Source organism: Plectropomus leopardus, chromosome 14, assembly GCF_026936395.1.
Source record: "Plectropomus leopardus strain MGB_pleo_1.0 chromosome 14, ASM2693639v1, whole genome shotgun sequence".
Taxonomy (NCBI): domain Eukaryota; kingdom Metazoa; phylum Chordata; class Actinopteri; order Perciformes; family Serranidae; genus Plectropomus; species Plectropomus leopardus.
The window spans coordinates 27,811,279-27,883,367 of record NC_142189.1 but is presented as its reverse complement, the minus strand read 5'-3'; the positions used below and the strand labels follow the sequence as shown (position 1 = coordinate 27,883,367).

Here is a 72,089-nt window from a genome sequence, read left to right as displayed (position 1 = left end):
GAAGTCTTTTCCTTCTTTTACACTTTTAATCAATATGTTTTAATATATACATTTTTAAACCAGTTAAGTTAAAGATTTCCTTTTACCTAAAAATCCTAAAGTTTGAACAAATATATGTACATTTGTGAGGAGTGAACTGAAAGAAATGGCAGAGGAGACTTATGATAACTCAGTAACAGTAACAAGAGTTAGACAAAGAAAGGGTTTTAGGAGGGTCCCCCCACCCTAACCCTGACCCTCTGGAAATGCTCCATTTAAATTTAACAAACCAACAACAATATGAAACTGCTCTGCAAACTCTTAAAATTGCGTTCAACCTATTTTTAATTCAAATCGAAATTTAAATTTTAAAAAGACTACAAACAAAGATTGTAAAAGAGTATTTCTTTCTTAATTAAAATAGCCAAGACATAGCTTTAAAATTAAAAAATGAATGAAACATTTCCTGGGGACCCTCCCAAAGCCTTTCAGTCTTTTACATTTTTGAATTTTTAATTTTTAAAAACTTTTCAAAGAAAGTGGAGAAAAAAAGATTAACAACGCTTAACTTTACAATCTACAAAGAAGTTTCTTGTTTTTGGTGAGAGGAAAGGGAAAGAGTTGAAAGCCTTATAAGTAGTTACTTATATCCTAAACTTACCATTACTTATTAATGACCTAAACTTAACACTTCACACACAACAATATCTAAACTTATCATGATGTATTTACAATCTACACTTTTCTATACTTGTCAATATCTTATACTTAACCTTACTTCGTATTTACAACCTGCACTTATCACTTATCTATAACCTAAAATAATCAATACTTATCCTTAAACTTACCCTTAGTTACTTTAGTTCTTATCCAAAACTTATCAGTAACTTATACTTACTTATATATACTTATACCTGTCACAACTTACAGCATAAACTTATCACTTATCTATAACCTAATCTATATTTATATCTTAAACTTACAATTGAAAATTTTATACATATCAATATCTTAAACACATTGTTACTTATTTAGAACCTAAACTTATCCCTTACCAATAACTTAAACTAATCTATACTTGTCTCTTTAACTTACATTACTTATCTATAATTAAAACTTAATAGTTATCTATGTCCTAAAGATACCTATTAATATCTTAAACTTATCATTATTTATCTACGACCTAAACTTATCACAACTTATCATGAACATATTACTACTTATTAACATCTTATCTTATTAAATTATCAATACATCGACATACTTTTTTTTTTTTTTTTTTTTTATAAAGCAGGAAAACAAAGAGCTGTAGAGGAAGATTTATAAACGTGTGTGTGTGTGTGTGTGTGTGTGTGTGTGTGTGTGTGGAATTGCCACTAAGTATACTTTACCTGATGGTGCAGTAACGCACGCCTTTACCTGAGAGGAGTTTCACAGCTCCACACTGTAAGGAGAGTTAACCCACCAACCCCAAACCTCAGACATCACCTGAGACTGACTAGCAAGTGGAACCCATGTGGGCATGGCCACAGTAGGCCTGCCCAACACGGAGAGTGTTACCTGCACATCAAAGCGGGCGGTCGCGAGGTCTGCGCCGTCCTCCGGCAGGTGGCTGGTGGCGTTCGGGCGCCTCTGAGGCGCTCTCTCTCTCTGACTCGGCCCAAAAGGACGCAGCTTTTAGAAAGATGGGCAGAGGGGAAAAGAGTCAGAAAAAGCTCCAACGAGTTCAGTAAGAAGAATCAGACGAGTCATTTGGGTCGAGGCAGGTCGTGGAGGTCACTCTGCCGACAGAAACACCACGACCACTCACAAGTCAGCCCTATTTTCTTGAAGGAAAAGTAATCCCTCCACACCAACTTTCTCACGTTAAACCATGTGCTCGAAAAATGCCTACTGGAATTCTTCTATGAGTGATTTCCTGTATTTTCACAATCACTGTATTACTCCACAGAAGGCACTTCTCTGTGTGTGTGCACATTTACAGCAGAGTGTTAGGATGGACTACTTACTCCCGTCGGGGCAGCCTCCTGCTCTCCACCCTGTGGGCCTGAGGTGGACGGCTGGGGGGTGGAGCTCCTCTCTGGCGGGGCAGCGTTCACCTGATGGCCGGAGGTGGACGGCTGAGGACTGGAGCTCCTCTCTGGCTGAACAGGGTGCACCTGTGAGCAGGGTGGGGAAAAGAAAGGTTTTCTACATGTCTTGCAATAAAAACATGGATGATTTGGCACAGATTCACAAATGTCAAAACTCAGAATTTAAATTTTGCGTTCTTTTCTTATCATTCAGTCGAAAATCATTTTGAATTCAAGCCTACACCAACTAAACAGAATCAAACCGAGTCTTGAGGCTCCTTTAAGATTCCCATCCTTACCTGTGAGCCAGAGGTGGAGGGCTGGGGTCTGGAGGCCGGGGGCTCCTCGCTGGATCCAGAGCTGCTGTCCTGCTCCCTCTTCCTCTTGTTGGTTGGCTGTTATTGAGATAGACAGAGAGAAAAAAAGGAAGGTCAGGTTAGGTTGAACTCTTTAAGTTAAATCCCTTTGAGACTGATGCAGTAGAGTGGCACAAATCAAACTGATCATCATGTTAGGATAGAGCAGGTCTGACTGTACTGACTTTGTATTTTTTATGCTATCAGGCTCTGCTTGTTCCAGTTTGTTATTTGCCATCAGCTCCTTTCTAAAACATTTGATTGTTTTCTGTTTTCTTAAATATTTACAATTAAAAGTAACTGGTACTGCAATAAAATCAAAATATATTCTACAAAGCTTTGTTACATCCAGTCCAGTCCAATTATTAGCTTCAAACAAAGGTGTGTTGTGTATTTTGTTTTTAGGATTACAACAACTATAAGGAAATGAATATTTTTTGTGACCAGCCGCAAAGAAAAATCAAGCCACAAAATACATCTATTAATTTTCGGGCAAGATACTCCAGACATCCGTCTCCCCGGCAGCGCCTTCCAGCTCCCTCTGGGGGATCCTGAGGCGCTCCCACACCAGATGAGGAGATATATAATCCCTGTTCTGGCTCTAACCCTGAGTCTCCTACCAGTTTAATGTGCCCAGAAAACCTCTAACAGGAGGCACCCAGGACTGTCAGGACGCATCCTGATCAGATGCCTGAACCACCAAATGCATTGCTTTGATTTCTGTGGCTGTCAAACAAGACTTATAACAAAGTTTAACATCACACATCTGATACAAAAACCACACAGTAATACAACTGTGCTGAATTGAGATTTAAAATACACTTGTTTATCTTCATTGCAGGAACCATCACAGATATCATCCAGTATCGGATAAACCGGTGGTTTCAGTTAAAAACAAAAAAAATCACTGGTTTCTTTTCTGCGAAACCACAAGGCATAGCATTAAAAGTGGTAATATGAAAATTAGATACTTGTCTAACAGGAAAGTTTTTTAGGAAAAACTCCTGTGATGCATAAAACATTTTATGTTCCAACAATTTCATACCACTTTCTTTTCTTGATAAAAGTACTGTTATTTACAATATGCTTACCATAAACGCATGATTTTTTTTCTGGTCATTAAAAGGTGCCAAAGTAAAATTAATACTGTTATTTGCAAAATGATCATTCATTTACCCAAAGTGGTGATAAAATTTACACTGTCAGTTTACTTTTTCAAATTTCAGTTTTGTTGTTAATGTTAGCTTATTAATAGTGACACTACAAATTGAGTAGAAACTTGAAATGTAAAAAAGCCTTAAAGGACTTTCAAAGTGTTTAAAATGAATAATCCTTGTCTTTTAACTCTATCTTAATTATTTTATGTTAGGGTTGGACTGAAATATGCTAAATAGAAACTAGAATTCATGAATTCAGAGATAAAATTAAGTTAAAAACAAACTTTAAACAACGAACATGGGACCAGCTAATGAAAAAAGACCTGCAAAAAGCATTACATTTATTTAAAGCGGTTATATACTTATATTTTCCATGTTGACATTGTATCGCTGAGATTATTCGCTGAGGTTGTTTTTGCAGTTGAAGCTTTAAGCTAGCAAGTATGAAACTTTGTCACCTGCTAGCTAAAATAAAGTTAGCAAACAAACTTTACACAACGACCATGGGAATATCTAAGGAAAAGAAACCAATTACATTAATTATGACTGTTAGATACTTATATTTCCCATGTTGAAATAATACAAATTAGATCATTCAGTGGTCTGTGGCGGTTGTTTTTGCATTTGAAGATTTAAGCTAGCGAGTATGGAACTTTGTCTCCTGCTAGCTAAAATTAGGTTAGCAAATAAGCTTTACTTGAAACAAGCATATTTAATGAAAACAAAACTTCGAAAAGCTTTAAAACGACTTAAAATGGTTATTTCTTACAGTTTTCGGTGCAATTGAAGTCTGTCACTGGTCCTTTGCGGTCGTTTTTGTGGTTGAACGTTTTAGCTAGCCAGCCTGAACTTTGCTAATGCTAGCTAAAATTAGGTTAGCTAACAAGCTTTGCTCGACGAATAAAGGCAAAACTAAAGAAAAGTTTCAATTTATTTATAACGGTGCATATTCTTACCTTTTCCATGGTGAAAAGTAAAACTGGTATCCGTTTCTGGTGTCTTTGGGGTTGTCGCTGTGGTCTTTGGTTTTATCTCGCTAGCTCAGTACTTCTCTCTCTGAAATCAGGAGTGAAATGGTGCCGAATGTTAGAACCTCCAGTATATATATGCATTCCATAGAATCCCAGAATCCCACATCAAAGCAACTATGATGACGCGCTATTGATGTTTTATTTTTATTTGAACACCACAGAGGTTTCACAATAATTGTACAAATCATTCCCTCACTAATATAAAAATATTTTACAGTAACAGTGTGTGTTGCATACAATCGTTAATATATGTATTGTTCAACATGTTTTCTCGTGCTGCATTCAGACACCTTTCATAGGCTATTTAACCCTTTGAAACCTGAGCAAATTGGTGTGCTTTCTTCCAGAAACATGGGAAAAAGGCAATGAACAAGCCAGAAATGTGTAATGTGAAATAAGTAAAAGTTGATGAAGAAGAGTAGTTTTAAGGGGGGGGTGTTAGAACCTAAAAAAAAAACCCAACCAGACAAATGTCCAAAAAACTTAAAGTTATTATGATATATTTACAATGATGTTTCAGGGAAGAAGCATACTTTTTAAATGTTTTGCACTTTTTCCTAAAGGGTGAGGAATTATATAGTTGTTTTTTTTTATTTTTCTTTCTTTACTCTTAGGTATTTTCTTGTTGTTGTTGTTTTGTTGTAATTTTATGCCATTTTTGGGCTATGTCTTGTTAAGTTGCTTATTGCTGTCTCCTTGTTTTTTGAGAGAAATCATACCAATTTGCTCAGGTTTCAAAGGGTTACGCAAAACTTGTACTAGAATCCCACAAACGGATCATTTTGTAATCGCTTAACAATTTGGGGTTATGTCAAACATTAGTTTTGCACCCAAATACTGTATTACGAGGAAAAATCCCATTAAAAAAAACAACTTAATTTGTGAATCTTCAGTGTCTCTTTAAAGCTCAAGTTCACACCTTGATCTGAAGCTGGATTTTTCATGTGTCTGATGACCAAAGGTACACACTGTTTCTCAAGTTCACAGCCCACATCTGTCAAGGATCACTAGTCTGGAACAGAAAACATTTCTATACAAACAGCCTTAACCCCACAAGAGCTTCAGAAACATAGGCTGGCATACTGTGGGATAGTGTATGTTAAAACATGATTCAATAAACATGGCCCTTTACATTCAGATGACATTACAACCATCATACCATATAAAAATCTTCCACAATATGTCTGATGCTCATACTGCCCCCCAGAGGTGACTACACTACAGTACACTGACTCCTAATTCATGCTGCTGTCAAAGCCATATTTTTAGTGTTATAGGATACCAGTCACTCCTGTGGAAACTTTGATAGAAATGTATTTCATTTTTTAATGTTTTGTTTTAAGTCAAATGTTTGTATTGTACCTTGCTTGTGTTGTATGTTTTTCTCTAATGGAGTTTGAGTCTGACAATAAACATGAACTTAACTGAACTCGTAAATTTGGCAGTCTGGGAAACTGTTGTGAGGTGAGCTTAGCTTTTAGCAGGAGGGCTTCACTTTCTGCTCTGTCCTTGTTTAACCCTGATACTTAATCATTTAATGCCTAATTCTGACCTTTAACCTTACCCTGATGGAGGCAGAAATATGTAGAAATAGAAAGCAAATCCAAGCTGAGGACCTCAAGGTTTTCATTTGATTATCAGGAAACTTCAACTGCAGCCATCAGGTTGAAATTCAAACTTTTCCTAAAGTGGAAAATATTGAATGACATGTTTTAGATGAGAAACACACACACACTTATTAATGAAAGCTCACAAGACCAGGTTAATCATTTGGCTTGATTTCTTTCACAAACACTGGGAGAAGGCAATGAGTAACTTGACATGGAACTACTCAAGATTAGCCAGAAATTAGTTCAAAGAAAATTCAAGAAAATCACCTAAAAATAACAAAAAAGGGAAAAATAAATGAAGACGTAAAATAGTCAATGCACTTAAAAAGTGCTAATATACACAAACATATACATATTTCTGTTACATTTATGGACACTTTCCCCAATTTTAAAAATGAATACTTTTTAATAACTTTATCTCTCCTAAATTAATCTTCAGGTTGTTTTCATCTTCTCACTGTTTTCTAATTTCTTGCAAAATTAGGAGACAAACTTCACCATCTTGTGAGGCATTTGCTGCTCATTTTCCCATGTTTTAAAAGAAACCAAAGGAACACAAGAAAACAATGTCAACCTAGGTTTCAAAGGGTTAAAAACTAATATTAAGCCTTTGGTTCCTCTTTAAAAAACGAACACTTTTCCTCCTTTCACAGAAAGAAAAGCATGTCCATCAATAAACTGCCATAAAAATATGATGGACTAACATTTCTTGATGATTTTCTTTGTTAAATATTTTAACCAACTTCAGTGCTGATCATACCAAACGTTAGTTTTCAGAATGTTAACTCTTTAAATGCCAGTTTTTTGTGGATACCACTGATGTTTTTTAATGAAAAAAAAAACCCCACACACACAAAAATGATTTTTTAAAATATACTTAAGTCATGTTAGGTTTTTATTTTTATTTTTTTGCAGGCTTGAATATATTATTAATTAGCAGTATCGTTGATTTTGATGATTTAATATTTTGTGTGCCATGTCAGCTTTTCAAAAATACTTTACACTCTTCCCCCTTACATGCAAAAATGCGCCTGTCAATAAACCACCATAAAATGTTATGGATTCATATTTTCTGATGATTTATTTTGTAAAATGTTTTAAACAACTTCAGTCCTGATATAACTACCAAATGTTTGTTCATTTTAAGAAGATGAACCCTTTAAATGCCAGTTTTTGTGATGATACCACTATATTTATTAGAGGAAAATATAATATACTGGAAATCTATTAATATACTTGAAGGTAGGGGGATTTCTCTTTCATAATTGAAGGTTTGATTATTTTTCTGATTAACCTTAATAAAAGTGAGTCATTTGAAAGTCATAATATCAGAATACATAGAGATTTTTATTTTAATTTAAATGCTTGAATCTTCCAGAGGGCCATATTAGGAACATATTAATAAGAGTTTATGGGTAGACATCACCAGCCTTCATGCAGAACAATCACCTGTAAATTGCAGTAGAAGGAAAAATCAGATAACACGCAGACCTCACATTAAACTTCCTGTTCCCTGTATTTACATGCAGACAAAAAATGGTCAGAGAAACTAAGATAAGTGTTTTTTTCTGAAATACCAAGCTGCAAAGGTGAATCTGTCTCACATCTCAATTGGGGTTATCTATGAAAGCTTAAGATGAGGGAGATTTGAAGACAAAGTCTGAAAAATCTGATCACTGCTGACAATTACAGATGTTAATTTACAAAAGGAAAGTGAGATATGACTTGAGCATGCTATTCTAAGAATTCAAAGAAAACACCACTCTATCTTGTACATTTAAGTTTATCATGAATTTTGTTAAGATTGTGTTTTTTTCAACTGGGATGACACAAAAATACTATTTTGTGCGAACACAAAGGCACATGTTATGATTTAGCACTTAAATAAAACATTAAAGTCATATCGGTACATGTGTTTAGATTTGTCCTGTGTGCTGCTGCCTTCTGTAGTGTATGCGTGCACACTGCTGCTTTATCTTGTCCATAACTTTCTAGATCTTTTTGCATTTGTATTCTTGTTTCTCCCAGGCAGTGATATAAAATATTAATAAAATGATGAATACAAATTCAACTTATACAAGATAGATAAGGGGAAATTAAAAGAAATTAGTGAAGAAAGTCAGGTGAGTGTAGACGTAGCCCCCCCACCCCCACCCCGAAAAGCAGCACCAGAGGCATGCAAATGAATGAATATATTCACCATTTTTAAATCCACAGCGAGTCGTTTGTAAATGTCCGGAGCAGCAGATGGAGATGGGGGAACAGCTGGAGGTGTAGAAGCAGTGGGGACAGCTGGGACATCTTGACAGAGAGATGATGATGATGGGTCTCTGCTGGATAACTAAATAATATAAAATAAATAGAATAACTCATCATAAAGATCACACAGTGCCACTGCTTAAGGTAATGCCAATCAAACAAACATGTCAGTACCTTTGCAAAATGAAATCCACACACACAACTGTGTTCCTCCAAACAGAGATTTCTGGCCTCTGTGCTGGAGCGGACACTTCTTCATCTGGAAGAGATCAAACAACACAAATACAACTGCAACACACACTTCATATTATGCACCAGCCACAAAGTGTTTACTGTAACGTGATTTAAAGGAAAGAGTTTTACCTTCAGATTAAGATCATTTCCTCTGTGTTGATACTGGCCTGTTTCAAACTCATGATGTGGCAGCAAACCTCCTGAGCCTGGCCATCCACTCTTCATCACATCAAGTATTATTAAAGAGCATTTATCATCACTCTGCTAATTACTGCTGGCCTGTTTTCTATCGCAGTCTGACTGGTGCATCATTATATTATTGGAATTAGTGTAAAGAGATAGAGATCTGCACACCAGGAAGCTACCATTAAAGGATTTTATTCTGCAAAACAAGCAATGTTTTGAAGCATTTAAAGCATTGAATTATACAATATATCAATGTGAAAGTACATAACACATAATAAATATCATCAGGAGCACAAACACAGCATGCACAACACAGCTGTGTGTGTGTCGTGATTTTAGGCACTCTCTCTCTGTATATGTGTATATATATATATGTGTGTATATATATATATATATATATACGTGTATATATATTTGTTTTTACATGGAGATTTTCTTGTAGTTCTGTGTCTCTACACAAAATCAGCACACCTATAATGACACTAAGGAAAATGTTAGCCAAGTATACTTTACCTCATGGTAAAATAACACAGCCCTTTACCTGTGAGGAGTTTTACAGCTCCACACTATAAGGAGAACTGAACCGCCAACCCCAAACATGTGCCATCACTTCCAACTCACAAGCCATCGGAAACCAAACGGGAATGTTTAAAGTAGGTCTGACCAACTCAGAGTGTTGCCTGCACACCTAAGTAGCAGTCGCAAGGTCTGTATTATGACTCCTGCTCCTCCCTCCTCCCTCCTTGCAGCGGGCCAGAAGCAGATGGCTCGTGGCGTTCCAGCTGCTCCCCCGGTTCCTCTGTCTCCATCTCAGCCTCCTCGCACGAGGCTGTTAGAGAGAGGGGCAGAGGAGGAAAAGGTAGAAACAAGTCAAACAACTTCAGTGAGAAGAATGAGACAAGTCTTTTGGGTTGTGGCAGCTCCATGAGGTCACTCTGACAACAGAAGACCATTCACAAGTCGGTCGTGTTTTTTTTTCAAGGACATAAATACATCCACGTCAACTTTCTCATGTTCAAAGTCTGTGCACTAAAAATGCCTACTGGGATTCTTCAGTTAGTCATTTCCTGTATTGTGCTGGAGAGGATACTTCTCAATCTGAAAGACATTAAACATCGCAAATACTACTGCAATACAAAATTCACATGTACTACAAAGTGTTTGCTAGAACCTGTGTTAAAATTCACAGTTTTACCTTCTGATAAAGATATTTTCTTCTGTCTTGATACTGGCCTGTTTCCAGCTTCAGAGAGTCAAATTCCTGTGGCAGCAAACCTCCTGCGCCTCGCCGTCCACTCATCATCAGAACCATTATTATTAAAATAGCATTTAAAATGACCTCGCTAGAAAATGCTGTCAATGTTTCTTGCAATAATATCAGGTGGTTTATCAATGCAATATCATTGTTTGAACAGGATTTGCAGCTAGAACTTGTAAATGAGATAACAGAACTTAATTTGTTCAAATTTTTTTTTTTGTTGTAAAGTTGCCTGATGAAAATAAATATATTCTGACTTGTATGTATCTGGCATGCTTAGAGTAATTAGAGTGTGCGTCCACATAATTTTGTCCATGGTGGACCTGTTAATGGTGGACGTGTTGATCACTAAACCATCTAAACTGTGTTGCTGCTGAACTCGCTCTGATGACTCAATAACAGACAGAAATGGCTTTAGGACTTGTGTTGTAACAAATGATTCTGGTGTACACTGTTTACATAAACTATACCTTGCTGACTTTGCTGCTACTAATCACACCACTGTGTCACTCTTACCTTGTCATTTCACAGTTTTTATTTTATTTCTATTCAAATCTCTTTTTTACTTACCTGTATATCTTGGATTTTCACCGTACCATTAACCTGTTCATTTATGAGCCTCACCGTTGACCTTTTGACATTTCTGGCATTGTCTCCTTTTTTTTGTACCTTATTGATAATCTTTAGTTTATTTTTAGCTTTATTTGCACGTTATATATTTGCACTCTCTTCTTCTTCTTCTTTGTAGTGCAGCTGTTGCACAAAAAATTCCCTCCCCACAAAACAAAATACTATCTTTTTACCTTCTCTATATATCTGTAGCTATGACTTTCTTTCTGCTGCTGCAACACCTGAATATCCCCTCTGGGAATCAATATAGGCTTATCTTATGAATCATTTTATTATGGACATTATATGTAGAGTAAATTATCAACAGCTCGTCAGTTAATCACTTTGTAAATGCAATGCATCCTTTTATCAGGAGGATTCTGGCAGCAGCAGCTGATCAGCACAGAGACACACAGACAGGTGAGCTGCAGGCTCTCAGGTGAGCTCTGATGTCATCAGCCACATATGTTTCTCAAATCAGATCCTGAAGACAGACTGTCTACACTGTAATCTGACACTAATCAGATTTACTGGACATAATGTTGAAGAAAATGGAAAGGTAATGTGTATGAGGTGTGGTGCTAGATTGGCTAAAAAGCTATGTGGGGAACAGACAGCAGTTTGTACAGATGGGTGACTTTAAGTCAAATTGTCTGAAAATTACTTGCAGGGTCCCACATGACTCAGTTTTCGGACCAAAATTGTTTGTTTTATACATCAATGACATCTGCAAGGTATCAACTATTCTGAGATGACACCAATATATTTCGTGATGGGGAAATTTGGAAATGGTATCAGCTGAACTGACTAAATTTAAAGGTTTGATAAAAATAAACTGTCTTTAAACCTGAACAAAACTAACTTTATGTTGTATGGAAATCGTAAGACTGACACACAAGTCCAAATTATGATTGATAAAGTTATGATTGAAATGAGTACATGAGAATCCATTTCTGGGTGTCAGACAACAAAATCTGCTGGAAACCCCAAACGAAATAAGTGTGTTCCAAGTGAGCAAAGAGCATTGAAGTTTTGGACAAAACACGACACATTCTTAACTACAAAGCACTACATATCCTGTATTGTACATTTGTACTGACACACTTAAATTATTGTGTGGAGATATGGGGCAACACCTACAGAAGCACCTCACATCAAAATATGTACACTACAAAAGAAAGCCATGAGGATTATTCATAATGTAGGAAACTATGAGCACACCAGCGTACTGTTTCTACGATCTAACGCCTTAAAGTGTATAGACCTGATTGAATTCAACACTGTAATGATAATGTTTATAGCAAGAAACAACTCACTTCCAGGTAACATTAAAAGACTGTTTCGGGGCAGAGATGAGGGATATTTCTATAGAGGGAAATTAAATTTAAATCAACCATCTGTACGCACAACTCTTAAAAGTATGTGTGTGTCAGTGTGTGTGTTGATTCTGTGGAACAGTGTAGATGATGGGATCAGACAATAATAATCTGGCACAATTCAAAAAGAGATACAGAAGCGTGATTCTTGAAAAATAATGAGACTAGGAAGGAGGAAATATGTAAAAAAAAATTGGTTAAAGAAATGGTTATAGATTGGCATGTCTAGTATTGTTTATTATACATATAACTGTTGCAGTATAATTATGGGTTATATGGCATTATGTATTATACTTTATATATTGGTATGTCTAATATTGTGTATTATATTTAACTACTGTAGTATAATTAAGGGTTATGTGGCATTATGTATTATACTTAATATTGGTGTATCTATCACTAGGTACTATATATCACTTGTATTATAATTACATTGTAAATATGATTGTGATTACTGTTATAGTACTGCATATAGCACATATAATATAGTATAGATTGGTATGCATATAGTCATGCATTATTTGCCATTATATATTATATATAACAGTTGTATTATAGTTACGTCATAAATATGATTATAGTTAACATCTATTATCATGTGTTATATAATGTAAAAGATAATATTGCATTATGGTACGTATTATAGTGCATACTATAGACACAGCAGGAGTGGGGGGAGGACTAGATAAGCTGATAGCTTTTTCCTACTCCCTTTCAAACACAAGACAGCGGTGTTTTGTAGATGGGTTGTAACTAAGTAACAGTTACATAAGTAACAGAAGAAAAACTCTTTGAGTGGGTCTAACCCACCGTAACCAAGACTTATCATGACTCAGTCACAGTAACAAGAGTAAGAGAAGGAAAGAGCTTCAGGAGGCTCCGCCCACCCTAACCCTGACCCTTCAGAAATGTTACATCCAAATGTGGTTCTTGTTGTTTAGATGATAATTAGCTATCAAACACTAGTTTATATTTTCTGGAAATTGTTTTTATATTCTCTGATGTAACGAATGAATAAGATATTGTAAATAGCAGCATTAGAATTACATCAGCTTAAGTTAAAAGGGATTTGACAGGAACATTTCCTTTAGACCCCCCTGAAGCCTTTTCCTCAATTAACACACATTTTCACATACATGTTTAAGCAAATTTAAATAATGAGTTAAAATACTTTCAAATGCTTTCAAACATCCTGAATATCAAACTTGTGAAGGTAAATTTTGTTTTTGTTTTTTTAAGAAACAGAGTGATATGACAAAAGACCTTTCAATACTTATGGAAATCCTAAAACTTTTAATATAAATCCTTAAATGTGTAAATTAGATGCTTTTTATTTGAGAAACAGTAAAAGAAATGGCAGAGAGGACTTATGATAACTCAATAACAGTAACAAGAGTAAAAGAAGGAAAGGGTTTTAGGAGGCTCCGCCCACCCTAACCCTAACCCTCTGGAAATGTTCCATCCAAATACAACAAACCAACAACAATGTAAAACTGATCTGTAAACTTTTAAAATTGCTTTGAACTTATTTTTAATTCAAACACTGAGATGTACATTTAAATAAAGACTATCAATACTAATTTTGAAAGAATATTTCTTGTCCTTTCTTGAGTAATTATAATAACCTAAATGGTGCTTTTAAGTTGAAAGAATAAATGGAACATTTCCTGGAGACCCTCCTGAAGCCTTTCCTTCTTTGACACTTTTCAAATTTATTTTTGATGAAACTTTTGAAGAAAGGGGAAGAGGATTAAACAGTTATAACACTTATCTTTACTATCTACATTTTTTTAGAAGAGGAAAGAAGAAGACTTCAAAGTCTTTCAATAACTTACGTCTTAAACACACCATTACTTATCTATAAACTCAACTCATCATTTATCTATATCCTTAACTAATAAATACTTTAAAATAAATACAAAAAATACCATTACTTATTGATAACCCAAACTTAACACACGTCTATATCCTAAACTTAACACAATCTTATTAATAATCACACTAATACTTATGGATATTGTTAACCTGTTAAAATTTTTAACTTAGTCATAATCTTTATTGTTGATATTTTGTTTTCTTGACTCTTTACATATTCTGACTCTTTCCTACTTTTCATTTCAACTGAACAATTTCCCTCTGGAGGAAGTACAATTTTATCTTACTTTTATTAATTTATTGTTTAGTTTCTCTGTTTACCTGTAATAATTAGATTTATCTGATCGCATTTTATTTGTATGGGTCATTATGTTATGGAAATGATTTGTAAGGTAAATTAACAACAGCTAACCCATTGTTCTCGATATACCCGTTATGCTATTTGTTGCTTTGTCTTGTTATTTATTTAATAATTGGTTTTATAGCACAGTTTTTGCCCTAGTTTTGAATATTCTTTTTTTCTGACTTACGTTATATTTTCATTAATAATGTGCAGTGTAAAATATATACAGTCAAACAAAAATGACTACACCTCCATCAGAAACAATGGAAGGAGGAGCTCTGGAGTAAGCCAAAACTCAGAAATTATGTTCAAATTAAAGAAAATCACTACACAAAACCTTATTTAACATCAAACTTAAGAAAGGGGACAGAGGCCCCTGTGTGCTCAGTTAAGATCTGGTAGCTTGCCTCTGGGTGTGATATGTTGAGTTGGCTCTTTAAGGACAAGATTTACGCCTTAGCCAGATTCATTGAAATGCATGGACATTACTCCAGAAAACACTGTATCCGGTATAATTGTCTATTACTGGTTTGTATATTAAGAAATGCTCCTTGTATAATATATATTTTGTTCTGTGGACGTATTAGAAAGTGCTACGCGACCGTCTTTGTATTGTTTTTGTTCTGTATTGTTATCGGCACAACAAGTCACAACACTTAAATTAACTAATCAATCGATAAATCAATCAATATGATCAATATTACATGTACTATCATGCACAGATTACTTTTGTGTTTTCCTCAGTTCAGTGTAAGCTGTTTTCTGTGCTGGTGAACTTCGCTCTAATGTCTCAGTAACAGAAGCAAAGGGCTTTAGGAGGGTCCAACCCTCCCTAACCCAAACCCTTTGGCAATGTTCCATCCAAATATCTGCTTCCTGTTGTTCAAAATGCAATACTTGATACCAACCAGGGAAGAAAATGCCAGAAGCAAAGCAGCCAATCAAAGTGGTTTTTACAAGTTTCAGCCACAAGAGGTCAGGAGTGCTCGGTACAAGCTCCATTACAGGTTCCCAGTGGAGTTACTGGTCACTGGTGGAACTATGGAGCATGTTTTGATCACTGGGCTCCAGTTTAGTTTGTGTCTTGTGCTCTACTAGCATGTGTAAAAGCACTTATATGTACGTGAGTGACACCATACACATTTCTATCGTCCAAAAAAACAAATCAATTCATATTACTGACCTGTTGTGTAAACATGGATGTAAAAAAGTGCAAATTCACTACAATCAATTATTCAGTTCCCAAATATCTCTTAATATCCAAATTTACATTCTCCGTGATGATGATGACTGAGGGTGACAAGACTCGGAGCTGTTTATTTAGTCTCTGAGTCAGCTGCACAGCTCAGTATCCTGATGACTTTCACAATAAACTGCTAAGATTGAACTCTACTCTGACAAAAGAGTGCAGGCTGTGATATTAGTGAATGAGACCTGTGAACTCCTGACCTCTTGTGGCTGAAATCAGACTAACATCAGATCAAATACACATCAAATTTGTTGCATCATGGGAAATGATTTCTGTTCAGTCATGACATGAACATAATGCAGTGTAGACGATCCTAAAGTCCTTTGACTCTCTTTTGAAGTCAATCTTCAGGTTTCTATTTCTGTTTTTGTAGTTTTTTGTAATTACAATTTTCTACATGTAAACTAATCTCAGATTGATGACGTATGTCCCAGTAACACGGAACAAGGTTTTGAAATTATACAGATCTAATTCTATTATTATTAGAATAACAAAAAATATCATATTATTAACACCTTTTGGTAATGTTCTATCCAAATATCTGTTTCCTGTTGTTCACACACTAGTTTTACAATCTAACACCGGTCTGTACTTTTTATTATCTTTAACAGAAAAAAAACTCATTTATATAAATCTAAAAAATCTAATTTATAGTAAAAAAAAAACTTTATTAATATAAGATTATAATTTTATTAAGACATTTTACACTATATTTTTAAGGATGTTAAATAAACTTAAATAAACAAAATATGTGTTAAGAAATTAGGTAAGTTTCATTAATGATGTATATGCTAATGCTTTTTAATTGTTTTTGTAGATGGGTTGTAACTACTGAGTGACAGTTACAGAAGTAACAGAAGAAAACGCTTTGAGTGGGTCTAACCCACCATAACCAAGACTTATCATGACTCACCGTACCGTACGTCACAGTAATAAGAGTAAGAGAAGGAAAGAGCTTCAGGAGGCTCCGCCCACCCTAACCCTAACCCTCTGGAAATGTTACATCCAAACATGGTGCTTGTTGTTTCGAAAATTATTTGCTATCATATGCTTAGTCTGTAGTTTCTGAAAATTGTTTTCAATTAATCATCAATAAAAATGAAAAAATGCTATTTATTTCAACAAATGAATTTAATATTGTAAATAATGACTCCGGAGGAATTACATCAACTACAGTGAAAAGAGGTTTGAATGAAACATTTCCTTGAGACCATCCTGAAGTCTTTTCCTTCTTTTACACTTTTAATCAATATGTTTTAATATATACATTTTTAAACCAGTTAAGTTAAAGATTTCCTTTTACCTGCAAAAATCCTACAGTTAATAAAAAATAAAATATATGTACATTTGTGAGGAGTGAACTGAAAGAAATGGCAGAGGAGACTTATGATAACTCAGTAACAGTAACAAGAGTTAGACAAAGAAAGGGTTTTAGGAGGGTCCCCCCACCCTAACCCTGACCCTCTGGAAATGCTCCATTTAAATTTAACAAACCAACAACAATATGAAACTGCTCTGCAAACTCTTAAAATTGCGTTCAACCTATTTTTAATTCAAAACCTGAGATTTAAATTTAAAAAAGACTACAAACAAAGATTGTAAAAGAGTATTTCTTTCTTAATTAAAATAGCCAAGACATAGCTTTAAAATTAAAAAATGAATGAAACATTTCCTGGGGACCCTCCCAAAGCCTTTCAGTCTTTTACATTTTTGAATTTTTAATTTTTAAAAACTTTTAAAAGAAAGTGGAGAAAAAAACGCTTAACTTTACAATCTACAAAGAAGTTTCTTGTTTTTGGTGAGAGGAAAGGGAAAGAGTTGAAAGCCTTATAAGTAGTTACTTATATCCTAAACTTACCATTACTTATTAATGACCTAAACTTAACACTTCACACACAACAATATCTAAACTTATCATGATGTATTTACAACCTACACTTTTCTATACTTGTCAATATCTTATACTTAACCTTACTTAGTATTTACAACCTGCACTTATCACTTATCTATAACCTAAAATAATCAATACTTATCCTTAAACTTACCCTTAGTTACTTTAGTTCTTATCCAAAACTTATCAGTAACTTATACTTACTTATATATACTTATACTTGTCACAACTTACAGCATAAACTTATCACTTATCTATAACCTAATCTATATTTATATCTTAAACTTACAATTGAAAATTTTATACATATCAATATCTTAAACACATTGTTACTTATTTAGAACCTAAACTTATCCCTTACCAATAACTTAAACTAATCTATACTTGTCTCTTTAACTTACATTACTTATCTATAATTAAAACTTAATAGTTATCTATGTCCTAAAGATACCTATTAATATCTTAAACTTATCATTATTTATCTACGACCTAAACTTATCACAACTTATCATGAACATATTACTACTTATTAACATCTTATCTTATTAAATTATCAATACATCGACATACTTTTTTTTTTTTATAAAGCAGGAAAACAAAGAGCTGTAGAGGAAGATTTATAAACGTGTGTGTGTGTGTGTGTGTGTGTGTGTGGCGGTGGAATTGCCACTAAGTATACTTTACCTGATGGTGCAGTAACGCACGCCCTTTACCTGAGAGGAGTTTCACAGCTCCACACTGTAAGGAGAGTTAACCCACCAACCCCAAACCTCAGACATCACCTGAGACTGACTAGCAAGTGGAACCCATGTGGGCATGGCCACAGTAGGCCTGCCCAACACGGAGAGTGTTACCTGCACATCAAAGCGGGCGGTCGCGAGGTCTGCGTGCCGTCCTCCGGCAGGTGGCTGGTGGCGTTCGGGGCGTCTCTGAGGCGCTCTCTCTCTCTGACTCGGCCCAAAAGGACGCAGCTTTTAGAAAGATGGGCAGAGGGGAAAAGAGTCAGAAAAAGCTCCAACGAGTTCAGTAAGAAGAATCAGACGAGTCATTTGGGTCGAGGCAGGTCGTGGAGGTCACTCTGCCGACAGAAACACCACGACCACTCACAAGTCAGCCCTATTTTCTTGAAGGAAAAGTAATCCCTCCACACCAACTTTCTCACGTTAAACCATGTGCTCGAAAAATGCCTACTGGAATTCTTCTATGAGTGATTTCCTGTATTTTCACAATCACTGTATTACTCCACAGAAGGCACTTCTCTGTGTGTGCACATTTACAGCAGAGTGTTAGGATGGACTACTTACTCCCGTCGGGGCAGCCTCCTGCTCTCCACCCTGTGGGCCTGAGGTGGACGGCTGGGGGGTGGAGCTCCTCTCTGGCGGGGCAGCGTTCACCTGATGGCCGGAGGTGGACGGCTGAGGACTGGAGCTCCTCTCTGGCTGAACAGGGTGCACCTGTGAGCAGGGGTGGGGAAAAGAAAAGGTTTTCTACATGTCTTGCAATAAAAACATGGATGATTTGGCACAGATTCACAAATGTCAAAACTCAGAATTTAAATTTTGCGTTCTTTTCTTATCATTCAGTCGAAAATCATTTTGAATTCAAGCCTACACCAACTAAACAGAATCAAACCGAGTCTTGAGGCTCCTTTAAGATTCCCATCCTTACCTGTGAGCCAGAGGTGGAGGGCTGGGGTCTGGAGGCCGGGGGCTCCTCGCTGGATCCAGAGCTGCTGTCCTGCTCCCTCTTCCTCTTGTTGGTTGGCTGTTATTGAGATAGACAGAGAGAGAAAAGGAAGGTTAGGTTAGGTTGAACTCTTTAAGTTAAATCCCTTTGAGACTGATGCAGTAGAGTGGCACAAATCAAACTGATCATCATGTTAGGATAGAGCAGGTCTGACTGTACTGACTTTGTATTTTCTATGCTATCAGGCTCTGCTTGTTCCAGTTTGTTATTTGCCATCAGCTCCTTTCTGAAACATTTGATTGTTTTCTGTTTTCTTAAATATTTACAATTAAAAGTAACTGGTACTGCAATAAAATCAAAATATATTCTACAAAGCTTTGTTACATCCAGTCCAGTCCAATTATTAGCTTCAAACAAAGGTGTGTTGTGTATTTTTGTTTTTAGGATTACAACAACTATAAGGAAATGAATATTTTTTGTGACCAGCCGCAAAGAAAAATCAAGCCACAAAATACATCTATTAATTTTCGGGCAAGATACTCCAGACATCCGTCTCCCCGGCAGCGCCTTCCAGCTCCCTCTGGGGGATCCTGAGGCGCTCCCACACCAGATGAGGAGATATATAATCCCTGTTCTGGCTCTAACCCTGGGTCTCCTACCAGTTTAATGTGCCCAGAAAACCTCTAACAGGAGGCACCCAGGACTGTCAGGACGCATCCTGATCAGATGCCTGAACCACCAAACGCATTGCTTTGATTTCTGTGGCTGTCAAACAAGACTTATAACAAAGTTTAACATCACACATCTGATACAAAAACCACACAGTAATACAACTGTGCTGAACTGAGATTTAAAATACACTTGTTTATCTTCATTGCAGGAACCATCACAGATATCATCCAGTATCGGATAAACCGGTGGTTTCAGTTAAAAACAAAAAAAATCACTGGTTTCTTTTCTGCGAAACCACAAGGCATAGCATTAAAAGTGGTAATATGAAAATTAGATACTTGTCTAACAGGAAAGTTTTTTAGGAAAAAATCCTGTGATGCATAAAACATTTTATGTTCCAACAATTTCATACCACTTTCTTTTCTTGATAAAAGTACTGTTATTTACAATATGCTTACCATACACGCATGATTTTTTTTCTGGTCATTAAAAGGTGCCAAAGTAAAATTAATACTGTTATTTGCAAAATGATCATTCATTTACCCAAAGTGGTGATAAAATTTACACTGTCAGTTTACTTGTTCAGTTAATTTTGCAGACTTGTTTTGTCTTTTTTGTCAAATTTCAGTTTTGTTCTTAATGTTAGCTTATTAATAGTGACACTACAAATTGAGTAGAAACTTGAAATGTAAAAAAGCCTTAAAGGACTTTCAAAGTGTTTAAAATGAATAATCCTTGTCTTTTAACTCTATCTTAATTATTTTATGTTAGGGTTGGACTGAAATATGCTAAATAGAAACTAGAATTCATGAATTCCGAGCTAAAATTAAGTTAGAAAACCAACTTTACACAACGAACATGGGACTAGCTAATGAAAAAAGACCTGCAAAAAGCATTACATTTATTTAAAGCGGTTATATACTTATATTTTCCATGTTGACATTGTATCGCTGAGATTATTCGCTGAGGTTGTTTTTGCAGCTGAAGCTTTAAGCTGGCAAGTATGAAACTTTGTCACCTGCTAGCTAAAATAAAGTTAGCAAACAAACTTTACACAACGACCATGGGAATATCTAAGGAAAAGAAACCAATTACATTAATTATGACTGTTAGATACTTATATTTCCCATGTTGAAATAATACAAATTAGATCATTCAGTGGTCTGTGGCGGTTGTTTTTGCATTTGAAGATTTAAGCTAGCGAGTATGGAACTTTGTCTCCTGCTAGCTAAAATTAGGTTAGCTAACAAGCTTTGCTCGACGAATAAAGGCAAAACTAAAGAAAAGTTTCAATTTATTTATAACGGTGCATATTCTTACCTTTTCCATGGTGAAAAGTAAAACTGGTATCAGTTTCTGGTGTCTTTGGGGTTGTCGCTGTGGTCTTTGGTTTTATCTCGCTAGCTCAGTACTTCTCTCTCTGAAATCAGGAGTGAAATGGTGCCGAATGTTAGAACCTCCAGTATATATATGCATTCCATAGAATCCCAGAATCCCACATCAAAGCAACTATGATGACGCGCTATTGATGTTTTATTTTTATCTGAACACCACAGAGGTTTCACAATAATTGTACAAATGATTCTCTCACTAATATAAAAATATTTTACAGTAACAGTGTGTGTTGCATACAATCGTTAATATATGTATTGTTCAACATGTTTTCTCATGCTGCATTCAGACACCTTTCATAGGCTATTTAACCCTTTGAAACCTGAGCAAATTGGTGTGCTTTCTTCTAGAAACATGGGAAAAAGGCAATGAACAAGCCAGAAATGTCGCAAAAATTGCAAGAAATAAGTTGATGAAGAAGAGTAGTTTTAAGGGGGGGTGTTAGAACCAAAAAAAAAACCAACCAGACAAATGTCCAAAAAACTTTAAGTTATTATGATATATTTACAATGATGTTTCAGGGAAGAAGCATACTTTTTAAATGTTTTGCACTTTTTCCTAAAGGGTGAGGAATTATATAGTTGTTGTTTTTTTTTATTTTTCTTTCTTTACTCTTAGGTATTTTCTTGTTGTTGTTGTTTTGTTGTAATTTTATGCCATTTTTGGGCTATGTCTTGTTAAGTTGCTTATTGCCGCCTCCTTGTTTTTTGAGAGAAATCATACCAATTTGCTCAGGTTTCAAAGGGTTACGCAAAACTTGTACTAGAATCCCACAAACGGATCATTTTGTAATCGCTTAACAATTTGAAGTCATGTCAAACATTAGTTTTGCACCCAAATACTGTATTACGAGGAAAAATCCCATTAAAAAAACAACTTAATTTGTCAATCTTCAGTGTCTCTTTAAAGCTCAAGTTCACACCTTGATCTGAAGCTGGATTTTTCATGTGTCTGATGACCAAAGGTACACACTGTTTCTCAAGTTCACAGCCCACATCTGTCAAGGATCACTAGTCTGGAACAGAAAACATTTCTATACAAACAGCCTTAACCCCACAAGAGCTTCAGAAACATAGGCTGGCATACTGTGGGATAGTGTATGTTAAAACATGATTCAATAAACATGGCCCTTTACATTCAGATGACATTACAACCATCATACCATATAAAAATCTTCCACAATATGTCTGATGCTCATACTGCCCCCCAGAGGTGACTACACTACAGTACACTGACTCCTAATTCATGCTGCTGTCAAAGCCATATTTTTAGTGTTATAGGATACCAGTCACTCCTGTGGAAACTTTGATAGAAATGTATTTCATTTTTTTATGTTTTGTTTTAATTCAAATGTTTGTATTGTACCTTGCATGTGTTGTATGTTTTTCTCTAATGGAGTTTGAGTCTGACAATAAACATGAACTTAACTGAACTCATAAATTTGGCAGTCTGGGAAACTGTTGTGAGGTGAGCTTAGCTTTTAGCAGGAGGGCTTCACTTTCTGCTCTGTCCTTGTTTAACCCTGATACTTAATCATTTAATGCCTAATTCTGACCTTTAACCTTACCCTGATGGAGGCAGAAATATGTAGAAATAGAAAGCAAATCCAAGCTGAGGACCTCAAGGTTTTCATTTGATTATCAGGAAACTTCAACTGCAGCCATCAGGTTGAAATTCAAACTTTTCCAAAAGTGGAAAATATTGAATGACATGTTTTAGATGAGAAACACACACAAACTTATTAATGAAAGCTCACAAGACCAGGTTAATCATTTGGCTTGATTTCTTTCACAAACACTGGGAGAAGGCAATGAGTAACTTGACATGGAACTACTCAAGATTAGCCAGAAATTTGTTCAAAGAAAATTCAAGAAAACCACCTAAAAATAACAAAAAAAGGAAAAATAAATGAAAACGTAAAATAGTCAATGCACTCAAAAAGTGCTAACATACACAAACATATACATATTTCTGTTACATTTATGGACACTTCCCCCAATTTTAAAAATGAATACTTTTTAATAACTTTATCTCTCCTAAATTAATCTTCAGGTTGTTTTCATCTTCTCACTGTTTTCTAATTTCTTGCAAAATTAGGAGACAAACTTCACCGTCTTGTGAGGCATTTGCTGCTCATTGCCTTTTTCCCATGTTTTAAAAGAAACCAAATGAACACAAGAAAACAATGTCAACCTAGGTTTCAAAGGGTTAAAAACTAATATTAAGCCTTTGGTTCCTCTTTAAAAAACCAACACTTTTCCTCCTTTCACGGAAAGAAATGCATGTCCATCAATAAACTGCCATAAAAATATGATGGACTAACATTTCTTTATGATTTTCTTTGTTAAATATTTTAACCAACTTCAGTGCTGATCATACCAAACGTTAGTTTTCAGAATGTTAACTCTTTAAATGCCAGTTTTTTGTGGATACCACTGATGTTTTTTAATGAAAAAAAAACCCACACACACAAAAATGATTTTTTAAAATATACTTAAGTCATGTTAGGTTTTTATTTTTATTTTTTTGCAGGCTTGAATATATTATTAATTAGCAGTATCGTTGATTTTGATGATTTAATATTTTGTGTGCCATGTCAGCTTTTCAAAAATACTTTACACTCTTCCCCCTTACATGCAAAATGCGCCTGTCAATAAACCACCATAAAATTTTATGGATTCATATTTTCTGATGATTTATTTTGTAAAATGTTTTAAACAACTTCAGTCCTGATATAACTACCAAATGTTTGTTCATTTTAAGAAGATGAACCCTTTAAATGCCAGTTTTTGTGATGATACCACTATATTTATTAGAGGAAAATATAATATACTGGAAATCTATTAATATGCTTGAGGGTAGGGGGATTTCTCTTTCATAATTGAAGGTTTGATTATTTTTCTGATTAACAACCAAGTATTTGTTAATATATTCAGAATTTTGACCATTTTTATTGTAGTATTTGGGACGCCCTCTAAGAGTATGTTACCTTATTTGTCACTGGAAATAAATACATCATTAAAAAAGACAAAGATTTGTTCTTTCAACATTTAACATGAAATTCAACACACGAAAAATTCAACCTGAATAAATCCAGAACAGAAACTGTAGTCTATGTTAAACAAAGTGAGGAGCAGGCTGACTTTTTTATAGTTTGTCTCCATGCTGTGCCTTTGCAGCACTGCAGGTTCCCCTGCTGCTCTAATGGTTGCAGAGGTCATGTTGATATGCATATGACTAATTCAAAGGACTATCAATATATGCATCAACCACTGTTTCATTTAGGGGATTTGACTTTACTCTTTACAGGCAACCTGATAGAATCAGGACTGAAAAAACATGTAGGACTATCGTAACCACACTCGCTTTTTTCTGTCTTTCTCTTTCTCTCACAAACACATATACACACACAAACACACACCATTGAATCAACTAAAAATGAGCAAATATCTTGAAGTAAATATAAGGCATGATTTTATTTTGCAAGGACCACAGCATAACAAAATACAGATTTTTATATGGGTTGATGTTAATTAAGCATAGAGGATTTGAGTGTCTGTATTATAGCTACAAACACACACACTCACTAATTTATCAATACACACACATACACACCACACTCTAACACTCATACCAACACACCCACACAGTTGAATATAGTGTTACTTATCACATTAACCTGCAGTAGACAATAAAACAGCAAAACTGGAAACCCTAAGTAACTTCAGCACAGCCGGCCCAGGTGGACTGAGTTACTAATTAGTGGAGCTGCAAGAGAAGCACAGGTTAGACGCCCCTACTCCTACCACAAATCCCCATGATGACGCCTCAGGGGCATCACAAGCAGCCACAAAGTGTTTACTGTAACTTGATTTAAAGGAAAGAGTTTTACCTTCAGATAAAGATCATTTCCGCTGTGTTGATACTGGCCTGTTTCCTGCTTCACAGAGTCAAACTCATGATGTGGCAGCAAACCTCCTGAGCCTGGCCATCCACTCATCCTCACATCAATTGTGTGTGTGTGTGTGTGTGTGTGTGGTGGTGGAATTGCCACTAAGTATACTTTACCTGATGGTGCAACGAAGCACGCCCTTTACCTGTGAGGAGTTTTACAGCTGCACACTGTAAGGAAAAGTGACCCACCAACCCCAAACCTGCACCATCACTCATCTGCAATGGGAATCCAAGCGGCCATGTTTTCGGTCGGCCTGCCCAACTCGGAGAGTGTTGCCTGCACGCCCAGGTACAAGTTGCCAGGTCTGCAGCATCACTCCTGCTCCTCCCTCCCTCCTTGCAGCGGCCAGAAGCAGATGGCTCGTGGCGTTCCAGCTGCTCCCCCGGTTCCTCCGTCTCCATCTCAGCCTCCTCGCACGAGGCTGTTAGAGAGAGGGGCAGAGGAGGAAAAGGTACAAACAAGTCAAACAACTTCAGTGAGAAGAATGAGACAAGTCATTTGGGTTGTGGCAGCTCCATGAGGTCACTCTGACAACAGAAGACCATTCACAAGTCGGTCGTGTTTTTTTTTCAAGGACATAAATACATCCACGTCAACTTTCTCATGTTCAAAGTCTGTGCACTAAAAATGCCTACTGGGATTCTTCAGTTAGTCATTTCCTGTATTGTGCTGGAGAGGATACTTCTCAATCTGAAAGACATTAAACATCGCAAATACTACTGCAATACAAAATTCACATGTACTACAAAGTGTTTGCTAGAACCTGTGTTAAAATTCACAGTTTTACCTTCTGATAAAGATATTTTCTTCTGTCTTGATACTGGCCTGTTTCCAGCTTCAGAGAGTCAAATTCCTGTGGCAGCAAACCTCCTGCGCCTCGCCGTCCACTCATCATCAGAACCATTATTATTAAAATAACATTTAAAATGACCTTGCTAGAAAATGCTGTCCACTTTTTGTTGCAATAATGTCAGGATTTAAGATTTGCCATTAAATAGAGTCAGCTAGCAAGTGTCATTTTCATCACTCAAAGCGACAGTAAGTGCCTGTAAAATATATAAAGCTACCTCTATGTTTTGGACAGTGCTGCTCGCTAAAAAGAAAGAGATAAACAAGAGTTTAAATTTCTTGGAACATGGTTAAATTATCACATTAATCAATATAATATAATATACATATAATAAATAGTTTTCAGACATTATATTAACAAAATGACTGTAAGATAAAAGTAGAACAGAGTCAGGGTTGGAAATTAACTCAAATGTGGATATCAAAATCTAGCAGCCTCTCCATAGATTACCATTGTTTTTTTGTCTGATGAGTAAAGCAAATCTAGCAGCCACTTGTATATTTTGCCAGCATTTGGCTGGTGGCTGGTGCTAATTTCCATCCCTGGAGTGTAGCCAGCAGAGCGTCCTAAAGTCCTTTCCCTCTGTTATAAAGCCATTACAACAGCCTCTCTTACTGCCAACACTGCTCCTTCACAGCTTCTATTGATTTTACTACCAGGACTAACTCTGCTGTTAACTTGATACCAGTGTTATTAGCTCTTATACTTAGCTCTGATGCTGTACATCTTACAGCGAGTACTTCTACAACCCAAACTAGCAGAAGTATTATTACTGCTACCATGTAAGCAGTAGATGTCTATAGTGAGACTGAGGCGACTTAACCTGATAATTAGAGTGGGTGTCCACATAATTTTGTTCATGGTGGACCTGTTAATGGTGGACGTGTTGATCACTAAACCATCTAAACTGTGTTGCTGCTGAACTCGCTCTGATGACTCAATAACAGACAGAAATGGCTTTAGGACTCGTGTTGTAACAAATGATTCTGGTGTACACTGTTTACATAAACTATACCTTGCTGACTTTGCTGCTACTAATCACACCACTGTGTCACTCTTGCCTTGTCATTTCACAGTTTTTATTTTATTTCTATTCAAATCTCTTTTTTACTTACTTGCTTATCTTGGATTTTCACTGTACCATTAACCTGTTCATTTATGAGCCTTACCGTTAACATCTAGACAATTCTGGCATAGTGTATTTTTTTTTTGCACCTTATTGATAATCTTTACAGTTTATTTTTTAGCTTTATTTGCACGTTATATATTTGCACCCTCTTCTTCTTCTTTGTAGTGCAACTGTTGTACAACAAATTCCCTTTGAAAAAACAAAATACTATCTTTTTACCTTCTCTATATATCTGTGACTATTTCTTTCTGCTGCTGCAACACCTGAATATCCCCTCTGGGAATCAATAGAGGCTTATCTAATGCATCATTTTATTATGGACATTATATGTAGAGTAAATTATCAACAGCTTGTTCAGCTAATCACTTGGTTTGTAAATGCAATGCATCCTTTTATCAGGAGGATTCTGGCAGCAGCAGCTGATCAGCACAGAGACACACAGACAGGTGAGCTGCAGGCTCTCAGGTGAGCTCTGATGTCATCAGCTACCTTCAGACTGCAGGAAAATCACATTTGTTTCTCAAATCAGATCCTGAAGACAGACTGTCTACACTGTAATCTGACACTAATCAGATTTAAAACTACAAGAGCCAGTAACTAAGTGCCACGCTCCTCGATTTGCCATCCATCCAATTTTTACCGCTTATCCGGGGTCGGGTCGCAGGGGCAGCATCCTAAGCAGGGAAGCACAGACTTCCCTCTCCCCAGCCACTTCGTTCAGCTCTTTCTGTGGGATCCGGAGGCATTCCCGGGCCAGCTGGGAGAGACATAGTCTCTCCAGCGTGTCCTGAGTCTTCTCCGGGATCTCTTATAGGTGGGACGTGCTCACACTTGGCTGTGAACCGATCCAGTGAGAGCTGAAGGTCACGGCCTGATGAAACCAACAGGACCACATCATCTGCGAAGAGCAGAGACCCAATCCTGAGGTCACCAAACCGGACTCCCTCAACATCCTGGCTGCGCCTAGAAATTCTGTCCATAAGGGTCCGAAACCCCATATTCCCGGAGAACCCCCCACAGGACACCCTGAGGGACACGGTCGAATGCCTTCTCCAAGTCCACAAAGTATATTATCCTTTTAGCGTCTCTATATATCTGTAGCTATGACTTTCTTTCTGCTGCTGCAACACCTGAATATCCCCTCTGGGAATCAATATAGGCTTATCTTATGAATCATTTTACTATGGACATTATAAGTAGAGTAAATTATCAACAGCTTGTTCAGCTAATCACTTGGTTTGTAAATGGCACCGGTTATAGAGGGAACAGACAGCCCGTATCAGGGGGTCCGAAACCCCCACAGGACACCCTGAGGGACACTGTCGAAAGCCTTCTCCAAGTCCACAAAGCACATGTGGACTGTTTGGGCAAACTCCCATGAGCCCTCAAGGACCCTGCCAAGGGTCCAGAGCTGGTCTGCAGTTCCACGACTGGGGCAAAAACCGCATTTCTCCTGCTGAATCTGGAGTTCGACTATCCGGCGGACCCTCCTCTCGAGTACCACCAAATAGACCTTACCAGGGAGGCTGAGGAGTGTGATCCCCCTATAGTTGGAACACACCCTCCAGTCCCCCTTCTTAAAAAGAGGGACCGCCACCCCAGTCTGCCACCCCGGTTTTCACCTTGGCGACCGCCGCAGCTGCATTCCGCTTGGCCTGTCGGTACCTGTCTGCTGCCTCCGGAGTACCACAGGCCAAGAAGGCCCAATAGGACTCCTTCTTCAGCTTGAAGCCACCCCTTACCGCTGGTGTCCACCAGCGGGTTCGGGTGTTGCCGCCCCGACAGGCACTAACCACCTTACGGCCACAGCACCGGTCGGCCGCCTCAGCAATGGAGGCACGGAACATGGCCCACTTGGACTCATTGTCTCCCGCCTCCTCCGGGACATGGTCGAAGCTCTGCCAGAGGTGGGAGTTGAAGCTCCTTCTGACAGGAGACTGCCAGACATTCCCAGCAGACTTTCACAATACGTTTGGGTCTGCCAGGTTTGACCGGCGTCCTCCCCCACCATCGGAGCCAGCTCACCACCAGGTGGTGATCGTCCGACAGCTCCGCCCCCCTCTTCCAATAGCAAAACACCACTCGAGCACAGATCGGGGGGGCCATTCCTCCCGATCACGCCCGTCCAGGTCTCACTGTCGTTGCCAACATGAGCGTTGAAGTCCCCCAGCAAAACGAGGGAGTCCCCAGAAGGAGCACTCTCCAGCACCTCCAAAAAGGGTGAATACTCTGAACTGCCGTTCAGAAGGCAGAGGGAGGCTACCCTCTCATTGACCGGGGTAAACTCCAATGTACAGGCACCGAGCCGGGGGGCAATAAGCATTGCCACCCCTGCCCGGCGCCTCTCACCAGTCACAACTCCAGAGTGGAAGAGAGTCCATCCCCTCTCCAGAAGACTGGTTCCGGAGCCCAAGCCGTGCGTCGAGGTGAGGCTGACTATATCTAGTCGGAACTTCTCAACCTCGCGCACCAGCTCAGGCTCCATCCCCACCAGAGAGGTGACATTCCACGTCCGTAGAGCTAGCTTCTGCAGCCGAGGATCAGACCACCAAGGTCCCCACCTTTGGCTGCCACCCAACTCACATGGCACCCGAACCCTATGGCCCCTCCTACTGGTGGTGAGCCCATGGGCAGGAGGTCCCATCTCACCTCCTCCGGCTGTGCCCGGCTGGGCCCCATGGGTAAAGGCCCGGCTACCAGGTGCTCACCATCGAGCCCCACCCCCAGGCCTGGCTCCAGGGGGGGGCCCCGGTGACCCACATCCAGACGAGGGAAACTCTGGACCATTTGTTTTCTTCATCATAAGGTTCTTGTGAGCTACATATTGTCTGGTCCCTCCCCTAGGACCTGTTTGCCATGGGTGACCCTACCAGGGGCATAAAGCCCCCGACAACTGAGCTCCTAGGATCACTGGGACACGCAAACCCCTCCACCACGATAAGGTGGTAGCTCAGGGAGGGGCCTCGATTTGCCCTCCAAACAATTTAATCTGACTGAGTGATGTCACAGTAAAGTTGACCTTTGATTGTAGCATACCTGTTCTACCTCGCCTTTTATTGTTTGTTATTTATTTGATCACTGCTTTTATCTCACAATAGTTGCACGTGTTTTTATCTGTTTTAATTTTCTCATGTTTCTGCACATTTTTTAGTTACACCCCTGTATAAAGAGTGCTTAATAAATAAAAAAAAAAGATTAATTTTATCATTACTTAGCTTAAAAAAAACGGCTAGTGAATTTACTGTAGTACTTGACAAATATATGCTTCCTGCTGTTCACATACTAGTTTTACAATCTAACACTGGCCTGTACTTTTTACTGTTGCAACAGAAAAAAAACTATACATTTTAAACTTTTTTCTTTTTTAAAGAAAACATAAAAAGAAAAAACTTGATGGCATACTTATCATAATTTATGTAAGATAAGATATTTTATTTATTAGATTCTAAAATTTGAAGATGCTGTAAAATAAACTTTTCAAAACATGTGCTAAGAAATTAGGGAAGTTTTATGAATGATGAATATGCTAATGCATTTTAATTGTTTTTGTAGATGGGTTGTAACTACTGAGTAACAGTTACAGAAGTAACAGAAGAAAAACCCTTTGAGTGGGTCTAACCCACCATAACCAAGACTTATCATGACTCAGTCACAGTAACAAGAGTAAGAGAAGGAAAGAGCTTCAGGAGGCTCCGCCCACCCTAACCCGAACCCTTCAGAAATGTTACATCCAAACGTGGTTCTTGTTGTTTAGATGATAATTAGCTATCAAACACTAGTTTATTATCTAGTGTTGTATTGTCTCTAAAAACAAATGAATATCAAAGTAACAAATGAATTAGACATTGTAAATGACAGCATTAGAAGAATTACTTCAGCTTAAGTTAAAAGGGTTTTGAATGTAACATTTTATTAAGACCTTCCTGAAGCCTTCTCCTTCTTTTACACTCTTCTAATGAATATATATTTGAAGATATATATTTTGTTTTTTTTAAGAAACAGAGTGATATGACAAAGGACATTTCATTACTTATGGATATTCTAAAGCTTTTAATATAAATCCGCAAATTTGTAAAATTAAATGCTTTTTATTTAAGAAACAGTAAAAGAAATGGCAGAGAGGACTTATGATAACTCAATAACAGTAACAAGAGTAAAAGAAGGAAAGGGTTTTAGGAGGCTCCGCCCACCCTAACCCTAACCCTCTGGAAATGTTCCATCCAAATACAACAAACCAACAACAATGTAAAACTGATCTGTAAACTTTTAAAATTGCTTTGAACTTATTTTTAATTCAAACACTGAGATGTCAATTTAAATAAAGACTATAAATACGTATTTTGAAAGAATATTTCTTGTCCTTTCTTGAGTAATTAAAAAACCTAAATGGTGCTTTTAAGTTGAAAGAATAAATGGAACATTTCCTGGAGACCCTCCTGAAGCCTTTCCTTCTTTGACACTTTTCAAATTTATTTTTGATGAAACTTTTGAAGAAAGGGGAAGAGGATTAAACAGTTACAACACTTATCTTTACTATCTACATTTTTTTAAAAGAGGAAAGAAGACTTCAAAGTCTTTCAATAACTTGTCTACGTCTTAAACACACCATTACTTATCTATAAACTCAACTCATCATTTATCTATTTCCTTAACTAATAAATACTTTAAAATAAATACAAAAAATACCATTACTTATTGATAACCCATACTTAACAAATGTCCATATCCTAAACTTAACACAATCTTATTAATAATCACACTAATACTTATGAATTTTGTTAACATTTATGGCACTGTGTACTTTTTGGACCTTACTGATAATCTGTATTATATTTTAATTTCTTTGCACTTTACATATTTGGACTCTTTCCTACTTTTCAATGCAACTGCTGCAAAACAATTTCCCTCTGGAGAAAGTACAATCTCATATTACTTTTATTAATTTATTGTTTAGTTTCTCTGTTTACCTGTAATAATTAGACTTATCTGATCGCATTTTATTTGTATGGGTCATTATGTTATGGGAATGATTTGTAAGGTAAATTAACAACAGTTAACCCATTGTTCTCGATATACCCGTTATGCTATTTGTTGCTTTGTCTTGTTATTTATTTAATAATTGGTTTTATAGCACAGTTTTTGCCCTAGTTTTGAATATTCTTTTTTTCTGACTTACGTTATATTTTCATTAATAATGTGCAGTGTAAAATATATACAGTCAAACAAAAATGACTACACCTCCATCAGAAACAATGGAAGGAGGAGCTCTGGAGTAAGCCAAAACTCAGAAATTATGTTCAAATTAAAGAAAATCACTACACAGAACCTTATTTAACATCAAACTTAAGAAAGGGGACAGAGGCCCCTGTGTGCTCAGTTAAGATCTGGTAGCTTGCCTCTGGGTGTGATATGTTGAGTTGGCTCTTTAAGGACAAGATTTACGCCTTAGCCAGAGTCATTGAAATGCATGGACATTACTCCAGAAAACACTGTATCCGGTATAATTGTCTATTACTGGTTTGTATATTAAGAAATGCTCCTTGTATAATATATATTTTGTTCTGTGGACGTAATAGAAAGTGCTACGTGACCGTCTTTGTATTGTTTTTGTTCTGTATTGTTATCGGCACAATTAAGTCACAACACTTAAATTAACTAATCAATCGATAAATCAATCAATATGATCAATATTACATGTACTATTATGCACAGATTACTTTTGTGTTTCCCTCAGTTCAGTGTAAGCTGTTTTCTGTGCTGGTGAACTCGCTCTAATGTCTCAGTAACAGAAGCAAAGGGCTTTAGGAGGGTCCAACCCTCCCTAACCCAAACCCTTTGGCAATGTTCCATCCAAATATCTGCTTCCTGTTGTTCAAAATGCAATACTTGATACCAACCAGGGAAGAAAATGCCAGAAGCAAAGCAGCCAATCAAAGTGTTTTTTACAAGTTTCAGCCACAAGAGGTCAGGAGTGCTTGGTACAAGCTCCATAACAGGTTCCCAGTGGAGTTACTGGTCACTGGTGGAACTATGGAGCATGTTTTGATCACTGGGCTCCAGTTTAGTTTGTGTCTTGTGCTCTACTAGCATGTGTAAAAGCACTTATATGTACGTGAGTGACACCATACACATTTCTATCGTCCAAAAAAACAAATCAATTCATATTACTGACCTGTTGTGTAAACATGGATGTAAAAAAGTGCAAATTCACTACAATCAATTATTCAGTTCCCAAATATCTCTTAATATCCAAATTTACATTCTCTGTGATGATGATGACTGAGGGTGACAAGACTCGGAGCTGTTTATTTAGTCTCTGAGTCAGCTGCACAGCTCAGTATCCTGATGACTTTCACAATAAACTGCTAAGATTGAACTCTCCTCTGACAAAAGAGTGCAGGCTGTGATATTAGTGAATGAGACCTGTGAACTCCTGACCTCTTGTGGCTGAAATCAGACTAACATCAGATCAAATACACATCAAATTTGTTGCATCATGGGAAATGATTTCTGTTCAGTCATGACATGAACATAATGCAGTGTAGACGATCCTAAAGTCCTTTGACTCTCTTTTTGAAGTCAATCTTCAGGTTTCTATTTCTGTTTTTGTAGTTTTTTGTAATTACAATTTTCTACATGTAAACTAATCTCAGATTGATGACGTATGTCCCAGTAACACGGAACAAGGTTTTGAAATTATACAGATCTAATTCTATTATTATTAGAATAACAAAAAATATCATATTATTAACACCTTTTGGTAATGTTCTATCCAAATATCTGTTTCCTGTTGTTCACACACTAGTTTTACAATCTAACACCGGTCTGTACTTTTTATTATCTTTAACAGAAAAAAAACTCATTTATATAAATCTAAAAAATCTAATTTATAGTAAAAAAAACAAACAAACTTTATTAACATAAGATTATAATTTTATTAAGACATTTTACACTCTATTTTTAAGGATGTTAAATAAACTTAAATAAACAAAACATATGACTAACTAAGAAATTAGGTAAGTTTCATTAATGATGTATATGCTAATGCTTTTTAATTGTTTTTGTAGATGGGTTGTAACTACTGAGTGACAGTTACAGAAGTAACAGAAGAAAAACGCTTTGAGTGGGTCTAACCCACCATAACCAAGACTTATCATGACTCACCGTACCGTACGTCACAGTAATAAGAGTAAGAGAAGGAAAGAGCTTCAGGAGGCTCCGCCCACCCTAACCCTAACCCTCTGGAAATGTTACATCCAAACATGGTGCTTGTTGTTTAGATGATAATTAGATATCAAACACTAGTTTATCTTCTCTAAAACCAAATTAATAACAAAGTAACAAATGAATTAGATATTGTAAATAACAGCATTAGAAGAATTACATCAGCTTAAGTTAAAAGGGTTTTGATGGATGAACATGGTGCTTGTTGTTTCGAAAATTATTTGCTATCATATGCTTAGTCTGTAGTTTCTGAAAATTGTTTTCAATTAATCATCAATAAAAATGAAAAAAATGCTATTTATTTCAACAAATGAATTTAATATTGTAAATAATGACTCCGGAGGAATTACATCAACTACAGTGAAAAGAGGTTTGAATGAAACATTTCCTTGAGACCGTCCTGAAGTCTTTTCCTTCTTTTACACTTTTAATCAATATGTTTTAATATATACATTTTTAAACGAGTTAAGTTAAAGATTTCCTTTTACCTGCAAAAATCCTAAAGTTTTGACAAATATATGTACATTTGTGAGGAGTGAACTGAAAGAAATGGCAGAGGAGACTTATGATAACTCAGTAACAGTAACAAGAGTTAGACAAAGAAAGGGTTTTAGGAGGGTCCCCCCAACCTAACCCTGACCCTCTGGAAATGCTCCATTTAAATTTAACAAACCAACAACAATATGAAACTGCTCTGCAAACTCTTAAAATTGCGTTCAACCTATTTTTAATTCAAAACCTGAGATTTAAATTTAAAAAAGACTACAAACAAAGATTGTAAAAGAGTATTTCTTTCTTAATTAAAATAGCCAAGACATAGCTTTAAAATTAAAAAATGAATGAAACATTTCCTGGGGACCCTCCCAAAGCCTTTCAGTCTTTTACATTTTTGAATTTTTAATTTTTAAAAACTTTTCAAAGAAAGTGGAGAAAAAAAGATTAACAACGCTTAACTTTACAATCTACAAAGAAGTTTCTTGTTTTTCGTGAGAGGAAAGGGAAAGAGTTGAAAGCCTTATAAGTAGTTACTTATATCCTAAACTTACCATTACTTATTAATGACCTAAACTTAACACTTCACACACAACAATATCTAAACTTATCATGATGTATTTACAACCTACACTTTTCTATACTTGTCAATATCTTATACTTAACCTTACTTAGTATTTACAACCTGCACTTATCACTTATCTATAACCTAAAATAATCAATACTTATCCTTAAACTTACCCTTAGTTACTTTAGTTCTTATCCAAAACTTATCAGTAACTTATACTTACTTATATATACTTATACTTGTCACAACTTACAGCATAAACTTATCACTTATCTATAACATAATCTATATTTATATCTTAAACTTACTATTGAAAATTTTACACATATCAATATCTTAAACGCATTGTTACTTATTTAGAACTTAAACTTATCCCTTATCAATAACTTAAACTAATCTATACTTGTCTCTTTAACTTACATTACTTATCTATAATTAAAACTTAATAGTTATCTATGTCCTAAAGATACCTATTAATATCTTAAACTTATCATTATTTATCTACGACCTAAACTTATCACAACTTATCATAAACATATTACTACTTATTAACATCTTATCTTATTAAATTATCAATACATCGACATACAGAAGTTTTTTTTTTGATTTTTTTTCTTTTTTTTATATAAAGCAGGAAAACAAAGAGCTGTAGAGGAAGATTTATAAACGTGTGTGTGTGTGTGTGTGTGTGTGTGTGGCGGTGGAATTGCCACTAAGTATACTTTACCTGATGGTGCAGTAACGCACGCCCTTTACCTGAGAGGAGTTTCACAGCTCCACACTGTAAGGAGAGTTAACCCACCAACCCCAAACCTCAGACATCACCTGAGACTGACTAGCAAGTGGAACCCATGTGGGCATGGCCACAGTAGGCCTGCCCAACACGGAGAGTGTTACCTGCACATCAAAGCGGCGGTCGCGAGGTCTGCGCGTCCTCCGGCAGGTGGCTGGTGGCGACTGGGCGCCTCTGAGGCGCTCTCTCTCTGACTCGGCCCAAAAGGACGCAGCTTTTAGAAAGATGGGCAGAGGGAAAAGAGTCAGAAAAAGCTCCAACGAGTTCAGTAAGAAGAATCAGACGAGTCATTTGGGTCGAGGCAGGTCGTGGAGGTCACTCTGCCGACAGAAACACCACGACCACTCACAAGTCAGCCCTATTTTCTTGAAGGAAAAGTAATCCCTCCACACCAACTTTCTCACGTTAAACCATGTGCTCGAAAAACGCCTACTGGAATTCTTCTATGAGTGATTTCCTGTATTTTCACAATCACTGTATTACTCCACAGAAGGCACTTCTCTGTGTGTGTGCACATTTACAGCAGAGTGTTAGGATGGACTACTTACTCCCGTCGGGGCAGCCTCCTGCTCTCCACCCTGTGGGCCTGAGGTGGACGGCTGGGGGGTGGAGCTCCTCTCTGGCGGGGCAGCGTTCACCTGATGGCCGGAGGTGGACGGCTGAGGACTGGAGCTCCTCTCTGGCTGAACAGGGTGCACCTGTGAGCAGGGGTGGGGAAAAGAAAAGGTTTTCTACATGTCTTGCAATAAAAACATGGATGATTTGGCACAGATTCACAAATGTCAAAACTCAGAATTTAAATTTTGCGTTCTTTTCTTATCATTCAGTCGAAAATCATTTTGAATTCAAGCCTACACCAACTAAACAGAATCAAACCGAGTCTTGAGGCTCCTTTAAGATTCCCATCCTTACCTGTGAGCCAGAGGTGGAGGGCTGGGGTCTGGAGGCCGGGGGCTCCTCGCTGGATCCAGAGCTGCTGTCCTGCTCCCTCTTCCTCTTGTTGGTTGGCTGTTATTGAGATAGACAGAGAGAAAAAAGGAAGGTTAGGTTAGGTTGAACTCTTTAAGTTAAATCCCTTTGAGACTGATGCAGTAGAGTGGCACAAATCAAACTGATCATCATGTTAGGATAGAGCAGGTCTGACTGTACTGACTTTGTATTTTCTATGCTATCAGGCTCTGCTTCTTTCAGTTTGTTATTTGCCATCAGCTCCTTTCTCAAACATTTGATTGTTTTCTGTTTTCTTAAATATTTACAATTAAAAGTAACTGGTACTGCAATAAAATCAAAAATATATTCTACAAAGCTTTGTTACATCCAGTCCAGTCCAATTATTAGCTTCAAACAAAGGTGTGTTGTGTATTTTTGTTTTTAGGATTACAACAACTATAAGGAAATGAATATTTTTGTGACCAGCCGCAAAGAAAAATCAAGCCACAAAATACATCTATTAATTTTCGGCAAGATACTCCAGACATCCGTCTCCCCGGCAGCACCTTCCAGCTCCCTCTGGGGGATCCTGAGGCGCTCCCACACCAGATGAGGAGATATATAATCCCTGTTCTGGCTCTAACCCTGGGTCTCCTACCAGTTTAATGTGCCCAGAAAACCTCTAACAGGAGGCACCCAGGACTGTCAGGACGCATCCTGATCAGATGCCTGAACCACCAAACGCATTGCTTTGATTTCTGTGGCTGTCAAACAAGACTTATAACAAAGTTTAACATCACACATCTGATACAAAAACCACACAGTAATACAACTGTGCTGAACTGAGATTTAAAATACAATTGTTTATCTTCATTGCAGGAACCATCACAGATATCATCCAGTATCAGATAAACCGGTGGTTTCAGTTAAAAACAAAAAAAATCACTGGTTTCTTTTCTGCGAAACCACAAGGCATAGCATTAAAAGTGGTAATATGAAAATTAGATACTTGTCTAACAGGAAAGTTTTTTAGGAAAAAATCCTGTGATGCATAAAACATTTTATGTTCCAACAATTTCATACCACTTTCTTTTCTTGATAAAAGTACTGTTATTTACAATATGCTTACCATACACGCATGATTTTTTTTCTTGTCATTAAAAGGTGCCAAAGTAAAATTAATACTGTTATTTGCAAAATGATCATTCATTTACCCAAAGTGGTGATAAAATTTACACTGTCAGTTTACTTGTTCAGTTATTTTTGCAGGCTTGTTTTGTCTTTTTTCAAATTTCAGTTTTGTTCTTAATGTTAGCTTATTAATAGTGACAAAACAAATTGAGTAGAAACTTGAAATTTAAAAAAGCCTTAAAGGACTTTCAAAGTGTTTAAAATGAATAATCCTTGTCTTTTAACTCTATCTTAATTATTTTATGTTAGGGTTGGACTGAAATATGCTAAATAGAAACTAGAATTCATGAATTTCCGAGCTAAAATTAAGTTAGAAAACCAACTTTACACAACGAACATGGGACTAGCTAATGAAAAAAGACCTGCAAAAAGCATTACATTTATTTAAAGCGGTTATATACTTATATTTTCCATGTTGACATTGTATCGCTGAGATTATTCGCTGAGGTTGTTTTTGCAGCTGAAGCTTTAAACTAGCAAGTATGAAACTTTGTCACCTGCTAGCTAAAATAAAGTTAGCAAACAAACTTTACACAACGACAAAGACAACGACCAATTACATTAATTATGACTGTTAGATACTTATATTTCCCATGTTGAAATAATACAAATTAGATCATTCAGTGGTCTGTGGCGGTTGTTTTTGCATTTGAAGATTTAAGCTAGCGAGTATGGAACTTTGTCTCCTGCTAGCTAAAATTAGGTTAGCAAATAAGCTTTACTTGAACCAAGCATATTTAATGAAAACAAAACTGCGAAAAGCTTTAAAACGATTTAAAATGGTTATTTCTTACAGTTTTCGGTGCAATTGAAGTCTGTCACTGGTCCTTTGCGGTCGTTTTTGTGGTTGAACGTTTTAGCTAGCCAGCCTGAACTTTGCTAATGCTAGCTAAAATTAGGTTAGCTAACAAGCTTTGCTCGACGAATAAAGGCAAAACTAAAGAAAAGTTTCAATTTATTTATGACGGTGCATATTCTTACCTTTTCCATGGTGAAAAGTAAAACTGGTATCCGTTTCTGGTGTCTTTGGGGTTGTCGCTGTGGTCTTTGGTTTTATCTCGCTAGCTCAGTACTTCTCTCTCTGAAATCAGGAGTGAAATGGTGCCGAATGTTAGAACCTCCAGTATATATATGCATTCCATAGAATCCCAGAATCCCACATCAAAGCAACTATGATGACGCGCTATTGATGTTTTTTGCATATTTTATCTGAACACCACAGAGGTTTCACAATAATTGTACAAATCATTCTCTCACTAATATAAAAATATTTTACAGTAACAGTGTGTGTTGCATACAATCGTTAATATATGTATTGTTCAACATGTTTTCTCGTGCTGCATTCAGACACCTTTCATAGGCTATTTAACCCTTTGAAACCTGAGCAAATTGGTGTGCTTTCTTCCAGAAACATGGGAAAAAGGCAATGAACAAGCCAGAAATGTGTAATGTGAAATAAGTAAAAGTTGATGAAGAAGAGTAGTTTTAAGGCGGGGTGTTAGAACCTAAAAAAAAAACCAAAAAACAACCAGACAAATGTCCAAAAAACTTAAAGTTATTATGATATATTTACAATGATGTTTCAGGGAAGAAGCATACTTTTGAAATGTTTTGCACTTTTTCCTGAGGGGTGAGGAATTATATAGTTGTTTTTTTATTTTTCTTTCTTTACTCTTAGGTATTTTCTTGTTGTTGTTTTGTTGTCATTTTATGCCATTTTTGGGCTATGTCTTGTTAAGTTGCTTATTGCCGTCTCCTTGTTTTTTGAGAGAAATCATACCAATTTGCTCAGGTTTCAAAGGGTTACGCAAAACTTGTACTAGAATCCCACAAACGGATCATTTTGTAATCGCTTAACAATTTGAAGTCATGTCAAACATTAGTTTTGCACCCAAATACTGTATTATGAGGAAAAATCCCATTAAAAAAACAACTTAATTTGTGAATCTTCAGTGTCTCTTTAAAGCTCAAGTTCACACCTTGATCTGAAGCTGGATTTTTCATGTGTCTGATGACCAAAGGTACACACTGTTTCTCAAGTTCCCAGCCCACATCTGTCAAGGATCACTAGTCTGGAACAGAAAACATTTCTATACAAACAGCCTTAACCCCACAAGAGCTTCAGAAACATAGGCTGGCATACTGTGGGATAGTGTAAGTTAAAACATGATTCAATAAACATGGCCCTTTACATTCAGATGACATTACAACCATCATACCATATAAAAATCTTCCACAATATGTCTGATGCTCATACTGCCCCCCAGAGGTGACTACACTACAGTACACTGACTCCTAATTCATGCTGCTGTCAAAGCCATATTTTTAGTGTTATAGGATACCAGTCACTCCTGTGGAAACTTTGATAGAAATGTATTTCATTTTTTAATGTTTTGTTTTAAGTCAAATGTTTGTATTGTACCTTGCATGTGTTGTATGTTTTTCTCTAATGGAGTTTGAGTCTGACAATAAACATGAACTTAACTGAACTCGTAAATTTGGCAGTCTGGGAAACTGTTGTGAGGTGAGCTTAGCTTTTAGCAGGAGGGCTTCACTTTCTGCTCTGTCCTTGTTTAACCCTGATACTTAATCATTTAATGCCTAATTCTGACCTTTAACCTTACCCTGATGGAGGCAGAAATATTTAGAAATAGAAAGCAAATCCAAGCTGAGGACCTCAAGGTTTTCATTTGATTATCAGGAAACTTCAACTGCAGCCATCAGGTTGAAATTCAAACTTTTCCTAAAGTGGAAAATATTGAATGACATGTTTTAGATGAGAAACACACACACACTTATTAATGAAAGCTCACAAGACCAGGTTAATCATTTGGCTTGATTTCGTTCACAAACACTGGGAGAAGGCAATGAGTAACTTGACATGGAACTACTCAAGATTAGCCAGAAATTTGTTCAAAGAAAATTCAAGAAAATCACCTAAAAATAACAAAAAAGGAAAAATAAATGAAGACGTAAAATACTCAATGCACTTAAAAAGTGCTAATATACACAAACATATACATATTTCTGTTACATTTATGGACACTTTCCCCAATTTTAAAAATGAATACTTTTTAATAACTTTATCTCTCCTAAATTAATCTTCAGGTTGTTTTCATCTTCTCACTGTTTTCTAATTTCTTGCAAAATTAGGAGACAAACTTCACCGTCTTGTGAGGCATTTGCTGCTCATTGCCTTTTTCCTATGTTTTAAAAGAAACCAAATGAACACAAGAAAACAATGTCAACCTAGGTTTCAAAGGGTTAAAAACTAATATTAAGCCTTTGGTTCCTCTTTAAAAAACCAACACTTTTCCTCCTTTCACGGAAAGAAATGCATGTCCATCAATAAACTGCCATAAAAATATGATGGATTAAAATTTCTTTATGATTTTCTTTGTTAAATACTTTAACCAACTTCAGTGCTGATCATACCAAACATTTTCAGAATGTTAACTCTTTAAATGCCAGTTTTTTGTGGATACCACTGATGTTTTTTAATGAAAAAAAAAACCCACACACACAAAAATGATTTTTTTAAATACACTTAAGTCATGTTAGGTTTTTATTTTTATTTTTTGCAGGCTTGAATATATTATTAATTAGCAGTATCGTTGATTTTGATGATTTAATATTTTGTGTGCCATGTCAGCTTTTCAAAAATACTTTACACTCTTCCCCCTTACATGCAAAAATGCGCCTGTCAATAAACCACCATAAAATTTTATGGATTCATATTTTCTGATGTGTTTCTAAAATGTTTTAAACAACTTCAGTCCTGATATAACTACCAAATGTTTGTTCATTTTAAGAAGATGAACCCTTTAAATGCCAGTTTTTGTGATGATACCACTATATTTATTAGAGGAAAATATAATATACTGGAAATCTATTAATATACTTGAAGGTAGGGGGATTTCTCTTTCATAATTGAAGGTTTGATTATTTTTCTGATTAACCTTAATAAAAGTGAGTCATTTGAAAGTCATAATATCAGAATACATAGAGATTTTTATTTTAATTTAAATGCTTGAATCTTCCAGAGGGCCATATTAGGAACATATTAATAAGAGTTTATGGGTAGACATCACCAGCCTTCATGCAGAACAATCACCTGTAAATTGCAGTAGAAGGAAAAATCAGATAACACGCAGACCTCACATTAAACTTCCTGTTCCCTGTATTTACATGCAGACAAAAAATGGTCAGAGAAACTAAGATAAGTGTTTTTTTTCTGAAATACCAAGCTGCAAAGGTGAATCTGTCTCACATCTCAATTGGGGTTATCTATGAAAGCTTAAGATGAGGGAGATTTGAAGACAAAGTCTGAAAAATCGGATCACTGCTGACAATTACAGATGTTAATTTAAAAAAGGAAAGTGAGATATGACTTGAGCATGCTATTCTAAGAATTCAAAGAAAACACCACTCTATCTTGTACATTTAAGTTTATCATGAATTTTGTTAAGATTGTGTTTTTTTCAACTGGGATGACACAAAAATACTATTTTGTGCGAACACAAAGGCACATGTTATGATTTAGCACTTAAATAAAACATTAAAGTCATATCGGTACATGTGTTTAGATTTGTCCTGTGTGCTGCTGCCTTCTGTAGTGTATGCGTGCACACTGCTGCTTTATCTTGTCCATAACTTTCTAGATCTTTTTGCATTTGTATTCTTGTTTCTCCCAGGCAGTGATATAAAATATTAATAAAATGATGAATACAAATTCAACTTATACAAGATAGATAAGGGGAAATTAAAAGAAATTAGTGAAGAAAGTCAGGTGAGTGTAGACGTAGCCCCCCCACCCCCACCCCGAAAAGCAGCACCAGAGGCATGCAAATGAATGAATATATTCACCATTTTTAAATCCACAGCGAGTCGTTTGTAAATGTCCGGAGCAGCAGATGGAGATGGGGGAACAGCTGGAGGTGTAGAAGCAGTGGGGACAGCTGGGACATCTTGACAGAGAGATGATGATGATGGGTCTCTGCTGGATAACTAAATAATATAAAATAAATAGAATAACTCATCATAAAGATCACACAGTGCCACTGCTTAAGGTAATGCCAATCAAACAAACATGTCAGTACCTTTGCAAAATGAAATCCACACACACAACTGTGTTCCTCCAAACAGAGATTTCTGGCCTCTGTGCTGGAGCGGACACTTCTTCATCTGGAAGAGATCAAACAACACAAATACAACTGCAACACACACTTCATATTATGCACCAGCCACAAAGTGTTTACTAGGCTTTACACAGATCATATCGGCTATATCGGATCGGCCGATATTTGGCATTTTTTGAAATGATCGGGATCGGGCGTCATGTCATAAATCACCGATCCGATCAATGACGTCATGGTCGTGTTGAAATTTTTTTAATCTGTCTCATTTACTCCAAACTAGTTTCACAGCATCGACATGTTTATTTGTTTGTATCCGAGAGCTAATGATTCATGATTAAAAAAAACTTCATTTTCGTCTTCGTGCCTCTTCCTGTTTTGAGTACTGTCGCTATGTGACGGACAATAAAGTTTCTTTGAATCCTCACGACAGCAACATCCTTGTTTGCGGCACAAACAAAAATGTCGGAGGTGTGGAAGTTCTTCAAAGTGAGAGAATCAGACATAGCACAAGCTATCTGCAATATATGCAACGCTACAGTACCTCGCGGGGGAACATCGGCAAAAACTTTCAACACGACAAATTTAATCAGGCACTTGGAAAAGATACATCCGGAGGAGCATGTCAAGTTCAAGAAACACAGCGCGGAGAAAGAAAAAGAAAAGCAAACTCCGAAACGGATGCTAAAGCAAACAACTTTGGACACTGCTGCTCGTCCGTATAGTCGGGACAGTGAGAAGGCAAGGGGTGGCACAAGGAGGCTGATGGAGTTTATTGTGCTGTCTGACCTGCCGTTTAATATTGTGGAGAACCCTGCATTTCAACGGCTGCTAACTTACTTTGATCCACGCTACCGCCTCCCAGGACACACGTATTGCGGTGAGACAGGTTTGAGTGAGCTACACCGGGATGTCCATTCACGTGTAGAGAGCCTTCTGATGGAGGGCAATCCTTCTATCAGTTTCACTACAGACATTTGGTCCTCAGACGTCAGCCCAATGTCACTACTGAGTTTAACGGCCCAGTGGATTGATTCAAACTTTAAACTCCGAGCTGCGGTCCTACACGCACAGGAATTCCGCGAGTCACATTCTGCTGCAGCGTTGGTGACAAAATTCGAGAACATGCTCCAGACGTGGCAGATTCCCAGAGAGAGAGTCCACGTTGTACTGCGGGATAATGCCGCAAACATGGCAAAAGCCATGCGTGAAGGAGGACTGCCGACTTTGCCATGCATGGCACACACGCTTCAACTAGCGATCCACGACGGGTTATTGGCACAGCGCATGATAACGGACATCCTCGCGACGGGGAGACGCATCATCGGGCACTTTAAACGCTCTCCTCAAGCATACTGTGCATTTCATGATGTGCAACAACAGCTGGGCCAGAATATTAAAAAGTTCCAGCAAGACGTTACCACCCGGTGGAACAGCAGCTTTTATATGCTCCAAAGCCTGCTGGGACAAAAACGCGCATTGGCTGCTTATGGAGCTGAGCATGAAGTTCCTGCTTCCTTCAATGCCAACCAGTGGGGTCTGATAGAACACATCATAACAATTCTGGAACCATTTGAGGAGCTCACAAGAGCAATAAGCTCATCCACTGCATCAGCTGCAGACGTGATTCCATCTGTGTTGGCTTTAAAACGGTTCCTGAGCAGAGATGCCCCATCAGATCGTGGTGTGGGGACTGCAAAAGCTGAGCTACTGAGAGCTGTAACCAGGAGATTCGATGGGATTGAAGATGAACCCCTCTACAGTTTGGCAACTCTATTAGACCCAAGGTGAGGAAAAAAACATTAAAAACTAAGATAATCTGCAAAATATAATTAAAATTAATATACAGTAATAAAATAATGTGATTTAGAATAGCCTTACACCCTGATTTAGAATATCAAATGTTCTGTTAATTGGATAAAATTTATTTCATCCAGCTTATATATTTGCTTTTACACAAATGCCTCAGTGTCAGTTAAACTCAAGTGTACAAGTGAAATCAAACAGAGCATTTAGTTACAGTCAGTCTTATTCTAAATTGCTCTAAAAGAACAAATGCTAAGTTAAATTAATGCAATGTTTTATTATTTTGTTTTACTAAAGGTACAAGGATCGATGCTATTCTGCAGAGCTGAAGGCACACACACGGGAGCAGCTTTTAGAGCTGCTGGATGCACAGACAGTCCCTGATGAAGCACAAGGACCTGAAGCCAGCAACGCAGATGAGCCAGCTGAGAAGATAGCACGACCCGGTTCCTTGTCATCGATGTTGGGTGAGATCATGCAAGAAAGGCCACAGCAAGCCACTACAGCAATGTCACAGCTGAATCTCTACCTGTCAGAGCCTGTCATCCTTCAGGATGCTGACCCCCTGGCTTACTGGAGAGCCAATCAGGATCGCTTTTCTGCCCTCACCACTGCTGCAAGAGCTTACCTGTCTGCACCCTGCACTAGTGTGGACAGTGAGCGCCTATTCAGCACTGCATCCAACATCCTGGATGCTCAAAGAAGCAGACTTTCAGCCAGGAAAGTTGAGATGCTCCTCTTTGTTAGAAAGAATCTGCCATTGATGTTTGAAAAGGCATAAGCATTTGGCCTAAGTAATATGGCAAGTTTACAATCACCTCATTCCATTTTGAATTTTATTTTACTTGTACTGTATAGTACTACCTGGCTGCTATTTATTTTATTTATTGGAAATACAGGTGGCCTGGGTGCCATATTTTCTGTTGACCTGGGTGTCATTATTTATTTTTTAGTTAAAATGGTAGCCAGTAGCCAGTGTTCTGGTGCAGCATTACTGCCCTTAATTTTGTTAATCACTAAGTTGTGTATCAGTGTTCTGAGGCAGCATTACTAATACTGACCTAGTGCCCTTTATTTGCACAAGTATGACTGTTAATTAATGTTTTGAGGCAGCAATACTGTCTTTTATTTGCACAAGTGTGTAACTGTTAATTTCATGGATGTATATGAATGTTTTGAGGCAGCCTTCTATTTGTACTAGAGTTACAGTCTGTGACTGTTAATTTCATTGATATGCTGCTGTATGTTTGAGGCAGCATTACTGTCCTTAATTTGCAGTATTTACTTGTTACAGGAAAGTAATTAATTGCAATAAAGTAATTTAATTACTATAAGTTGTGCTAATTATTTTTGTCTTGGGTTATATTTTTGATTGTCCAGACTGAACTTAACTGAACCTGTCAGTCCTTTAATGCCCTCCAGAGGTCATTGATGTTTAACCCTTGTATCTCAGTCAGACTGGGGCATGGCAAGATTGATACTCAGGAAACAGCACATAAGTATATAAGTACATAAACACAAGTAATTTAAATATTGCTCCTCACGTGATCGGATCGGTGATCGGTTATCGGTTTATTTAAACTCACTGATCGGTGATCGGCGATCGGCCCAAAAATCGTGATCGTGTAAAGCCTAGTGTTTACTGTAACGTGATTTAAAGGAAAGAGTTTTACCTTCAGATTAAGATCATTTCCTCTGTGTTGATACTGGCCTGTTTCAAACTCATGATGTGGCAGCAAACCTCCTGAGCCTGGCCATCCACTCTTCATCACATCAAGTATTATTAAAGAGCATTTATCATCACCCTGCTAATTACTGCTGGCCTGTTTTCTATCGCAGTCTGACTGGTGCATCATTATATTATTGGAATTAGTGTAAAGAGATAGAGATCTGCACACCAGGAAGCTACCATTAAAGGATTTTATTCTGCAAAACAAGCAATGTTTTGAAGCATTTAAAGCATTGAATTATACAATATATCAATGTGAAAGTACATAACACATAATAAATATCATCAGGAGCAAATATCAGGGGCACAAACACAGCATGCACAACACAGCTGTGTGTGTGTCGTGATTTTAGGCACTATCTCTCTCTCTGTATATGTGTACATATATATATATTTTTTTTTATGTATTATACTTATATATTTTCTTGTAGTTCTGTCTCTACACAAAATCAGCACACCTATAATGACACTAAGGAAAATGTTAGCCAAGTATACTTTACCTTATGGTAAAATAACACAGCCCTTTACCTGTGAGGAGTTTTACAGCTCCACACTATAAGGAGAACTGAACCGCCAACCCCAAACATGTGCCATCACTTCCAACTCACAAGCCATCGGAAACCAAACGGGAATGTTTAAAGGAGGTCTGACCAACTCAGAGTGTTGCCTGCACACCTAAGTAGCAGTCGCAAGGTCTGTATTATGACTCCTGCTCCTTCCTCCCTCCTTGCAGCGGGCCAGAAGCAGATGGCTCGTGGCGTTCCAGCTGCTCCCCCGGTTCCTCTGTCTCCATCTCAGCCTCCTCGCACGAGGCTGTTAGAGAGAGGGGCAGAGGAGGAAAAGGTAGAAACAAGTCAAACAACTTCAGTGAGAAGAATGAGACAAGTCATTTGGGTTGTGGCAGCTCCATGAGGTCACTCTGACAACAGAAGACCATTCACAAGTCGGTCGTGTTTTTTTTTCAAGGACATAAATACATCCACGTCAACTTTCTCATGTTCAAAGTCTGTGCACTAAAAATGCCTACTGGGATTCTTCAGTTAGTCATTTCCTGTATTGTGCTGGAGAGGATACTTCTCAATCTGAAAGACATTAAACATCGCAAATACTACTGCAATACAAAATTGACATGTACTACAAAGTGTTTGCTAGAACCTGTGTTAAAATTCACAGTTTTACCTTCTGATAAAGATATTTTCTTCTGTCTTGATACTGGCCTGTTTCCAGCTTCAGAGAGTCAAATTCCTGTGGCAGCAAACCTCCTGCGCCTCGCCGTCCACTCATCATCAGAACCATTATTATTAAAATAACATTTAAAATGACCTTGCTAGAAAATGCTGTCAATGTTTGTTGCAATAATATCAGGCGGTTTATCAATGCAATATCATTGTTTGAACAGGATTTGCAGCTAGAACTTGTAAATGAGATAACAGAACTTAATTTGTTCAAAAAATTTTTTTTGTTGTAAAGTTGCCTGATGAAAATAAATATATTCTGACTTGTATGTATCTGGCATGCTTAGAGTAATTAGAGTGTGCGTCCACATAATTTTGTTCATGGTGGACCTGTTAATGGTGGACGTGTTGATCACTAAACCATCTAAACTGTGTTGCTGCTGAACTCGCTCTGATGACTCAATAACAGACAGAAATGGCTTTAGGACTCGTGTTGTAACAAATGATTCTGGTGTACACTGTTTACATAAACTATACCTTGTTGACTTTGCTGCTACTAATCACACCACTGTGTCACTCTTACCTTGTCATTTCACAGTTTTTATTTTATTTCTATTCAAATCTCTTTTTTACTTACCTGTATATCTTGGATTTTCACTGTACCATTAACCTGTTCATTTATGAGCCTTACCGTTGACCTTTTGACATTTCTGGCATTGTCTCCTTTTTTTTGTACCTTATTGATAATCTTTAGTTTATTTTTAGCTTTATTTGCATGTTATATATTTGCACTCTCTTCTTCTTCTTTGTAGTGCAGCTGTTGTACAAAAAATTCCCTCCCCACAAAACAAAATACTATCTTTTTACCTTCTCTATATATCTGTGACTATTACTTTCTTTCTGCTGCTGCAACACCTGAATATCCCCTCTGGGAATCAATAGAGGCTTATCTTATGAATCATTTTATTATGGATATTATATGTAGAGTAAATTATCAACAGCTCGTCAGTTAATCACTTTGTAAATGCAATGCATCCTTTTATCAGGAGGATTCTGGCAGCAGCAGCTGATCAGCACAGAGACACACAGACAGGTGAGCTGCAGGCTCTCAGGTGAGCTCTGATGTCATCAGCTACCTTCAGACTGCAGGAAAATCACATTTGTTTCTCAAATCAGATCCTGAAGACAGACTGTCTCCACTGTAATCTGACACTAATCAGATTTACTGGACATAATGTTGAAGAAAATGGAAAGGTACGGTGTATGAGGTGTGGTGCTAGATTGGCTAAAAAGCTATGTGGGGAACAGACAACAGTTTGTACAGATGGGTGACTTTAAGTCAAATTGTCTGAAAATTACTTGCAGGGTCCCACATGACTCAGTTTTTGGACCAAAATTGTTTGTTTTATACATCAATGACATCTGCAAGGTATCAACTATTCTGAGACGACACTAATAGATTTCGTGATGAGAAAATTTGGAAATGGTATCAGCTAAAGTGACTAAATTAAAAGTATAGTTCGATTAAAATAAACTGTCTTTAAACCTGAACAAAACTAACTTTATGTTGTATGGAAATCGTAAGACTGACACACAAGTCCATGTGATGATTGATAAAGTTATGATTGAAAGAGTACATGAGAATCCATTTCTGGGTGTCAGACGACAAAATCTGCTGGAAACCCCATACGAAATAAGTGTGTTCCAAGTTAGCAAAGAGCATTGAAGTTTTGGACAAAACACGACACATTCTTAACTACAAAGCACTACATATCCTGTATTGTACATTTGTACTGTCACACTTAAATTATTGTGTGGAGATATGGGGCAACACCTACAGAAGCACCTCACATCAAAATATGTACACTACAAAAGAAAGCCATGAGGATTATTCATAATGTAGGAAACTATGAGCACACCAACGCACTGTTTCTACGATCTAATGCCTTAAAGTGTATAGACCTGATTGAATTCAACACTGGAAATATTAATGTTTAAAGCAAGAAACAACTCACTTTCAGGTAACAGTAAAAGACTGTTTCGGGGCAGAGATGGGTGATATTTCTATAGAGGGAAATTAATTTTAAATCAACCATCTGTACGCACAACTTTTAAAAGCATTTGTGTGTGTGTCGTTGTGTGGGATGAGTCTATGGAGTAGTGTAGATGATGGGATCAGACACAGTAATAATCTGGCACAATTTAAAAAGAGATACAGAAGCATGATTCTGGAAAGATAATGAGACCAGGAAGGAGGAAATATGTAAAAAAAATTGGTTAAAGAAATGGTTATAGATTGGCATGTCTAGTATTGTTTATTATACATATAACTGTTGTAGTATAATTATGGGTTATATGGCATTATGTATTATACTTTATATATTGGTATGTCTAATATTGTGTATTATATTTAACTACTGTAGTATAATTAAGGGTTATGTGGCATTATGTATTATACTTAATATTGGTGTATCTATCACTAGGTACTAAATATAACTGTTGTATTATAATTACATTGTAAATATGATTGTGATTATTGTCATAGTACTGCATATAGCACATATAATATAGTATAGCTTGGTATGCATACGGTCATGCATTATTTGCCATTATATATTATATATAACAGTTGTATTATAGTTACGTCATAAATGTGATTAAAGTTAATGTCTATTATCATGTGTTATATAATGTAAAAGACAACATTTTATTATGGTACGTATTATAGTGCATACTATAGACACAGTGGGAGTGGGGGTAGGACTAGATAAGCTGATAGCTTCTTCCTACTCCCTTTCAAACACAAGACAGTGGTGTTTTGTAGATAAGTTGTAACTACTGAGTAACAGTTACAGAGGTAACAGAAGAAAAACGCTTTGAGTGGGTCTAACCCACCGTAACCAAGACTTATCATGACTCAGTCACAGTAACAAGAGTAAGAGAAGGAAAGAGCTTCAGGAGGCTCCGCCCACCCTAACCCTAACCCTTCAGAAATGTTACATCCAAATGTGGTTCTTGTTGTTTAGATGATAATAAGATATCAAACACTAGTTTATATTTTCTGGAAATTGTTTTTATATTCTCTGATGTAACGAATGAATAAGATATTGAAAATAACAGCATTAGAATTACATCAGCTTAAGTAAAAAGGGATTTGACAGGAACATTTCCTTTAGACCCCCTGAAGCCTTTTCCTCAATTAACACACATTTTCACATACATGTTTAAGCAAATTTAAATAATGAGTTAAAATACTTTCAAATGCTTTCAAACATCCTGAATATCAAACTTGTGAAGGTAAATTTTGTTTTTGTTTTTTTAAGAAACAGAGTGATATGACAAAAGACCTTTCAATACTTATGGAAATCCTAAAACTTTTAATATAAATCCTTAAATGTGTAAATTAGATGCTTTTTATTTGAGAAACAGTAAAAGAAATGGCAGAGAGGACTTATGATAACTCAATAACAGTAACAAGAGTAAAAGAAGGAAAGGGTTTTAGGAGGCTCCGCCCACCCTAACCCTAACCCTCTGGAAATGTTCCATCCAAATACAACAAACCAACAACAATGTAAAACTGATCTGTAAACTTTTAAAATTGCTTTGAACTTATTTTTAATTCAAACACTGAGATGTACATTTAAATAAAGACTATCAATACTAATTTTGAAAGAATATTTCTTGTCCTTTCTTGAGTAATTATAATAACCTAAATGGTGCTTTTAAATTGAAAGAATAAATGGAACATTTCCTGGAGACCCTCCTGAAGCCTTTCCTTCTTTGACACTTTTCAAATTTATTTTTGATGAAACTTTTGATGAAACTTTTGAAGAAAGTGGAAGAGGATTAAACAGTTATAACACTTATCTTTACTATCTACATTTTTTTAGAAGAGGAAAGAAGACTTCAAAGTCTTTCAATAACTTACGTCTTAAACACACCATTACTTATCTATAAACTCAACTCATCATTTATCTATTTCCTTAACTAATAAATACTTTAAAATAAATACAAAAAATACCATTACTTATTGATAACCCAAACTTAACACATGTCTATATCCTAAACTTAACACAATCTTATTAATAATCACACTAATACTTATGAATTTTGTTAACCTGTTAAAATTTTTAGCACTACGTACTTTTTATGCAACTTCGTCATAATCTTTATTGTTGATATTTTGTTTTCTTGACTCTTAACATATTCTGACTCTTTCCTACTTTTCATTTCAACTGAAACAATTTCCCTCTGCAGGAAGATCAATTTTATCTTACTTTTATTAATTTATTGTTTAGTTTCTCTGTTTACCTGTAATAATTAGATTTATCTAATCGTATTTTATTTGTATGGGTCATTATGTTATGGGAATGATTTGTAAGGTAAATTAACAACAGCTAACCCATTGTTCTCGATATACCCGTTATGCTATTTGTTGCTTTGTCTTGTTATTTATTTAATAATTGGTTTTATAGCACAGTTTTTGCCCTAGTTTTGAATATTCTTTTTTTCTGACTTACGTTATATTTTCATTAATAATGTGCAGTGTAAAATATATACAGTCAAACAAAAATGACTACACCTCCATCAGAAACAATGGAAGGAGGAGCTCTGGAGTAAGCCAAAACTCAGAAATTATGTTCAAATTAAAGAAAATCACTACACAAAACCTTATTTAACATCAAACTTAAGAAAGGGGACAGAGGCCCCTGTGTGCTCAGTTAAGATCTGGTAGCTTGCCTCTGGGTGTGATATGTTGAGTTGGCTCTTTAAGGACAAGATTTACGCCTTAGCCAGATTCATTGAAATGCATGGACATTACTCCAGAAAACACTGTATCCGGTATAATTGTCTATTACTGGTTTGTATATTAAGAAATGCTCCTTGTATAATATATATTTTGTTCTGTGGACGTATTAGAAAGGGCTACGCGACCGTCTTTGTATTGTTTTTGTTCTGTATTGTTATCGGCACAACAAGTCACAACACTTAAATTAACTAATCAATCGATAAATCAATCAATATGATCAATATTACATGTACTATCATGCACAGATTACTTTTGTGTTTCCCTCAGTTCAGTGTAAGCTGTTTTCTGTGCTGGTGAACTCGCTCTAATGTCTCAGTAACAGAAGCAAAGGGCTTTAGGAGGGTCCAACCCTCCCTAACCCAAACCCTTTGGCAATGTTCCATCCAAATATCTGCTTCCTGTTGTTCAAAATGCAATACTTGATACCAACCAGGGAAGAAAATGCCAGAAGCAAAGCAGCCAATCAAAGTGGTTTTACAAGTTTCAGCCACAAGAGGTCAGGAGTGCTCGGTACAAGCTCCATAACAGGTTCCCAGTGGAGTTACTGGTCACTGGTGGAACTATGGAGCATGTTTTGATCACTGGGCTCCAGTTTAGTTTGTGTCTTGTGCTCTACTAGCATGTGCAAAAGCACTTATATGTACGTGAGTGACACCATACACATTTCTATCGTCCAAAAAAACAAATCAATTCATATTACTGACCTGTTGTGTAAACATGGATGTAAAACAGTGCAAATTCACTACAATCAATTATTCAGTTCCCAAATATCTCTTAATATCCAAATTTACATTCTCTGTGATGATGATGACTGAGGGTGACAAGACTCGGAGCTGTTTATTTAGTCTCTGAGTCAGCTGCACAGCTCAGTATCCTGATGACTTTCACAATAAACTGCTAAGATTGAACTCTACTCTGACAAAAGAGTGCAGGCTGTGATATTAGTGAATGAGACCTGTGAACTCCTGACCTCTTGTGGCTGAAATCAGACTAACATCAGATCAAATACACATCAAATTTGTTGCATCATGGGAAATGATTTCTGTTCAGTCATGACATGAACATAATGCAGTGTAGACGATCCTAAAGTCCTTTGACTCTCTTTTTGAAGTCAATCTTCAGGTTTCTATTTCTGTTTTTGTAGTTTTTTGTAATTACAATTTTCTACATGTAAACTAATCTCAGATTGATGACGTATGTCCCAGTAACACGGAACAAGGTTTTGAAATTATACAGATCTAATTCTATTATTATTAGAATAACAAAACATATCATATTATTAACACCTTTTGGTAATGTTCTATCCAAATATCTGTTTCCTGTTGTTCACACACTAGTTTTACAATCTAACACCGGTCTGTACTTTTTATTATCTTTAACAGAAAAAAAACTCATTTATATAAATCTAAAAAATCTAATTTATAGTAAAAAAAAACTTTATTAAAATAAGATTATAATTTTATTAAGACATTTTACACTCTATTTTTAAGGATGTTAAATAAACTTAAATAAACAAAATATGTGTTAAGAAATTAGGTAAATTTCATTAATGATGTATATGCTAATGCTTTTTAATTGTTTTTGTAGATGGGTTGTAACTACTGAGTAACAGTTACCGAAGTAACAGAAGAAAAACGCTTTGAGTGGGTCTAACCCACCATAACCAAGACTTATCATGACTCACCGTACCGTACGTCACAGTAATAAGAGTAAGAGAAGGAAAGAGCTTCAGGAGGCTCCGCCCACCCTAACCCTAACCCTCTGGAAATGTTACATCCAAACATGGTGCTTGTTGTTTCGAAAATTATTTGCTATCATATGCTTAGTCTGTAGTTTCTGAAAATTGTTTTCAATTACTCATCAATAAAAATGAAAAAATGCTATTTATTTCAACAAATGAATTTAATATTGTAAATAATGACTCCGGAGGAATTACATCAACTACAGTGAAAAGAGGTTTGAATGAAACATTTCCTTGAGACCATCCTGAAGTCTTTTCCTTCTTTTACACTTTTAATCAATATGTTTTAATATATACATTTTTAAACCAGTTAAGTTAAAGATTTCCTTTTACCTGCAAAAATCCTAAAGTTTGAACAAATATATGTACATTTGTGAGGAGTGAACTGAAAGAAATGGCAGAGGAGACTTATGATAACTCAGTAACAGTAACAAGAGTTAGACAAAGAAAGGGTTTTAGGAGGGTCCCCCCACCCTAACCCTGACCCTCTGGAAATGCTCCATTTAAATTTAACAAACCAACAACAATATGAAACTGCTCTGCAAACTCTTAAAATTGCGTTCAACCTATTTTTAATTCAAAACCTGAGATTTAAATTTAAAAAAGACTACAAACAAAGATTGTAAAAGAGTATTTCTTTCTTAATTAAAATAGCCGAGACATAGCTTTAAAATTAAAAAAATGAATGAAACATTTCCTGGGGACCCTCCCAAAGCCTTTCAGTCTTTTACATTTTTGAATTTTTAATTTTTAAAACTTTTTAAAGAAAGTGGAGAAAAAAAGATTAACAACGCTTAACTTTACAATCTACAAAGAAGTTTCTTGTTTTTCATGAGAGGAAAGGGAAAGAGTTGAAAGCCTTATAAGTAGTTACTTATATCCTAAACTTACCATTACTTATTAATGACCTAAACTTAACACTTCACACACAACAATATCTAAACTTATCATGATGTATTTACAACCTACACTTTTCTATACTTGTCAATATCTTATACTTAACCTTACTTAGTATTTACAACCTGCACTTATCACTTATCTATAACCTAAAATAATCAATACTTATCCTTAAACTTACCCTTAGTTACTTTAGTTCTTATCCAAAACTTATCAGTAACTTATACTTACTTATATATACTTATACTTGTCACAACTTACAGCATAAACTTATCACTTATCTATAACCTAATCTATATTTATATCTTAAACTTACTATTGAAAATTTTATACATATCAATATCTTAAACGCATTGTTACTTATTTAGAACTTAAACTTATCCCTTACCAATAACTTAAACTAATCTATACTTGTCTCTTTAACTTACATTACTTATCTATAATTAAAACTTAATAGTTATCTATGTCCTAAAGATACCTATTAATATCTTAAACTTATCATTATTTATCTACGACCTAAACTTATCACAACTTATCATAAACATATTACTACTTATTAACATCTTATCTTATTAAATTATCAATACATCGACATACAAAAGTTTTTTTTTTATATAAAGCAGGAAAACAAAGAGCTGTAGAGGAAGATTTATAAACGTGTGTGTGTGTGTGTGTGTGTGTGTGTGTGTGTGTGTGTGTGTGTGTGTGGCGGTGGAATTGCCACTAAGTATACTTTACCTGATGGTGCAGTAACGCACGCCCTTTACCTGAGAGGAGTTTCACAGCTCCACACTGTAAGGAGAGTTAACCCACCAACCCCAAACCTCAGACATCACCTGAGACTGACTAGCAAGTGGAACCCATGTGGGCATGGCCACAGTAGGCCTGCCCAACACGGAGAGTGTTACCTGCACATCAAAGCGGCGGTCGCGAGGTCTGCGTCGTCCTCCGGCAGGTGGCTGGTGGCGTTCGGGGCGTCTCTGAGGCGCTCTCTCTCTCTGACTCGGCCCAAAAGGACGCAGCTTTTAGAAAGATGGGCAGAGGGGAAAAGAGTCAGAAAAAGCTCCAACGAGTTCAGTAAGAAGAATCAGACGAGTCATTTGGGTCGAGGCAGGTCGTGGAGGTCACTCTGCCGACAGAAACACCACGACCACTCACAAGTCAGCCCTATTTTCTTGAAGGAAAAGTAATCCCTCCACACGAACTTTCTCACGTTAAACCATGTGCTCGAAAAATGCCTACTGGAATTCTTCTATGAGTGATTTCCTGTATTTTCACAATCACTGTATTACTCCACAGAAGGCACTTCTCTGTGTGTGTGCACATTTACAGCAGAGTGTTAGGATGGACTACTTACTCCCGTCGGGGCAGCCTCCTGCTCTCCACCCTGTGGGCCTGAGGTGGACGGCTGGGGGGTGGAGCTCCTCTCTGGCGGGGCAGCGTTCACCTGATGGCCGGAGGTGGACGGCTGAGGACTGGAGCTCCTCTCTGGCTGAACAGGGTGCACCTGTGAGCAGGGCTGGGGAAAAGAAAAGGTTTTCTACATGTCTTGCAATAAAAACATGGATGATTTGGCACAGATTCACAAATGTCAAAACTCAGAATTTAAATTTTGCGTTCTTTCCTTATCATTCAGTCGAAAATCATTTTGAATTCAAGCCTACACCAACTAAACAGAATCAAACCGAGTCTTGAGGCTCCTTTAAGATTCCCATCCTTACCTGTGAGCCAGAGGTGGAGGGCTGGGGTCTGGAGGCCGGGGGCTCCTCGCTGGATCCAGAGCTGCTGTCCTGCTCCCTCTTCCTCTTGTTGGTTGGCTGTTATTGAGACAGACAGAGAGAAAAAGGGAAGGTTAGGTTTGGTTGAACTCTTTAAGTTAAATCCCTTTGAGACTGATGCAGTAGAGTGGCACAAATCAAACTGATCATCATGTTAGGATAGAGCAGGTCTGACTGTACTGACTCTGTATTTTTTATGCTATCAGGCTCTGCTTGTTCCAGTTTGTTATTTGCCATCAGCTCCTTTCTAAAACATTTGATTGTTTTCTGTTTTCTTAAATATTTACAATTAAAAGTAACTGGTACTGCAATAAAATCAAAAATATATTCTACAAAGCTTTGTTACATCCAGTCCAGTCCAATTATTAGCTTCAAACAAAGGTGTGTTGTGTATTTTTGTTTTTAGGATTACAACAACTATAAGAAAATGAATATTTTTTGTGACCAGCCGCAAAGAAAAATCAAGCCACAAAATACATCTATTAATTTTCGGGCAAGATACTCCAGACATCCGTCTCCCCGGCAGCGCCTTCCAGCTCCCTCTGGGGGATCCTGAGGCGCTCCCACACCAGATGAGGAGATATATAATCCCTGTTCTGGCTCTAACCCTGGGTCTCCTACCAGTTTAATGTGCCCAGAAAACCTCTAACAGGAGGCACCCAGGACTGTCAGGACGCATCCTGATCAGATGCCTGAACCACCAAACGCATTGCTTTGATTTCTGTGGCTGTCAAACAAGACTTATAACAAAGTTTAACATCACACATCTGATACAAAACCACACAGTAATACAACTGTGCTGAATTGAGATTTAAAATACACTTGTTTATCTTCATTGCAGGAACCATCACAGATATCATCCAGTATCGGATAAACCGGTGGTTTCAGTTAAAAACAAAAAAAATCACTGGTTTCTTTTCTGCGAAACCACAAGGCATAGCATTAAAAGTGGTAATATGAAAATTAGATACTTGTCTAACAGGAAAGTTTTTTAGGAAAAAATCCTGTGATGCATAAAACATTTTATGTTCCAACAATTTCATACCACTTTCTTGATAAAAGTACTGTTATTTACAATATGCTTACCATAAACGCATGATTTTTTTTCTGGTCATTAAAAGGTGCCAAAGTAAAATTAATACTGTTATTTGCAAAATGATCATTCATTTACCCAAAGTGGTGATAAAATTTACACTGTCAGTTTACTTGTTCAGTTATTTTTGCAGGCTTGTTTTGTCTTTTTTCAAATTTCAGTTTTGTTCTTAATGTTAGCTTATTAATAGTGACACTACAAATTGATTAGAAACTTGAAATTTAAAAAAGCCTTAAAGGACTTTCAAAGTGTTTAAAATGAATAATCCTTGTCTTTTAACTCTATCTTAATTATTTTATGTTAGGGTTGGACTGAAATATGCTAAATAGAAACTAGAATTCATGAATTCCGAGCTAAAATTAAGTTAAAAAACAAACTTTACACAACGAACATGGGACTAGCTAATGAAAAAAGACCTGCAAAAAGCATTACATTTATTTAAAGCGGTTATATACTTATATTTTCCATGTTGACATTGTATCGCTGAGATTATTCGCTGAGGTTGTTTTTGCAGTTGAAGCTTTAAGCTAGCAAGTATGAAACTTTGTCACCTGCTAGCTAAAATAAAGTTAGCAAACAAACTTTACACAACGACCATGGGAATATCTAAGGAAAAGAAACCAATTACATTAATTATGACTGTTAGATACTTATATTTCCCATGTTGAAATAATACAAATTAGATCATTCAGTGGTCTGTGGCGGTTGTTTTTGCATTTGAAGATTTAAGCTAGCGAGTATGGAACTTTGTCTCCTGCTAGCTAAAATTAGGTTAGCAAATAAGCTTTACTTGAAACAAGCATATTTAATGAAAACAAAACTGCGAAAAGCTTTAAAACGATTTAAAATGGTTATTTCTTACAGTTTTCGGTGCAATTGAAGTCTGTCACTGGTCCTTTGCGGTCGTTTTTGTGGTTGAACATTTTAGCTAGCCAGCCTGAACTTTGCTAATGCTAGCTAAAATTAGGTTAGCTAACAAGCTTTGCTCGCCGAATAAAGGCAAAACTAAAGAAAAGTTTCAATTTATTTATAACGGTGCATATTCTTACCTTTTCCATGGTGAAAAGTAAAACTGGTATCCGTTTCTGGTGTCTTTGGGGTTGTCGCTGTGGTCTTTGGTTTTATCTCGCTAGCTCAGTACTTCTCTCTCTGAAATCAGGAGTGAAATGGTGCCGAATGTTAGAACCTCCAGTATATATATGCATTCCATAGAATCCCAGAATCCCACATCAAAGCAACTATGATGACGCGCTATTGATGTTTTATTTTTATCTGAACACCACAGAGGTTTCACAATAATTGTACAAATCATTCCCTCACTAATATAAAAATATTTTACAGTAACAGTGTGTGTTGCATACAATCGTTAATATATGTATTGTTCAACATGTTTTCTCGTGCTGCATTCAGACACCTTTCATAGGCTATTTAACCCTTTGAAACCTGAGCAAATTGGTGTGCTTTCTTCCAGAAACATGGGAAAAAGGCAATGAACAAGCCAGAAATGTGTAATGTGAAATAAGTAAAAGTTGATGAAGAAGAGTAGTTTTAAGGGGGTGTTAGAACCTAAAAAAAACCAACCAGGCAAATGTCCAAAAAACTTGAAGTTATTATGATATATTTACAATGATGTTTCAGGGAAGAAGCATACTTTTTACACTTTTTCCTGAGGGGTGAGGAATTATATAGTTGTTGTTTTTATTTTTCTTTCTTTACTCTTAGGTATTTTCTTGTTGTTGTTGTTTTGTTGTAATTTTATGCCATTTTTGGGCTATGTCTTGTTAAGTTGCTTATTGCCGTCTCCTTGTTTTTTGAGAGAAATCATACCAATTTGCTCAGGTTTCAAAGGGTTACATAAAACTTGTACTAGAATCCCACAAACGGATCATTTTGTAATCGCTTAACAATTTGAAGTCATGTCAAACATTAGTTTTGCACCCAAATACTGTATTACGAGGAAAAATCCCATTAAAAAACAACTTAATTTGTCAATCTTCAGTGTCTCTTTAAAGCTCAAGTTCACACCTTGATCTGAAGCTGGATTTTTCATGTGTCTGATGACCAAAGGTACACACTGTTTCTCAAGTTCCCAGCCCACATCTGTCAAGGATCACTAGTCTGGAACAGAAAACATTTCTATACAAACAGCCTTAACCCCACAAGAGCTTCAGAAACATAGGCTGGCATACTGTGGGATAGTGTATGTTAAAACATGATTCAATAAACATGGCCCTTTACATTCAGATGACATTACAACCATCATACCATATAAAAATCTTCCACAATATGTCTGATGCTCATACTGCCCCCCAGAGGTGACTACACTACAGTACACTGACTCCTAATTCATGCTGCTGTCAAAGCCATATTTTAGTGTTATAGGATACCAGTCACTCCTGTGGAAACTTTGATAGAAATACATTTCATTTTTTTCTGTTTTGTTTTAAGTCAAATGTTTGTATTGTACCTTGCTTGTGTTGTATGTTTTTCTCTAATGGAGTTTGAGTCTGACAATAAACATGAACTTAACTGAACTCATAAATTTGGCAGTCTGGGAAACTGTTGTGAGGTGAGCTTAGCTTTTAGCAGGAGGGCTTCACTTTCTGCTCTGTCCTTGTTTAACCCTGATACTTAATCATTTAATGCCTAATTCTGACCTTTAACCTTACCCTGATGGAGGCAGAAATATGTAGAAATAGAAAGCAAATCCAAGCTGAGGACCTCAAGGTTTTCATTTGATTATCAGGAAACTTCAACTGCAGCCATCAGGTTGAAATTCAAACTTTTCCAAAAGTGGAAAATATTGAATGACATGTTTTAGATGAGAAACACACACAAACTTATTAATGAAAGCTCACAAGACCAGGTTAATCATTTGGCTTGATTTCTGTCAAAAACACTGGGAGAAGGCAATGAGTAACTTGACATTGAAATTTGTTCAAAGAAAATTCAAGAAAACCACCTAAAAATAACAAAAAAAGGAAAAATAAATGAAAATGTAAAATAGTCAATGCACTCAAAAAGTGCTAATATACACAAACATATACATATTTCTGTTACATTTATGGACACTTCCCCCAATTTTAAAAATGAATACTTTTTAATAACTTTATCTCTCCTAAATTAATCTTCAGGTTGTTTTCATCTTCTCACTGTTTTCTAATTTCTTGCAAAATTAGGAGACAAACTTCACCGTCTTGTGAGGCATTTGCTGCTCATTGCCTTTTTCCCATGTTTTAAAAGAAACCAAATGAACACAAGAAAACAATGTCAACCTAGGTTTCGAAGGGTTAAAAACTAATATTAAGCCTTTGGTTCCTCTTTAAAAAACGAACACTTTTCCTCCTTTCATGGAAAGAAATGCATGTCCATCAATAAACTGCCATAAAAATATGATGGACTAACATTTCTTTATGATTTTCTTTGTTAAATATTTTAACCAACTTCAGTGCTGATCATACCAAACGTTAGTTTTCAGAATGTTAACTCTTTAAATGCCAGTTTTTTGTGGATACCACTGATGTTTTTTAATGAAAAAAAAAAACAAAAAAACCCACACACACACAAAAATGATTTTTTAAAATATACTTAAGTCATGTTAGGTTTTTATTTTTATTTTTTTGCAGGCTTGAATATATTATTAATTAGCAGTATCGTTGATTTTGATGATTTAATATTTTGTGTGCCATGTCAGCTTTTCAAAAATACTTTACACTCTTCCCCTTACATGCAAAATGCGCCTGTCAATAAACCACCATAAAATGTTATGGATTCATATTTTCTGATGATTTATTTTGTAAAATGTTTTAAACAACTTCAGTCCTGATATAACTACCAAATGTTTGTTCATTTTAAGAAGATGAACCCTTTAAATGCCAGTTTTGTGTGATGATACCACTATATTTATCGGAGGAAAATATAATATACTGGAAATCTATTAATATGCTTGAGGGTAGGGGATTTCTCTTTCATAATTGAAGGTTTGATTATTTTCTGATTAACAACCAAGTATTTGTTAATATATTCAGAATTATGACCATTTTTATTGTAGTATTTGGGACGCCCTCTAAGAGTATGTTACCTTATTTGTCACTGGAAATAAATACATCATTAATAAAGACGAAAATTTGTTCTTTCAACATTTAACATGAAATTCAACACACGAAAAATTCAACCTGAATAAATCCAGAACAGAAACTGTAGTCTATGTTAAACAAAGTGAGGAGCAGGCTGACTTTTTATAGTTTGTCTCCATGCTGTGCCTTTGCAGCACTGCAGGTTCCCCTGCTGCTCTAATGGTTGCAGAGGTCATGTTGATATGCATATGACTAATTCAAAGGACTATCAATATATGCATCAACCACTGTTTCATTTAGGGGATTTGACTTTACTCTTTACAGGCAACCTGATAGAATCAGGACTGAAAAAACATGTAGGACTATCGTAACCACACTCGCTTTTTTCTGTCTTTCTCTTTCTCTCACAAACACATATACACACACAAACACACACCATTGAATCAACTAAAAATGAGCAAATATCTTGAAGTAAATATAAGGCATGACTTTATTTTGCAAGGACCACAGCATAACAAAATACAGATTTTTATATGGGTTTATGTTAATTAAGCATAGAGGATTTGAGTGTCTGTATTATAGCTACAAACACACACACTCACTAATTTATCAATACACACATACACACCACACTCTAACACTCATACCAACACACCCACACAGTTGAATATAGTGTTACTTATCATATTAACCTGCAGTAGACAATAAAACAGCAAAACTGGAAACCCTAAGTAACTTCAGCACAGCCGGCCCAGGTGGACTGAGTTACTAATTAGTGGAGCTGCAAGAGAAGCACAGGTTAGACGCCCCTACTCCTACCACAAATCCCCATGATGACGCCTCAGGGGCATCACAAGCAGCCACAAAGTGTTTGCTGTAACTTGATTTAAAAGCCAGAGTTTTACCTTCAGATAAAGAACATTTCCGCTGTGTTGATACTGGCCTGTTTCCTGCTTCACAGAGTCAAACTCATGATGTGGCAGCAAACCTCCTGAGCCTGGCCATCCACTCATCCTCACATCAATTGTGAGAGAGAGAGAGAGAGAGAGAGAGAGAGAGAGAGAGAGAGAGAGAGTGTGTGTGTGTGTGTGTGTGTGTGTGTGTGGTGGTGGAATTGCCACTAAGTATACTTTACCTGATGGTGCAACGAAGCACGCCCTTTACCTGTGAGGAGTTTTACAGCTGCACACTGTAAGGAAAAGTGACCCACCAACCCCAAACCTGCACCATCACTCATCTGCAATGGGAATCCAAGCGGCCATGTTTTCGGTCGGCCTGCCCAACTCGGAGAGTGTTGCCTGCACGCCCAAGTACAAGTTGCCAGGTCTGCAGCATCACTCCTGCTCCTTCCTCCCTCCTTGCAGCGGGCCAGAAGCAGATGGCTCGTGGCGTTCCAGCTGCTCCCCCGGTTCCTCCGTCTCCATCTCAGCCTCCTCGCACGAGGCTGTTAGAGAGAGGGGCAGAGGAGGAAAAGGTACAAACAAGTCAAACAACTTCAGTGAGAAGAATGAGACAAGTCATTTGGGTTGTGGCAGGTCCATGAGGTCACTCTGACAACAGAAGACCATTCACAAGTCGGTCGTGTTTTTTTTTCAAGGACATAAATACATCCACGTCAACTTTCTCATGTTCAAAGTCTGTGCACTAAAAATGCCTACTGGGATTCTTCAGTTAGTCATTTCCTGTATTGTGCTGGAGAGGATACTTCTCAATCTGAAAGACATTAAACATCGCAAATACTACTGCAATACAAAATTCACATGTACTACAAAGTGTTTGCTAGAACCTGTGTTAAAATTCACAGTTTTACCTTCTGATAAAGATATTTTCTTCTGTCTTGATACTGGCCTGTTTCCAGCTTCAGAGAGTCAAATTCCTGTGGCAGCAAACCTCCTGCGCCTCGCCGTCCACTCATCATCAGAACCATTATTATTAAAATAACATTTAAAATGACCTTGCTAGAAAATGCTGTCCACTTTTTGTTGCAATAATGTCAGGATTTAAGATTTGCCATTAAATAGAGTCAGCTAGCAAGTGTCATTTTCATCACTCACAGCGACAGTAAGTGCCTGTAAAATATATAAAGCTACCTCTATGTTTTGGACAGTGCTGCTCGCTAAAAAGAAAGAGATAAACAAGAGTTTAAATTTGTTGGAACATGGTTAAATTATCACATTAATCAATATAATATAATATATATATAATAAATAGTTTTCAGACATTATATTAACAAAATGACTGTAAGATAAAAGTAGAACAGAGTCAGGGTTGGAAATTAACTCAAATGTGGATATCAAAATCTAGCAGCCTCTCCATAGATTACCATTGTTTTTTTGTCTGATGAGTAAAGCAAATCTAGCAGCCACTTGTATATTTTGCCAGCATTTGGCTGGTGGCTGGTGCTAATTTCCATCCCTGGAGTGTAGCCAGCAGAGCGTCCTAAAGTCCTTTCCCTCTGTTATAAAGCCATTACAACAGCCTCTCTTACTGCCAACACTGCTCCTTCACAGCTTCTATTGATTTTACTACCAGGACTAACTCTGCTGTTAACTTGATACCAGTGTTATTAGCTTTTATACTTAGCTCTGATGCTGTACATCTTACAGCGAGTATTTCTACAACCCAAACTAGCAGAAGTATTATTACTGCTACCATGTAAGCAGTAGATGTCTATAGTGAGACTGAGGCGACTTAACCTGATAATTAGAGTGTGCGTCCACATAATTTTGTTCATGGTGGACCTGTTGATCACTAAACCATCTAAACTGTGTTGCTGCTGAACTCGCTCTGATGACTCAATAACAGACAGAAATGGCTTTAGGACTCGTGTTGTAACAAATGATTCTGGTGTACACTGTTTACATAAACTATACCTTGCTGACTTTGCTGCTACTAATCACACCACTGTGTCACTCTTACCTTGTCATTTCACAGTTTTTATTTTATTTCTATTCAAATCTCTTTTTTACTTACTTGCTTATCTTGGATTTTCACTGTACCATTAACCTGTTCATTTATGAGCCTTACCGTTAACATCTAGACAATTCTGGCATAGTGTATTTTTTTTTGCACCTTATTGATAATCTTTACAGTTTATTTTTTAGCTTTATTTGCACGTTATATATTTGCACCCTCTTCATCTTCTTTGTAGTGCAACTGTTGCACACCAAATTCCCTTTGAAAAAACAAAATACTATCTTTTTACCTTCTCTATATATCTGTAGCTATGACTTTCTTTCTGCTGCTGCAACACCTGAATATCCCCTCTGGGAATCAATAGAGGCTTATCTAATGCATCATTTTATTATGGACATTATATGTAGAGTAAATTATCAGCTTGTTAACAGCTTGTTCAGCTAATCACTTGGTTTATAAATGCAATGCATCATTTTATCAGGAGGATTCTGGCAGCAGCAGCTGATCAGCACAGAGACACACAGACAGGTGAGCTGCAGGCTCTCAGGTGAGCTCTGATGTCATCAGCTACCTTCAGACTGCAGGAAAATCACATTTGTTTCTCAAATCAGATCCTGAAGACAGACTGTCTACACTGTAATCTGACACTAATCAGATTTAAAACTACAAGAGCCAGTAACTAAGTGCCACGCTCCTCGATTTGAGATCCATCCAATTTTTACCGCTTATCCGGGGTCGGGTCGCAGGGGCAGCATCCTAAGCAGGGAAGCACAGACTTCCCTCTCCCCAGCCACTTCGTTCAGCTCTTTCTGTGGGATCCGGAGGCATTCCCAGGCCAGCTGGGAGACACAGTCTCTCCAGCATGTCCTGGGTCTTCTCCGGGGTCTCTTACAGGTGGGACGTGCTCACACTTGGCTGCGAACCGATCCAGTGAGAGCTGAAGGTCACGGCCTGATGAAACCAACAGGACCACATCATCTGCAAAGAGCAGAGACCCAATCCTGAGGTCACCAAACCGGACTCCCTCAACATCCTGGCTGCGCCTAGAAATTCTGTCCATAAAAGTTATAAACCCCATATTCCCGGAGAACCCCCACAGGACACCCTGGCAGAGTCCAACCCTCACCGGAAACGAGTTTGACTTACTGCCGGCAATGTGGACCAAGCCATGGCACCAGTCATACAGGGAACAGACAGCCCGTATCAGGGGGTCCGAAACCCCCACAGGACACCCTGAGGGACACGGTCGAATGCCTTCTCCAAGTCCACAAAGCACATGTGGACTGTTTGGGCAAACTCCCATGCACCCTCAAGGACCCTGCCAAGGGTCCAGAGCTGGTCTGCAGTTCCACGACTGGGGCAAAAACCGCATTGCTCCTGCTGAATCCGGAGTTCGACTATCCAGCGGACCCTCCTCTCTAGTACCCCTGAATAGACCTTACCAGGGAGGCTGAGGAGTGTGATCCCCCTGTAGTTGGAACACACCCTCCGGTCCCTCTTCTTAAAAAGAGGGACCACCACCCCAGTCTGCCAATCCAAGGGCACTGCCCCCGATTCTTGCAATGTTGCAGAGTCGTGTCAGCAACAACAGCCCCACAACATCCAGGGCCTTGAGGAACTCCAGGCGGACCTCGTCCACCTCCGGGGCCCTGCCACCGAGGAGCTTTTTGACCAACTCGGCAACCTCAGCCCCAGAGATAGAGGAGCCCACCACCGAGTCCCCAGGCCCTGCTTCCTCACCGGAAGGCGTGTCGGTGGGATTGAGGAGGTCTTCGAAGTATTCCTTCCACCGATCCACAACATCCTGAGTCGAGGTCAGCAGCACCCCGTCCCCACCATACACAGTGTTGACAGAGCACTGCTTCCCCCTCCTGAGACGCCGGATGGTGGTCAAGAACCTCTTCCAAGCTGTCCGGAAGTCGTTCTCCATGGCCTTACCGAACTCCTCCCATGCCCGGGTTTTCGCCTTGGCAACCGCCGCAGCTGCATTCCGCTTGGCCTGTCGGTACCTGTCTGCTGCCTCCGGAGTCCCACAGGCCAAGAAGGCCCGATAGGACTCCTTCAGATTGAAGCCACCCTTTACCGCTGGTGTCCACCAGCAGGTTCGGGTGTTGCTGCCCCGACAGGCACTGACCACCTTACGGCCACAACGCTGGTCGGCCGCCTCAGCAATGGAGGCACGGAACATGGCCCACTCGGACTCATTGTCCCCCGCCTTCCCCAGGACATGGTCGAAGCTCTCCCGGAGGTGGGAGTTGAAGCTCCTTCTGACGGGAGACTCTGCCAGACGTTCCCAGCAGACTTTCACAATGCGTTTGGGTCTGCCAGGTTTGACCGGCGTCCTCCCCCACCATCGGAGCCAACTCACCACCAGGTGGTGATCGTCTGACAGCTCCGCCCCTCTCTTCACCTGAGTGTCCAAGACATACGGCCGCAAGTCCAACGATACAACTACAAGTCGATCATTGAACTGCGGCCTAGGGTGTCCTTATGCCAAGTGCACATATGGACACCCTTATGCTTGAACATGGTGTTCGTTATGGACAATCTGTGGCGAGCACAGAAGTCCAATAGCAAAACACCACTCGGGCTCAGATCGGGGGGGCCATTCCTCCCAATCACGCCCCTCCAGGTCTCACTGTCGTTGAGCGTTGAAGTCCCCCAGCAGAACGAGGGAGTCCCCAGAAGGAGCATTCTCCAGCACCCCCTCTAAGGACTCCAAAAAGGGTGAATACTCTGAACTGCCGTTCAGAAGGCAGAGGGAGGCTACCCTCTCATTGACCGGGGTAAACGCCAATGTACAGGCACCGAGCCGGGGGGCAATAAGCATTGCCACCCCTGCCCGGCGCCAGAGTGGAAGAGAGTCCATCCCCTTTCGAGAAGACTGGTTCCAGAGCCCACGCTGTGCGTCGAGGTGAGGCCGACTATATCTAGTCGGAACTTCTCAACCTCGCGCACCAGCTCAGGCTCCTTCCCCACCAGAGAGGTGACATTCCACGTCCCCAGAGCTAGCTTCTGCAGCCGAGGATCAGACCACCAAGGTCCCCACCTTCGGCTGCCGCCCAACTCACATGGCACCCGACCCCTATGGCCCCTCCTACGGGTGGTGAGCCCATAGGCAGGAGGTCCCATGTCACCTCTTTGGGCTGTGCCCGGCCGGGCCCCATGGGTAAAGGCCTGGCCACCAGGCGCTCGCCATCAAGCCCCACCCTCAGGCCTGGCTCCGGGGGGGGGCCCGGTGACCCACGTCCGGACGAGGGAAACTCTGGACCATTTGTTTTCTTCATCATAGGGGTCTTGTGAGCTACACTTTGTCTGGTCCCTCCCCTAGGACCTGTTTGCCATGGGTGACCCTACCAGGGGCATAAAGCCCCCGACAACTGAGCTCCTAGGATCACTGGGACACGCAAACCCCTCCACCACAATAAGGTGGTAGCTCAGGGAGGGGCCTCGATTTGCCCTCCAAACAATTTAATCTGACTGAGTGATGTCACAGTAAAGTTAACCTTTGATTGTAGCATACCCGTTCTACCTCGCCTTTTATTGTTTGTTATTTATTTGATCACTGTTTTTATCGCACAATAGTTGCACTTGTTTTTATCTGTTTTAATTTTCTCATGTTTCTGCACATTTTTAGTTACACCCCTGTATAAAGAGTGCTTAATAAATAAAAAAATGATTAATTTTATCATTACTTAGCTTAAAAAAAAACGGCTAGTGAATTTACTGTAGTACTTGACAAATATATGCTTCCTGCTGTTCACATACTAGTTTTACAATCTAACACTGGCCTGTACTTTTTACTGTAGCAACAGAAAAAAAACTATACATTTTAAACTTTTTTCTTTTTTAAAGAAAACATAAAAAGAAAAAACTTGATGGCATACTTATCAAAATTTATGTAAGATAAGATATTTTATTTATTAGATTCTAAAATTTGAAGATGATGTAAAATAAACTTTTCAAAACATATGTGTTAAGAAATTAGGGAAGTTTTATGAATGATGTATATGCTAATGCTTTTTAATTGTTTTTGTAGATGGGTTGTAGCTACTGAGTGACAGTTACAGAAGAAAAACTCTTTGAGTTGGTCTAACCCACCATAACCAAGACTTATCATGACTCAGTCACAGTAACAAGAGTAAGAGAAGGAAAGAGCTTCAGGAGGCTCCGCCCACCCTAACCCTAACCCTTCAGAAATGTTACATCCAAACATGGTTCTTGTTGTTTAGATGATAATTAGCTACCAAACACTAGCTTATTGTCTCTAAAAACAAATGAATATCAAAGCAACAAATGAATTAGATATTGTAAATGACAGCATTAGAAGAATTACTTCAGCTTAGGTTAAAGGGGTTTTGAATGTAACATTTTATTAAGACCTTCCTGAAGCCTTCTCCTTCTTTTACACTCTTCTAATATATATTTGAAGATATATATTTTGATTTTTTTAAGAAACAGAGTGATATGACAAAGGACATTTCATTACTTATGGACATCCTAAAGCTTTTAACATAAACCCTTAAATTTGTAAAATTAAATGCTTTTTATTTAAGAAACAGTAAAAGAAATGGCAGAGAGGACTTATGATAACTCAATAACAGTAACAAGAGTAAAAGAAGGAAAGGGTTTTAGGAGGCTCCGCCCACCCTAACCCTAACCCTCTGGAAATGTTCCATCCAAATACAACAAACCAACAACAATGTAAAACTGATCTGTAAACTTTTAAAATTGCTTTGAACTTATTTTTAATTCAAACACTGAGATGTCAATTTAAATAAAGACTATAGATACGTATTTTGAAAGAATATTTCTTGTCCTTTCTTGAGTAATTATAATAACCTAAATGGTGCTTTTAAGTTGAAAGAATAAATGGAACATTTCCTGGAGACCCTCCTGAAGCCTTTCCTTCTTTTACACTTTTCAAATTTATTTTTGATGAAACTTTTAAAGAAAGGGGAAGAGGATTAAACAGTTATGACACTTATCTTTACTATCTACATTTTTTTAAAAGAGGAAAGACGAAGACTTCAAAGTCTTTCAATAACTTACGTCTTAAACACACCATTACTTATCTATAAACTCAACTCATCATTTATCTATATCCTTAACTAATAAATACTTTAAAATAAATACAAAAAATACCATTACTTATTGATAACCCAAACTTAACAAATGTCCATATCCTAAACTTAACACAATCTTATTAATAATCACACTAATACTTATGAATTTTGTTAACATTTATGGCACTGTGTACTTTTTGCACCTTACTGATAATCTGTATTATATTTTAATTTCTTTGCACTTTACATATTTGGACTCTTTCCTACTTTTCAATGCAACTGCTGCAAAACAATTTCCCTCTGGAGAAAGTACAATCTCATATTACTTTTATTAATTTATTGTTTAGTTTCTCTGTTTACCTGTAATAATTAGACTTATCTGATTGCATTTTATTTGTATGGGTCATTATGTTATGGGAATGATTTGTAAGGTAAATTAACAACAGCTAACCCATTGTTCTTGATATACCTGTTATGCTATTTGTTGCTTTGTTATTTATTTAATAATTGGTTTTATAGCACAGTTTTTGCCCTAGTTTTGAATATTCTTTTTTTCTGACTTACGTTATATTTTCATTAATAATGTGCAGTGTAAAATATATACAGTCAAACAAAAATGACTACACCTCCATCAGAAACAATGGAAGGAGGAGCTCTGGAGTAAGCCAAAACTCAGAAATTATGTTCAAATTAAAGAAAATCACTACACAGAACCTTATTTAACATCAAACTTAAGAAAGGGGACAGAGGCCCCTGTGTGCTCAGTTAAGATCTGGTAGCTTGCCTCTGGGTGTGATATGTTGAGTTGGCTCTTTAAGGACAAGATTTACGCCTTAGCCAGATTCATTGAAATGCATGGACATTACTCCAGAAAACACTGTATCCGGTATAATTGTCTATGACTGGTTTGTATATTAAGAAATGCTCCTTGTATAATATATATTTTGTTCTGTGGACGTATTAGAAAGGGCTACGCGACCATCTTTGTATTGTTTTTGTTCTGCATTGTTATCGGCACAATTAAGTCACAACACTTAAATTAACTAATCAATTGATAAATCAATCAATATGATCAATATTACATGTACTATTATGCACAGATTACTTTTGTGTTTCCCTCAGTTCAGTGTAAGCTGTTTTCTGTGCTGGTGAACTCGCTCTAATGTCTCAGTAACAGAAGCAAAGGGCTTTAGGAGGGTCCAACCCTCCCTAACCCAAACCCTTTGGCAATGTTCCATCCAAATATCTGCTTCCTGTTGTTCAAAATGCAATACTTGATACCAACCAGGGAAGAAAATGCCAGAAGCAAAGCAGCCAATCAAAGTGTTTTTTACAAGTTTCAGCCACAAGAGGTCAGGAGTGCTCGGTACAAGCTCCATAACAGGTTCCCAGTGGAGTTACTGGTCACTGGTGGAACTATGGAGCATGTTTTGATCACTGGGCTCCAGTTTAGTTTGTGTCTTGTGCTCTACTAGCATGTGTAAAAGTACTTATATATGT

General features: G+C 37.3%; 1 protein-coding gene and 2 long non-coding RNA genes across 3 annotated transcripts; 1 reads left to right on the top strand and 2 right to left on the bottom strand.

The window, feature by feature from the left end:
- Window positions 1–7,460: 7,460 nt before the first annotated feature.
- On the bottom strand, window positions 7,461–10,821 carry LOC148187510 (uncharacterized). The gene is made up of 3 exons (XR_015778681.1): window positions 8,639–10,821; window positions 8,406–8,546; window positions 7,461–7,654 (listed from the first exon to the last, which is right to left on the bottom strand). It is a non-coding gene; the product is annotated as an uncharacterized LOC148187510 (long non-coding RNA).
- Window positions 10,822–42,309: 31,488 nt separating this feature from the next.
- LOC148187509 (uncharacterized) lies at window positions 42,310–43,610 on the bottom strand. The gene is made up of 3 exons (XR_015778764.1): window positions 43,467–43,610; window positions 43,234–43,374; window positions 42,310–42,481 (listed from the first exon to the last, which is right to left on the bottom strand). It is a non-coding gene; the product is annotated as an uncharacterized LOC148187509 (long non-coding RNA).
- Window positions 43,611–43,830: 220 nt separating this feature from the next.
- Window positions 43,831–46,642, top strand: LOC121960808 (zinc finger BED domain-containing protein 4-like). Its single transcript, XM_042510670.2, has 2 exons — window positions 43,831–45,289; window positions 45,606–46,642. The coding sequence occupies exons 1-2, from the start codon at window positions 43,965–43,967 to the stop codon at window positions 46,087–46,089; spliced, it is 1,809 nt and encodes a 602-aa protein (XP_042366604.2). The 5' UTR covers window positions 43,831–43,964; the 3' UTR covers window positions 46,090–46,642.
- Window positions 46,643–72,089: the final 25,447 nt, after the last annotated feature.

Coding starts and splice junctions, on each gene's coding strand:
- LOC121960808 (XM_042510670.2), top strand. CDS start 43,965: ATGTCGGAGGTGTGGAAGTTCTTCAAAGTGAGAGAATCAGACATAGCA. Junction 45,290..45,605: donor GCAACTCTATTAGACCCAAG/GTGAGGAAAAAA, acceptor GTTTTACTAAAG/GTACAAGGATCGATGCTATT.